Here is a 67,251-nt window from a genome sequence, read left to right as displayed (position 1 = left end):
TAAATCTCTCCTAGTGATGTCACGGCCTCCTTCCGCTGCCTGTAGTTACTGCTTACATTTTACTCTCCGCTTTTCAAAAGCGCACTAACAATCGCTTATTGATCACTTAATTTTTATTCACTTGCGCTAAATTTCTTGGGCAGCTCCATTTTCTAGTCCCTGCGGTACATAATATGGTTTTTATTCCCATGCGCTTTCATTTATTACTTTGCACTTTTCACTCACTTTTTAAAACGGTTGAACCCCTTGCCGAAATGATTATGTTATTCCTTTCATTTTAATTCACATTCTCAACAAGGGAAAGATTGGCATAAAACATTTCACGCGACACGATTGAACATAATGCTGCACTGGGAATTTGGCCAAAACTTTATGCCAAATGTTGCTCCGATGAGATCATCGCTGCGTCTTATCTATGATTCTCTGTACCCGAAAAAGAAAGAAGAGAGCTTTGCTAAGAGAGGATTAATGTTTGCAATGTGTGTGTGTTGTTGTTGTTGTTACTAATATTGCGATCTAATTGCTGCTGCCATGGGATTTTATACAGTTAGTGGTGGGTGCAGATAGTTTCATCCCACCGATAGCGCAGAGTTGCGCGTCAGCCGTAGATTATGACGTAGATTATTGGAAACGGGGTGGTCGGTGGTAAATATGAGGATAAGCACAGAAAAAAGTTAGTTTATGCAATTATTTATTTGTAATTAAATTAATAGAGGAGGCGCCAATTTGATCTATCTGACTATCAATCTACTATCCGTATTTGTCTTTATATTTATCCGCTAGTATCTTTCAACTTTCAATTTTAACTCATCCGTTTCTACATTCCTTAAATTGTGGTATCTCCACTCAATTACCCATAATTTCCCATTCAAATCTTTGCAAACATCAAATCTCAAATAGTTGCTACACAAAACAACAACAAAAACAACAGCAAAATTCCCCTCGCCCACACAGTAACTTGGCGAAAGAGCAACAATTGCAAAGGAATATGTTCCCCCGAACCCAACATTAATCAGAATAACTAGCCACAAAGTTGACCCCTGACCAAGACCCAACGGAGAGGGAGAAAGCCCGAAAATCCCCATAAATATGTCCCACAGCACAACAGAAACTATTAAATGGGGAAAGCACACACATGCATACAAGGCTGACTTATTACCAGACAAGGAGGTGTCCCCCGAAAACAGAAGGCAGCAGGCAGGAGGCAGGCAAGACAGGAGGCAGCCAAGGCAGTCAGGAAAACCGCAGCTTGTCATAATAAAGGGAGAAAACTCCGGGTATCCGCACGCTTAGATTGGCCTGGCAAACGGCAGGACATCTACAAAACGGACAAAACAAAAGTAGTGGAGTCGCAGGATGTGATGGACAAGGGCCGGTGCGGCGCACTCTCTCTCCCAGTCCCTCTTCCCTCTTTTGCTACGTGACTTTGTGATTTTATGAGCGTTGCAAATGCCACACGTACGCGTGGCAAGGACCCCGGACCCCCACACACACACAGACCATACCAAATCCTTTGCATTAACACTCAACTAGTGGGATAGGGGAGGAGGAAAATCCTGTGGCAATGCTTTTTATGGCTGTGTTTAGTGAAAAAAAGGATTCAACTTGATTGCACCCCAAAGAATCCTGGGTATTCTGTGTGGCGCAATTTAATTGGCTGAAGGATAAACACTGAAAGGCTGAAGGCACAGATAATCCCCACCAATTAGGCCCCACCAGACAGGACACTTGAAATGTTTGGCATTGTGGGGCAAATTCCTCGCGTAGTTCCATGCACAAAACATTTCTGTAATGCAAATAATTTCATTTTGATTGCGGCGAAATAACAGCAACAAAAAAAGGAGCTGCCCAAGGACTCTGGCAAAAAAAAACAGCCAAGTTGTCTGTAAACTTTTCATATTTCTTTGGTCTGCAACACCAACGAATTTTTAAAGCGCCCGGGAAATGTTTCAAGTGCAGCAAAGAAACATAAAAAAATAATCCGAAAATCGGCTGAAAAAATATGGATACACAGAGAGAGGAAAGGCAAAGCTAAAGGCATTTTTTTGTTCCGCAAGAGAAGCGAAAGAATTGGAAAGACAGTAGCAGTAGAAACAGGAGAAACAACGTTCCGTTCTGTAGTGTCTGGGGGCTGTCCTGCGTGTCCTTGCGGCGGGGCTGTAGCTGCGGCGGATTTCCTGATGATTTTATTGGGCCGCCAGCAAACATTTTTGAGTGTTGCCAGCAGCAGTGGCAGCGGCAGCGTCGGACTGCGGAATTCGCCAAAGTATTTGGTAACTTTTTTTCCTGCTTCCCCTTTTTGCAATTCTTTTCTTTTGCTATGGCCCAAGGCTAGCCAAAGGATCTGGCATAAAGGATTAAGCAGTGGATAGCCCAAAGGCTTGTAAATTGTTGAGGCAACTTTTTTTGGTTCATTCTTTTTGGGTTTTTTAAATTTCAAGGCGAGAGAAGACATACACAATAAAATGTTGCAAAATATTGGTGGAATTTGTAATGAAAATCAACAGCGTAAAGCACGAGAGCGAGAGAGTAAGAGAGAGAGAGTCCTGGCTGCCACATGTGTGCATCAAAGCATGGCCTGGCATTCAACTCCTTCTGTTGCTGCAGCTCCTTCTATTTGCTTCTCTTGTGAGTCATTGCCATTGCATGTGTGGTGGGGCTCCGTTCCCTTATTACAGCCGACAGCCGCCTGCAGGCTACTTATGGCTCAAATAGAAACCAGGCCAACACCTACTCCCACACACACATGGGGATTGGGAATTGTATAACATTTCGCCAGAGTTTCTCCTTGGGCTTTACGTATCGCTGCTTATAGACTATGGCATGGCTTCTGGGCAACTTACTTAGCGGTTGAGTGCAAATCTTATGGCAAAACATATACGAGTATTTGTACACGGAGTGTGCGAGTGTACGAGTGTATGTATGAGTGCATTCGAGTGTGGGGCAAAGTGGCTGTTTTGTAGGTTTAAGTTGCAGTTACGTGCATGGGTATGTTTAACATTTGGGTAGAATGTAGGAGAATGTGATTGAAATTACTTATTAGGCAGGTCACTCCCCTTAACAATCAGCAGAAATGTAGAGAATCGAGTGAACTATAAGGCAGGGAGTAGCCCTTTTTCTTCCATAAATAATACTACTTCTTAGGGCAATGATAGCAAACTTTCATATATATGTTTACGACAGGTTTCCTTTTATCAGCCGCCACTTTTAAGCTTAAGCTGTGACTAGTTTTCGAGGCCAAAAACTGGCTAAAAACTTTTGGCAGCATAAACTTTAAGAAAAATGTGGTAATTACCCCAAAAAAAGGATGTTTAAAACGAATGAAAAACTAACTAATAATAATATTTTCCTGATTTTTCTCTATAATATCGTTGCACTTTTCTGCATTTTTCCCGCTCTCGCAAATGCTTGATCCTCTTTCAATGTCAAGAAGTCATAGACCAGACAAAAGCCAAGCACCTGTATCGTTAATCATTTGGCCACAGGAAATTACGTATACGTCAAGTGTGTAGCCGGTCAGATAAGCGGCCCCGAAGAAGAAACCGAAAAGGTGAGGGAAAAGCACAGAGAAAGAGCCCGAAACAAGGTTAAGGTTTGGGTAGGACAAAAGGGTTTATCGTTTGATAAATGGCCTGAGGAAGTTCCTCTCGCTAGAAGACGGGGTTCAAGGTGAATACCTGAGACCGCTGGCATTGTGCCCACACAAAAAAAAGGGGAGAATAGAAGGCTAAGACATTCAAGGATAAAATTATGCAAATGAGCGCACACAGCAGCAGGCAGAAGGCAGCAGCCAGCAGCCAAAGAGGCAAACAATTTGTCAGGGTAGCGGTTTGGGGGTGCTACCACCGAAAAACTTTCAAGACAAATCAATAGAACGAGAGACCTCGATTGCAATTAAAATAGTTTGGGGGAAAAAGTTGTCCAAAGACGTGACTGAAAGGGTTTTCCACAGTGCAAACAAGCGCACACCTCTCAGGCTGTCTCACTTAGCTTCTAGATCTCCCACTAATTAGGCGAAACGGGAAAATCAATAAAGGAGTTGTGTTCTCTCGAGATATTTATCCTTACAGCTTTCGTATTAGGTTCGACAAATGCAATTTTACAAGCAACTGAAGACAGACATAATGCACTTCAGCAGCTACAGCTTCAGCTTCAGTTTCATCTCCAGCTTTAGCTTCAATAAAAAGTAATGTTCTTTCTTATCCCAGAAAATACTGCCAGACAGGATGTGTTGCACATTTTTCTGCAGCCTGTTGTGTGTGTGTCTTCCTGTCTCCTCCTTCTGGATCACTGCCACCCTCCGTGTCATTTAACTGTCAGTTTCTCGGCTTGTTTGTGTCGCCCGGCTGTCGCTTAAATGTCGCCCGAGGAGCCGCCAGAGCCCCCGCTAAGGGTTGCTAAAGCGCAAGGCGTGGCAACGAATACAAATGGGGGAAAATCAGTTGTGTGTGCGACTCCTTTGCGGTGATTATCTCTATGTGGCCTGGCGGGATATTTTAACTCGAAAGACTGCACACCGAAAGTCGGAGCGAAAGTCAGAGATTGGCCCAAAGATAATTGATAAGAAAAGCAGAAAGGGATATGTAAATTAAGATGAAGTTGAAAATCTTCGATATATTCATTTAAATTGTAATTATTTTTCGGTATCTTTCTTTCGGTATCTTAACGAGTGACTGGGTTAAAAAATTAAACATTTTTAAAATTGATTAAACTACATGGAATACGACTAAGTAAAGTATTTGCCTCGATAAAAAACAAATAAAAATAGTTGAAAACCAAAATATTAACAAATATAATTTCCTAAACAACATATTTAATAGCAAAAAAATTTTAATTTAATTTAAAAATGTATAATTTTAAGCTCAAAATGCAAAAAAAAGTCAAGATCTAGTTACTAACTTTCCCATTGAAAGCCAATGAACTGAGGTTCATTCACACAACTAAAAACAGGTTCAAAGGAGTTCCTCTCTTACGTCAAACAAATCGAAAATCTGATAGAAATTTTATGAAACCCTCAAACCACAATCAGCTGCATGTAATAGAAAATGTAAGCCCATTTCTATGTATATCAATCATTTGGCCCCCACCACCAATTGCCAACCTTCAGAATATTTTTAGTTCAGAATATTCAAATTTTGCAGCGTCCTCTCGCTGCCTAATTGATTGCATTTGCAAAAAGAATCCCCACAAAAAAAAAGTATTCAATAAACTAGTTAGCCAAGAGCCATGAAAAGAGGGAGAGAGAAAGGCAATGAAAGCCAAACGAGAAACATATTTTAGCCATGAAATTTATGCCGCCACACACTAAATGAATTTACCGTCGAAAGCGGACCAAGGACCTACTAAAAGCAGGACGAGACAGAGGTAGAGGGAGAGAGAAAGAGAGAGCGAGCACACACAACACCAACAAAGGACAAATGCAAACAATGCAGATAATTTAGTTGGCGGCGGCGGCGGATAGTTTGCAACAAAAGCACAACACAGCGGGGCAAGCAGGACCAAAAAGAGGCCTGGCAACTTGTTTAAATTGGCGCTAACTCAACGAACGATGAATGGGGTGAAGAGGGTGGAGGAAGAGAGAACTAAATCCATTGGCACGCCACAAAAATAGTTAACTTTGTGCTGGGGCAACGTTTAAATTATGCAGGCTCCACAGGATCCACTGGACACTGGAAAACAGACCCATCTGTGCAGCATTCTGTGCCCCATTCTATGCTCTCCTCCGCTACTGTGTTTGTTTGCTAAACGTCTGTCAGAGTCTACAAATGTTTGCATTTGGCATTCAAAAAGTTCATGCAAAAATGAAATTAAGTTGACTTCGCCGCAAGTGGCTTTAAGGATTTACACGATACCACCAGACTGTATCTAAGCCCCAAGGATATTTCAGTGTCTGTGTGTGTGCGGCCCCGCAAAATGCAGCTCATTTAAACACATGTCACAATACTTTCGCACAGCTGTCACTTTGACAATTTTCTAGATGAGTTTCTTGCGATTTCGTCTTCGGCTTCCGTCTCGTGTATCCCAAAAAAAAAAACCGGTAGCAGCAGCAGCAGGCGAATCTTTAAGCTACATATCTCTGTCGTCGGTCTCGTCCTTTGGCAGCGTCTGGTGCGTAGGTCTGTCAACGTCATCATCATCATATTGTGGCACCCACAGAGAGGCATAGACACACACATCTCACACGTTGGCTTTGGCTTTTTCTTTAACTTTTTTGGGAGACGCGCGCGTAATGAAAACTTATATCACAAGAATTACGAGCATTACAAAAATGGCAAACAGATGTGGTTTTGCCGAGGCTCTTTTTTAACACTCAAGGGAAGGTTTAAAGGAGTCGGAAGTGGAGTTTTTGGGTGGCTATAAGGTTTTCTAGGGGCTATATGATTGTTTTATATAGAAACATCATTTCCTTCACATGATTCCTTCATGTCCTTTATTTTGTTATGAATTATTTCATTGAATTGGTCCCCCAATTCAAATTATGACCAATCTGCCTTTCTCTTTTAATTTCTTTCTTACACATTTTCAATTCTTTTTCCAATTAATAGTTCCTTCCATCTATAAATCTCGTCTGAAACAGTTTTCCGCGCAGTCCTGCCACTTAATACTCGGTTTATCCCTTGTAAAATGCAGCTTTTGCACATTTTGCATTAACAAAATTAAAATCCATGGGCCATGCCATGGAGTACTTCACAATTTCAGGCGGCGCTGGTTTCTATTCATAATTCTAGTTTGCTCATAACAAGAGGAAGCGACTACAGGAGCCGCATGCCCGGAAGTAAGAAGGATGCGCTTTGTGGACAGGACAGAAGGATCCACCCATCTTCAGGGATGCTCTCGCGGTTACCCAGGAAGTAAATTTCGTTATCGTTTATTATTATTATTATGCGCGATGTGTGAAATGTCTGAGTCCACCACCCTTCCCCCATTCTGTGGCTGTGGCTATGCGGCAGTGTGGCAGTGGCAGCATGCGCGGTGTTTGTGTTGTGACGTGGGAAATAAATTTATATTCATAACACACAGGGAGCAGGAGATACGGAATGAGGCTGGAGCTGAGGCTGAGGCATAGAGCATCATACAGCGACATGCATACAAAGTGCTTTATGTGTGCCACAAGATGCTGTAAGGGGGGGAGGCTAGAGGCAGGCCTCTGCTACTCGTAGCATTCCATCACGAGACTTGCAAGTTTTTTGATTAAACTCGAGTGTGTACGATGGGGGAAGACTGGAGTTCTTTTTGGGGAACCTGCAGCTTATTAAAGCAACATCGAGTAGAGCCGGAGTCAGAGTCGAGTGCGTGTCGGAGTGGAGTTCATGTTGCAGCTAATGGGATTAGCGTTGCATCCAGAGAGTGAGCCCTTCAAGCCAGTGCTAGTGGCTTCTTCTAGCAATCTCCTTCACATATTGATTACTAATTTACTTGCCAGAGACGTAGCCACGTCACAACTTTCCGCAAAACTTCATACATCACGTCAACAGTTCCAAGTTCCCAGTTGCCAGATGCTTCCCAGACAGATGCAGATAACTCGATTTTAAGGTAGCCCCCAAAATTCCTTGGCATTAACATGATGTCGGAGCAAGGGTGCACCGAAGTTGCAACATGCGTCGTCCGCTTGATGCGCCTTGGACAACTTCGTCGTCGTCGTCATCGTCATATAAAATGTACAAAGACAAGGTAATTTTAGGCAACAGCAGGAGACTGGGGACTGGCAGCAGACAGTGGCAGGCAGCATCAGAGACTGTGGCAGTGCCAGGTCCAAGTTCCACTCAAAGTCATTCATGCATAAAGTCAAACGACAACCGAGAACCTCCGCACAACAATCAAAAAAGCGTTGGGTAAGTCAAAGATGCCGCAGGGCCAATGAAACTAACACACAGACAAAAAAAAAAGGGGGGAAATACTCTAACTCTTACCCTTCTCCTAACCCAAGCATTGAGCGCGTGTGGCAATGGAAATGAAAGTGGGTTTGGATTTGGTTTTGGGAGTCTGGCTTTGTGGGCCATGTGCAATGCAATAACTTGCCAAAATGACACCATGTCCTTGGGGTCTACTTTTTTCGGGAAGAGCAACACATAGCCCAGGCAGTGCCAGCCAGGCAGCGCGTGTTGTATCGATAACGGGTTTGTCGCTGCGTGTCCAGGGGGGCTTTGGAGTGTGGAATAAGTATGCAATCGTGTCTGCACATCATATGTTGCAAGAGAATTCAACACGGGGGAGTACAGTGAGCAAAAACATTACTTTAAGTTTGCCTGATATGCCGTACTGAGGGCCATTCGCTGAGGGTAGCTTTAAGAGAATCTTTTCAAAGACTTGTCAGACTCTCAACATTGCAATGCTTAACTTGCTATGCCTAATTGCAAGGGAACTCCAAACATTCCATCGAACAATTTTCTACTACTGATGGACAGATAAAAATATGCCTTGAAACCCCTTAAAAGTACATCAAAAATGTTAACAGCTTTCAGTTCTCTCAGTGTATTTCGCGGTGGTATGCAAACACAATGCGAAATCATGCACAAATCGAGCAAATTGCATATTTCTTACGCGACTGGGGCGACTTTTAATTTTTCATCCGAGAATTGCAGTTTCCACGACTTCCTCGAGACTGCAGTTTTTGCCTTTTGCCATTGCCATTTCCTACATTGCGATTTCCATTCCGATTCCCCATTGGGGACACTTCTTTTTCCTTTCTGCCATTTGTTTGGGTGTGTTAGTATTTTGTAGCTCATGTGTGTGTGGCTTGTAAATTTCCCTTGTCGGACCATCGCCACACTCAGAGGCGCTTGATTGAGCTCACGTTTCGCTGGAGCCTCCCAGTTTTTTTTTTGACTGTCAGACAGTGCATATTTTCGCCCACTCTGCCGTGCCCCCCCTTGGTCTTTTTATTCAAAAAATATACATGGTACTATGAAATGAAGTGCATACTCGAATAAGCCCTAAAATTAAACCCAGGCAGCATGGGGCAACTCTTTTTATTTCCCCCATGTACGAAAAAGTTTGCCGCAATATTCGTTGCTACGTGGGTTACGCCATGATGATTTTTGGGGGTCTCTCCTTACGGTACAAAATTTCAAAACATCATTGTCTTTAATCAAACAGCATTAAAATTTACACATGTACGTTCGTAATACTCGTATTTGTACCCAAAAAGATACCTAATCCTCATACCTACACCGCATTTGAATCCCTTTTCCTTTTTTTCCCTATTTCAACATTTTTGCATGTCACACAGCGTATTGCAAAACATGAGTATGTAAATTTTGTTGTGTTCTTTTCCTTCTTCCCTATTCAGAGAACACCCCATAAGAGGTCCTTCCCCAGTGCTCCATTATGTGCTGTGTATTAAGTACAGGAGTTGATTTCACATGGGGAGAAGGCAGCATGGCAGCACGGGTCCGGGTCCTCTGTAAAAAATGTTGCAAAGATGCAAAACAACTGTTGGCAGTTTGTCAAATTTGATTTGTCATACATCAAATAGCTTTAAAATGACAAGGAGTATGTCTGCTGACAGCCAGAATGGCTGTGGGTGTCCTTTTTTATGCCATGGAATGCCATGAAGAAAATAGAGAAAATAAAGCGAATACTGGAAATAACTTAAAAGTGTTGATGTGGAAACAGAAACAAGGAAATATAGTTGTGGGAATGGTCAGAGACTCAAATAGTTTATCCAATGAAATGGAATATATTTGATGTGTAAAATTTAGACAATAGTTAATTAAGAGAAGGAAGAAAAAGAAACCTTGAAGTTGAGTACATTTATCAGTTGATTAGGAGAGCTCAAGCAATTTTAAGGCTCTTTTTGTGTATTTTGCAGGGCTGTCAAGATAATTTCAAAGCATTTTCCGTGCCTATTACCTCCATTTAATACTTTACTTCCTTCAAGTGAAATATTTTCTTATATAACCACTCTTCTGCTGTCAAATATATACTCCAAGAGGTTCTCCCCCTGTTTCTTCTAACTCCCTGCAATTGATCAGAGCAATTGCCAGATGCTATGGCAACCACTTGAGCTTTCGCTGCCTTAATAGTCACTTCATCATGGCGCAGATGATGACCCACACTTCACCTGGCGCCTGCTGCCTAAGTGGAGTGCTCATTTACTTAATATTCTAATATAAATTTAACGTACTCTATCAAAAGTGCAGCCACCTAGGTAGCCAGAACAAGATTGAGATGAAGAATGAGGCAACCGGAGACTAGAGCAGCAGCAGCAATACCCTGCAAAAGTACTTATGAGTGAGACCCCTCTTTGCACAGTTGAAGGACATGGAATAAAACTCATTTGCCTCATCAGTGGGGGCCCAGGGGAGGGTGGAGGCAATGCCATGTAAGTGGAGACTCCTACAGTTGGTTTTAGCCAAGGCACCCAAGGACCCTGGTCTACATTTTGCGTTGCAGCGTGACAAGCAAATTGCCAGGATACACACCTAGCCACAGACAATGTGCTGCCTCCGACTGCTGCCTCGTCCTGTTTCTGTTGCTCGCTCGCGTGTTAAACTTCGCCTCCGACATGGAAACTCGAGAGCTGTACACAACCCACACGACCACCACACAAAGGAGGAGGAGGCGGATGGAGGACCATGAGACTCGTAATGGGTCAACTGCGGAACTGTGGGGGTACACTGTGTGACCATGACTAATTTGTTAGCAATTATGTTGGATTGACGTACCCGGATTGGGCCACATTAGCATAATTGTTGTTATGAGATCCCGAACCCCCACTGGCACTAGCCACAAAACTGACTTTTTGATGTCGATGCAGGTGCACTTGACATTCATGACCATTCGAGATCGGATGTAGAGTGATGTAGATTGGATGGAGTGACCTTAAAAACGATGGAGACAGATTGTCCCTGAGATTTACTTCAGTTTAAAAAGCATTTTTATTTGTTTGTGTCCCGAATGAATGGAACCCAAAAAGAGCCAGAGCCTGGCAAGAGTAAAGCCCTCTTGCAATTTTTGGCTGGCGGATCGGCGGGTCTCCTCGAACTATTACTATTGCATCCCTTGGATGTTGTCAAGACACGAATACAGCTGCAGGGTGTGCATGCAAATCCCGAACAGCTTCAATACTCGGGTGTGATGGACTGCATTTCAAAGATCTATCATTACGAAGGTGTTTCTGGCTTTTGGAAGGGCATCGTGCCTCCCATTTGCTCGGAGACCCCAAAGCGAGCTTGCAAGTTTGTGATTTACGAGCAGTTCAAGCCCCTCTTTCTGTTTGGAGCACCACAGCCGACGGCCTTGACGCATGCCATGGCAGGGGCACTGGCGGGCACACTGGAGTGCGCTATCCTGAATCCTTTTGAGGTGGTCAAGATCACACAGCAGGCGTATCGCAAGGACTCTCTCAATACGCTAAATGTGGCCGGAAAAATCATTCGGAACGATGGCTTTGGCATCAAGGGACTCTACCGAGGCATAACGGCTCTCATGCTCCGCAATGCCATCTTTCATTTCGCATATTTTGGCCTGTATCAAGGACTCAAAGATGAACTTCCCGCTTATGAGGATAGGTTCGCGGAGTTCTTGCGTCGCGGTGCCATTGGCTTCTTCGCGAGCATCGTTAGCTCTGTGTTTAGCGTCACTTTCGATGTGGCCAAGTCCCGCATCCAGGGCCCTCAGCCCATCAAAGGCACCATCAAATATAAATGGACTGCGCCCACGATCTGGACGATCTACACAGAGGAAGGCTTTCGAGCGCTGTTTAAGGGCTTGAGTGTGAAAATGATGCGTGCGGGACCCGGAGGTGCTATTCTAATGCTGGCCTACGAGTATGGTTTCGAGTATTTGACGATTAAATATTGTTGATAATATTTAGATTTACGTGTCTGAGTGTGTGCGTCCAAGAAAAATACCACGACAATGGATGTCGATAATTATCGATTATTTTACACCAAAAACTATTAAATAACTATCCATCGATCACATCTTTTAAATGGCAGCGCACTTCAAATTACTTCACTTCTTTTGGTCGATAAATTATCGGTTAAATATTTTACACCAAAACAAACTTAATATAAAAAAACATGGAAACACACATATTTTAGTACAATAAAAGCTTTTTAAAGGACTTTCTTCTAATCGATAACTTTTCGATGAATTATTTTAAATAACAAAAATCAAATAAGCTTTTCAGCACATTCTCAAGTACTTCCAATCTGTACAACTTCCTTTTTGTCTATAAAACAAATAGAAATTAAGTTTCCAAAGCAGTTTCCACAGACTCCACACATAAAAGTCACTTAAATAAAAAACCTCAAATAGTTTTGTTTCCGTTTGCCGGTTCTGTTTGGGGTTTCGGTTACCTTCACACACAAAACCTGACCACAGACCGCAGAGTTCTACATGTTTTACAATTTGCACTTAATTGTTTAGAGCTCTACAACGACAACGACAACGACATCGAGGAGAGGATAGAAGAGGACTACTACTACTACGACATCAGGGAAACAGCATCAACAAGCACCGACAATTATAAGCCAGCCATAACAACAATTACAATTAAAGGCGGGCAACAGAGAACACTTACAAGGAGGGGGAGGGAATTATAATTAATTTATGTCGAGTGTTGGAGAGTGTTTTGGCAGCGGACGGACTCTCAAAGTGAGCTACCGACTTTGTTTCCACGGCATTTATTTCCTATTCTCTGGTACTAATTCGCTGGTCTTTGTGGGGAGCTCTTTCGGTTGTTTTGGGATCAACATCAAGGAGTATATGGGTTTTAGGGTGAGAAGGAAGTCAGAGATAGAACAGAAGAACCATGGCTTAAAATATTCACTGAACCATTTTCCACTTGAACAAACTCATTTCCTCATCACTAATATCTAATAATATCTAAAATAAGTTAAGCCCAACTACCAGGTATTCTCTAGTCGAAAACTTCACATTCTTTCCCATTATTTCAGTGTTTTTGTTTATTTTCATTCCACTTGGCACTCCCACCTAATTGTGTGATAATTGAAGAGTCTTTCCATGGCGAAAAGGAATTGCAATTAAGAGCCATTAAGGTGAACACCAGAAGAGCGAAAATAAAGGCAAAGGAAGCTGCTGTTTAATCGCCGCGAGAGAGGGCGAGAACCTCAGACGAACGACCTCACGACAATTATCATATGCCTGAAATCGAGGCAGTTAAACCATAAATCATTGTTAAATGCTGAGATAAATATCTACAAGCTACAAATCAACATTTCCAAAGCCATCAATCAACATTTTAAACATAAGTTTGAGCATGCCAGAGTGGGGCTATCGCCCCATTCAAAGTGAAGAGAGTTCTGGCCATCAAATAGAGTTTCATGCTTAATTAGTTTTAATGCGTAATAAGCATATTTCTCGTCTAAATTAGCCCCCAAAAACATTGACCTAACCAGCCGGGGGGGACAGCCAAAATGTTCAATTGTAATGGCAATTTGGGCTGGCCTTAAAGTATGCAATGCACATTTTCAATTATTCATAGATGAAATTGCAAATGCGTAATGAAATGAAATCAAAAGCAGAATTTCCAAATGCGCTGTGCACAGTTCTAATGGCTAATGCCTCCCTAATGCCACACCCACCGCCACATACAAAATCCCTATCTGAATGGCTGGACAGGGTGGACTACACATCATTTCCCAGCGGAGTGGAAATGCCCTTGAGCCATTTGCCATTCCATGTCCATGTCGACGTCATTTTCCATGGTATTGTAATTACACTAATCTATACTCGTATTTCTTGTGTGTGTGACTTTGAGTGGCTGGCTGGGCTGGCTGCAGCTATGTAAATGCATTTCAAATTGACCCTGGAGACATTTTTGCTTTTGCATTTTGGAAAATGCATTTATTGTTTTGCCCGAGCATTGTTTGTTTGTTTCTCTATTCGGTTTTGTTTAATTGTTTGCCAGGAGTGTGTTTTCCACACTTCTTACTGCCAATTTGTAGACGATTTTGTGGCGAAAGACATGCCTCATTAATTAAGTGAAAATGCATTTTCAATTTTGCACAATTTTCATTGAAATTTATGCAAAATTTAATTCAACATGAACTAAATATCCAAATTTTGCAGACACAAAGCAGCAAACCGAAAACTCCACCAATTACTAAACAAAAATTGAGCCTTTTCTAAAATTCCCTACTCAAAATTTTGACAAACAAATTGAATTAACTCAAAATGCAATGCACAATGCAATTTAATTGCTCCCAAACAGAGAGAGAGAGACAGGCAGAGACACAGAGAGAAGGAGAGCGATCTCTCTCTTTGTGTCGATGTGTGTAGTCAATAAAATATGAATTATTTGAAATATTTAAACGTACCAGGAAATAAATCAAATGCCAATACTCGACACCATCAAGAGGCATAGCGAGAGAGAAAGGGGAAAGGGCAGGCAGCTCTATCAAGGGCAGAAAGAGAAAAAACACGGTACGGCACACACACAACTGAATGAGAGGCAAAAATGTACAACAATTTTATTTGATTCTTGTGTTCTTTTTTTGCTCTTGTGGTATTGTTGCCTGCCAAATACATTTTTTCCCCGACTCAACATAATATTGATGATCTTCCTAACAAGTTATAGGATTTTTAGCAGCGGTTTGCAATGCAGATACTCCTAAATATATACATATGTACATATATTTGATATTATAGGGCGAAATAGACTTTATTCTTGCTTTTTCTGTATAAATTGGGCAATCATTATCGAACATATCGAACTAAAAAGATGCTTCCCTGGTTAAGGACTAGAAATTCGCTTACATGTGCCACGCCTGTTGCAGCAGCTCTCCTCAGTAGGTAGATCGGAATAGTCGGTAGAACTGAATGAATTTTCATTAAATGTCGATGATAAATCGCAATCGGCATGAGTGTATCAATCACTTCGGCCATCACTTCACGTAATTTTCATAGTGATTTTTTTATTATCGGGAAACGGCAAAAATTGTGTTGTAGCTGTTGTGGTTGTCTAAATAAATTTTTTATTGACCATGGTTAACGCTTCACTGGCCAATAACCAGAGACAGAGGGCCAGACACACACAAAGAGAGTGAAGGGACTGCGGAAGAGGGGCAGACACAGAGAGTGGGAGTGTGGCAGGGGCAGGAGCGGGGCAGGAGAGTGTGAAAAAGGCAAAAACCACTGGAGAATGGCAACACCAGTGGCAGGAGAAGCAGCGGCAGCCAGGCAGTCAGCAAGAGAAGTGCTCAAAGTTCTGGCTTGCCACACACAACGCCTCAAAGCATGCCACAAGTTATTTTCACACACCAGCACACACACACATAACACACCCACACTGGCATGCCTTATCTGTGTGAGCGAATAAATGTATGAATGAATGAATGAATGAAATGTTCAAATTACACATGTTATACACAATTGTTGGTAGAAAATATGATTATGCTCGAGGGTGGAAAAGAGGCCCACATAACGATAGGCCAGAAGCAAAACCAGGAACCCGAATCCAAGGACATGGATAACGAAGGTGTGACACGGTGTCGTGTGTGTGCTTGAGTATAGGTGTGCTTGTGCCGGACTTGCGCATACTCTTTGGTTGATTTTTTTGGGAGCAAATTTACAATTTTGAAAAATTTGATTCAGATTTGATCTAGATTTAAGTATGGATATTTTCCTCCTACTTCAAACCCAAAGAATTTTAGTTACCATACCAAAAGTTAGGCTTTCGGAGATTCTTATGCTTTAAAACAAATCATTTTTCTTTCTTGGCATACAATTGCACTGAAAATTTATGTTCCATTACAGAAAAAAAGAAAGAACAATCACAAGCTGGGAAAAATAAAATAAAAATCCATTTAGAAGACTTCTACAAAGTTCGGTTTCGGAAATGCATTTAAATAAATTGTTTTAAATTCTTCAAAAATGAGTATATTGGCTGTTCGTTCTTTTTAAAATGTTTGCCAAAAAGAAACGGTAAAGAAGACATTCTATAAATTCATAACACGTTTTCCGGTTACCTTTGTTCATGGCATAGCCATCGAATGTTCAGACGGCTTTTATCCTTTATTCTTGCCTTGGATACTATTTTTTTTGCTACGAGTATTTTACGTGTCTCATGTGTTTTCAGTTTTAACTTTAAAGTCAAAAGAAAGGAAAGCCAGGGGGCAGAATGAGTGAAGGAAAAGAGAGGTTGGTCGTGCGGGGCTGAGAAGTTTGGTTGAAAATGAAATGAAATTAATATGAAGTTTGACTTAACGCCTCATAAATCATTGTCCAATTTTCAGACGACGACGACACTAGGACAGGACGCAGGAGCAGGAGCCGTAGCAGTATCAGGAGCAATATGTGTGCCTGAGAAATGACGATGAGGCGACTATCCTGTGGTGGCATCGTTGTCCTGCTGACGTTGTAACACAAACACACTTAAAATGATTGAAATATATGTAGAGTCGAGTCGAGTCGGATATATATGCGTAACATGGCACGACATTGCCCCATACTATATATAGTAGAGCATAGTAGTACACATACTCGTACGAGGGACTATATATTGAAGCTGCCGTCGTCCTAGACGAGCGGCGTTTTGCTGCGAAGACAGAAGACTTCCTCATTACACGCTTGTCACGTGCACATTTAACGTTTCGTTGCACACACACAGATACTCGCACAAACACACACACAGTGGCATACATAATTATGCACACAGACACAGGGAGAAGGAAAGAGAGAGGCAACACCAAGCCGCATGACAGTCATTCATATTAATATTGTCGGTCAAAAGCGTAGAAAGAGAGCGCAAAAAAAAAAATAAGCACCGCAAAAGCGAAACGAGAAGCTCTTTAGATGCCAGAAATTTCGACTTGCATACAAATTTCTAGAACACTAAAAAATAAAAAAAATAAAACACATTTAAGCTCCAAAAAATGTTTAAAATATAAAATATATTCGATTTTAAAGCTAACCAAAAGAGCATTAAGTTAAAACCAAACAGCAGAATATTCCTTTCATTTTCAGCAAAAATAAATCCCTCACAAATCTTAAATCTGGAGACAAAACCAAACCCTTGAAACCCCTACTAAAGAAACTCCGCAGCAAGACCTTGTTTAAGTTAGTAAACTGCTGGCTGGAATATGCAAATGTTTTTATGCAAAGCGCAAACTACAAGGACAACCATACACACATACTAGATCCTAGAAGCAATGCATGGCAAGTGTTTTTCAATTTGTTTTGCAAATTGAGAAACTACTCACAGAAAACAAGAGACGGGCCAAAAAAACTGCAGTAAAATTTAAGCCACATTTGTGGAGAATTTAAGCCAAAAAAATCTGTGTAACAGAAGCAAATAAAATTGCAGATTTTCGCCATCAAAAATAGGTGGTTCGCCCGCGCTTAAATCCACTTAATCTTTCCCGAATCAACTTTTAATTTCATTTCAAAACATTTTGTGTGCGTGTGCACTACATTTCGAATGTGCAATTTAATGGCCAACTAAAACAGACCAACTAAAACAGAGAGAAGGCAGACCTACAGACACTAGCATGGAGTCATTAAGCTTGGACTTGAAACACTGACCACATGAACCGAAACCACATGACGCCTCGACGCTCGATTCACTCGTGCCACATACACACATCCTCATTCAGGGGATAATTAAACATGCTGCGCACGTGCAACGGCTGCTTTCAACATTTTATGCTCAAGAAAAAATGATATAAAATGCATAGGAGACTGCGGCAGAGGGTGGCCAGGCAGTACATGTCTGGGGCTCTGTTTTCCACAAATTGAACCCACAAGTAGACTGCTGACCGAGGCAGACAGCAGCCAGCAGCCAGCAGCCAGCATCCAACGTACAGCAGCAACAATTTTTATATATATTAATTAAAACGAATTTTACGCGCTAATGAAATAAAATGTGAAAGTGTGTATGTGTGTGTGTGGCGAGTTGTCCCGGAATTAAGTGAAGGGAAATACATATAATAAGATATACAAGGGGGAAAAGCATCTCACAATTTAATTTGGAAGCACATTACACATACGCCCTACCCCATTCTGTTGTGATATTCTCGGACAAGGAAAATACAATTCAAGAAAATCATTTCGTAGTTCTTGCTTCAGCAAAATTTTTACGGAAACTGATTCCTTGTTAAGGATTATCGAATAAGTTGCGTTTGAACGGAGCGCTTCCAACATGTTGCATCTGTTAACGGTAACATTTCGGTTTGAAGGGTGGGCAGTGACTGTATACCGTACCCTCTTAGCGATAATTATGTGTGTTGGTAATTGAATATGTGAGTGCTTGAGTGCAGTAATTAATTGAAGGTCCAGAAAGCTGAGTTTTCCATTTCTTTAAACTATGAGAATATATTTCTGCACTTTTCATTAAAGTTTCACCCAGCCCCTGTCATTTCCCGATTCTTCTGTGCACCCACAGACACATCCCATACGTATCGTATCCATTTACATCCTCCATTTTATCATGAATTCTGACCTATATGGCGGCAGTTCTGTCAACGTTTTTCCAACAAATATTTTGACAGCTGTCACTGCGAAAAAAGCGAAAGTGACAGTGCACTGACCCCCACTGGCGGCTCTCCAGTGCCTCATTGGCAGATCCTTCGCTTCTTTATAATTGAAAATTAATAGTCGCTAGTTGCTTGTTTATGCAAGCTCCCTGGTTGTCCCTTATTGCTTCGTCTCCTCAGCCGCGGCTCGTGTGCATTGCATTGGTTTCCATTTTGTATTTTCGGTTGCGGGATTGAAAGGTGCCAACATGGAGGAGCAAAGTGCGGGTGTGTGGCAGCAACTCTGCTTGTTCCCGGAGAGTGGACACGCGTTCAGGCAAACAATACCAATTACCAAGCGCGTAACAGCCCAGCAGCACAGGATATGGCCCAGGTCGTAGGATATGAGAGTCTGCTGTGTGTCTGTGTATGTGTGTGTTGCATCTCTCCTTCGCTGTGTGGGTGAGTGCTTCCTGTCTGCCTCATATACACATATCTATATGTATGGTATGCATGTGCGGTTGTGTGTCAACTCGGCCAATGCAGATGTCTGCTTGTGTTTGTTTTTTGCTGTTTGTTCGTTTAACTGACATTCGTCCACTGTTATTTTTTCGCCCTCTCCAGCATCCAGGCATTTTTTTCCATTGGATTCTCTTGGTTTTTTTCTTTTTTTCTTTTGTTTGGAGTCACTCCTCTGACCGAGAACCCATTGTACAATTTTAATTGGCGTTTCAGTTATTGAAATGTTGCACCCAGATCGATTTAAGTCTACCCTATAGAAGGGAGGGTATTGTGGGAACAGTGGAACAGAAAAAGTCGCGTGTCGGTTGCTTACATATTAATAGTCGTCGAATTTTCACTACAAGGAGACCGAAAACTAGCCTTTTCTCTGTATAATTAAAATCCAGAGAACACATAGACATAAAATAAATTATCTAAACATATTTCTTAAAGGAATTAAACATTATCGCTTCAATTCTCTGCCAGCTTTATAAAATATTTATCACACTTCGACTCAGTATATTCTCCAGCTTTCAAACCACAAAAGTTAGTGCATCCTCTAGTCGATATTTAAAACAAATGGCAGCATTTATTTTGCCGGATATTAACAGTCAATAATGTCAGGTTATTGTCGAACATATGCGGCAGCGATTTTTCATTGTCGCCTCCAATAAAATGTTTCCTGACTTTTTGCCCCTTTCCCCTTCTACATGCTTTCCCCGGTACATTTCACTTTTAATATGCTCAATGCGGAAGAGGAACAATAACCTTATAAAGTGTCACTTCTGGCGTTGCAAATAATGATTGATTTATGCTCGAGAGCCCATCGAGGGCCATGTATGCATAGAACCTTTAAGCAGATTTTCGCAAAAGTTAATTGAGTTGCAACGGATTCATTCACCAGTTTAATTTAATTTTCTCCGGGCTTTCTCTGTGTTTTTGTTAAGGAGTGTTAATCATAATATGGCAAGGCATCCTGTATCGTGTATGCTGCATCATACATTCTACATTCCTGTGGTGTTTTTGCGATTGTTTTGCTAATAACAAACACGAGGCACTCTAATTCCCTGTCCCTACAATCCAGGCACTTTCTCTACAGTCATCCCACAGCACACGTTGGCGCCTTGGCAAAGGATTAAGGCATGCCTCCTGTCATGCATAAATTCTACAAGTTGTGCAACAGAGAGCACAGGTGGAGGAGTTTTTGGGCCAGGGATTAGATTATACTACCTGGGGTTTTGTACATTTTAAGGCAGATAATTGTTCAATCGGAAAGGCACGAAATTTATGATAGTTCTCTGTTAATGGGTTTTTTTTTCAGATGAGCTACAGTTATGGAACTGAAGAGATCCTGTAAATTTACAGCACTACTTATATTCCTACATTCCTGGCATCCCGTTTACCACTCTGGCAGCTATGTGTAACAACCTCAGTCACTTAAAAATGATTTTGGTATTATGATATTGTAAGCCTGTTCCATCTCAACCCCAAAATACACTTTCACAAGCCAAAATGTGTAAATCATAAGCTGCCATTCGCAGCAGTCGTCTCTGTTACAACGTCATCATCATATCATGCCTAGTCCCTAATAAAGTTTGAGCGTTCAACACCAAACAAGGCAAATATATTTCTAATGACTTACAAACAAACCCCAAAAACCCGAAACCGAACCCTAAACTTCCGTTTGGGAGCAGTAAAGACTTTGCTAATCTCTGAACAAAACCTCAAACTCATCGCCTCATCAACGTAGGCTGTCTCCTACTTCCAACTCCTTCTAATGCATTTTGCGACAATGCGATAAACGTTTTAGGCAAATATTACAATAATAATTTACGAATAGAAATACAACAAGTTCTTCAGATTAGTTTGTGTGTGTGTGTGTGTGGCCAAAGGGATTTGATTCTGCCGCCATTGGCATGAATATAAGCAGCTATTTTTGTTTTGGGGATTTTCACTTTTCATTTGAATATTCTTGGCATTTACACTTGTTCGTGTCTCTCATAAATTATGACCAGTACAAAGGTGTGCGTGTGTGTAAATATTTCCCCCCGAAAAACAGCAAACGAATGTGAAAACATTTGGGATGTTTGTCTGTGTTTTTGATTTATTTGTCTCTCCAATTAAATTGTGAGAAATGTGAGAAGAGACGAACGAAAATCCTTTTCCGTTTCCCTAATTTCATTTGATTTTTGAATATTCAAATTACATAGGCATAAACAGCTTAACAATAATGCGATTTCATTCGAGTGAAATATTTTCCCCAATTTAATTCGCACATCTTTAAAATCACAGCCAAAACAGAGAGATTAATGGCGAGAATTTCTATTATATTTATTAATTGAATGAAAATGTAAATGAATATGAAAATGCACTTGAAAAGACGGGAAAAGCCGTACTAAATCACATATAAACGTCATCATTTGTTTCTCTTTAATATGTCAGTGGAGTTCAGTGCGGAATTTTTCAATTTACTTCCCTATTTCAGCATCATAATTCAAATAGACTTTTCCTTAATACTATCTCTAACACATTTCTAAAATGCCTGAGCCCCAGACCGCAGCATGCTGCATTTTGTGACAGTTTAAAAATGTTTTCAAGTATTTAATTGTGCATTCAGTGCAATCGAATGGCAAATTTCAAACAACTGTCACGATTTCCGTGTCAAATTACAATAATATTAACTTTAATAAAAACACTGAGAAATTGAATATAAAATGGGAATTGAAAACTGACCAAAAGAGAGAGCCACAAAAAAAAAACTGAATTAACCACGAATTACAAATCAATTTAAATGCGGAAAAACTTTTGGGCCAAGAAAAGGAAACTTCTCGTTATTCTGTTTCCTTGTGACAAACTTTTAATTCAATTCAATGTCTCAGGCATGTCAATGAGATGGGATGGTCCAAAGGAATGGGCAGGACGAGGACCCGCGACGCTCTTTTAATGCACCATTTTTTTCGTTTGGAAATGAAAATTTGTTTAGTAAATTAAGAGTACTTAAAGTGCAAGTCAAGAAGGCAGAGCCTGGCCCCGTTTCTATCTCTATCTATTCCTTCCCCAGCCAACTGGAACATTATGTATTCTTTTTTAAAACATGCAAAATCACGTCTATGCATCTTAATAACTTTTCGTGCTTGTGCAAACAATGCGAACGTGAAAGTTGACTAGGTTTTTGCTTAGTTATCAGGAGATTTCCCCCCTCCTGATGCAGGAGCAGGAGCAGCAGATGAAGCAGGAGCTGTGGACAAAGTCGGAACAGGGCTTGGGTTCAGGCCATGGACTCTCAATGCATAAATCAAATGTACATATTGTAGTTCAAGTTAAACTTAATTTAGTTTCTTCGAGTTTTCCCAACAAGTTTTTGGTAAGGAGAATGAGAGAAAGACAGCTACGCGATTCCCAGAAATACTCCGGGGAAGAGGGAGTGGTTGCTGGTTTCTAATAACATTTGTTATCACAGGTATCATTATTTTGGTATGCAATGCATACCAGGTGGAAGTTTTGTGTATTGGAATCAGTTATTTAGAAAGAGTTTCAGTGTAAAGGCTTTGACTTTTAACAGCGAAAAGTGGGTGGCTAGAGAGTAAGAAAATTAAATTAACTGATTAATGTTATTAACTGTAATGTAATCAATATAGCAAGTAAACATAAAGTAGAGAGCACCAGAATGCGTATTAAATATTTGAAAACTATTTAAGAAATGTTTAATAACTACTTAAAATATAAATAGTACAGTATAGTGAAAGCAGCAAGATTTAAAAGATTTGAAAAGTGATTATTTAAAATTCATGCAGAATTCATTGAAAATATTTAAAATATAAAATATAAAATCCCATCAAACGGAAAACTACAAAAAATTAATGCAAAAGCTCTAATTTTCCACAATAGATGACAGGAGCTACAGAGAATAATGAACTGAATAATGGCAGACACCACAGCGATTCTCAACACATCCAAAAACACACCTCCCACACCTTTGATTACTCATCACGCTGTCCATATGTCAAAATCCATGACCATAACTTTGTTTAGAAAGCCCATCCATTCGTATTTCCAGTACCAAAACAATTGAATAGCAAGGAAACCAATCAGTCAACAGAGGGTTTGGGATTCTACCACGTACACGCAACGTTCTCTCTCTCCCACTGCAAAAAATCCCACCAAAAAACAAAGTTTCAGCAATACAAAAATTAATTGATGACGTACACACCGACACACACACGCAGTGTGTTGCACAGATGCGCACAGATGACGCACCAACACTAATTGGCAACACGATGTGTGGCACATAGCCACGAAGTCGATTTGATAACAGGAGAATAGGAGCTGATTCAGGGGGCGAGTTGCAGGCGAGGCATGGACTCTGGTTTTTGGTTATGAAACAACGAAACGCAGGCCGTGACAGGGGGAGAGAGTGGAGTGGACGCTGGGGAATGGCAATGGCCTGGACATGGCCAAATCGATGCAGACATAGACGAGCAACAATCAATCAATTAAATGCCTGACTGCAGTTCCCACACAACGAGAACGAACATGACCCCAATGCAAAACCGAAAAAAAAAAAGAGTTTTGCCTTTTAGTCGGCCTGATGTGCAGCAGCAAAAAAATATTAAAGATTTATTCATGTTTTGCTGTATGGCAGCCACACTTGAGTGACATGCAGCAAAGAGAATTTCCATCGAGGCAGGGGAATCATTTGCCTTGAAAAATTAGTAGATTTTAGTCATCATTTACATGAGTATTTTGGGAGCACTCAAATGAAGGCTGCCAATATCCAAATGAATGTCAAATGGCTCTCAAGCATCAGCCAGTGCTAAAAGCCATAAAAGCCTTTGGGATTAGCTGAAACCATTTGTACACAATTCAAGTGCAAGCTGTCTGGACAGCTGTGTTACTCAACCCAAAAGGTGTGTGCATCATAAAAAATAACTAATCTCAAGTTGATTAAAAATACTTGTGAAATAGTAATGAATAAAACGTGCTACCCTGGAAATACCATGGAAGACAATCTAATCACTGAATTGAGATAAGCAGCAGGCAGCAAGAGCTGCTGTCACTTATAGCAAAAATAATTTATTTGTTCTCAATATTCTCTGTTTAGTTAGTCTTTAAAAATAGTCCAAGGCTCTCATTTCAGGCCAAAGTTTTGACCATCGTGTAGATGCTGCTGCTTACTTTGCCGGCAGGACTCTTGTTGCACTTATCCCCAGAGCAGGTGAGGCATTTAGTCTTGTTGTAATGCCCATAGGCAGGCTTCAGGCTTCAATGTGCAGGGACCCACAGCGGGATGTACGCAGCCATGCAACTGATGGATCACTTGATTATCTACAAAGGGAGCGAAATTCTATAGAGAGGGTTTTCTGAGGGTGGATCTGAAGCATACTCACTCCATGTGTATTGTAGTGCCAAACAATCGAAGCGAGTGCTGGAGGCATTTCGCACTCCCTGATGGTAGATACCTAAATGGAGACTGGTCTCATTGGCCGTGGCATTGCTGCACGTGGTCTTCGAGGGTTTCTTTCAATCGTTGGGCGTGGTGCATGTATAACACACCAGCGATTCGGCTCTATTTAGAAAAAGTATCCATTATATTTCTGAAGAGATTCACCAAACTGCACGCAAATACAAGCAATCAGAACACTAGCAATTATCGTTTTCGTATACATTTTATTCGCTATTTGTTTTAGTTTTTTCACTGGTATAATTCACGAGTACTTTGCTATTCGCTTTAAACTAAAGTTTTTTGACAGTTTTCGAATACTTTTATATCGTCTTTTTGCACTTTAAAGAGGGATCCGCGATAAGTGTACTGCCATATACAACAGTATATAAAAATTGCCTTATCTTGAAAGGTTTATCGTTAATGTGGATTAAAAAATGCAACAAATGCATTTTTTCCCCTCTATAATGAATTCAAATTTGTATTAAAAAGAAATTTGAATGCGAGTCGAAGGGCTTGTAGGTGGAAATTGCTACAATTTTCTTAAATTTATTATTGAACACTTTAGTTACTTTTTTTAATGAGATTCTTCCACTCTTCGCTCTCTCCTTCTTTATCAGTTCTTTTCAGTATCTGAGTTAACTTTAATCGCAGTTCTAACGGCTTAGTCATGGCGGGGTCTCCGCCCAGAAAAGCCCCCACAGACTTATCGCTTATCTGTCCACCATAAAAATATGCTAACCATTGGTACTGCTATCAGCTATAACCATATAATACGTACCTGTTGTTGGCGATCGAAAAGGGGGAACTTTTTGGATGGATTTCTTTAAGTGGCGATCATAAAAGCCTAGGCCAAAAAGAGTGATTCACAGTTCCCCCAAACTTTACTTTGCATCACGACAAAGGCTTGTAAATAATTATTATGCTCATTCGTTGAGTATCATGGAAAGAAATAAACCCCTAAATGAGTGCAATAAAATCAATGAAAAGAGGAAGTAAGTGGAAGATTTACGAGTGGATCCTTCTTTGATCCCAAAACTATTTTATATATTTACATAAACTATCTTTAAAAATCTTATCATCTAACGCTAAAAATCAAAATTCGGGTGCGTATTGTGGATCCTAACTGAGAATCTTGGCCAGCAGCAGGGCCAGGACGGAGCCAATCATGGTGTAGGCGCTGCCACTGAAAGTGCCTGCGGGATTTTTCTTGTTGCAATAATCCGTGTTGCAGTTGCGGCAATCCTTGCTCCAAATTTCTCTGTTTTCCACATTCGTCAGATTCAAACCACAGGCCATGGTATTAGGATGGACACAGCCCAGGTATTCAATGATGCGACTGTTGTCTGGAAAATTTGGGTTCGAAATTAGCACTGGGTGGGAACTCTTTTAGGGGAAGGCACTTACTGCTAGCATGGTAGTAGGTGAGATTGGTGCAAAAAAAGGCTAGACTGCCTTCCACACTGGGGACATTATTGTGCAACGTGGAAAGCCACACTGAGGTTTCATTGGCCGTCACATTGCTGCAGGTCTGGAGCGTGGGATTCTGGCAGCTGGCTGGATCCTTGCAGCTGTAGCAACTAAGAGAGTTTGCTAATTGCACGCCCACAAAGGCCACAAGAACCACATCAAAAATCACCTTCTTCCACATATTTAAATTGATTTATTTTTCGATTTTTCACGACTGTGTACTGTTCGGCACAGGAACTCAATGGAAACTGAAGCTATGCACTCAATAGCAGCGCATTATGTAGTGCGGCACATTTGTCGATCATAAAAATTGTGGATTTTATACCCCAAATAAAGATAAGAGCTCGCTTATCTATGGGCTACGACCTACATTGAGTCAGTTAACCATTTCCATGGAATTGACTAAACCACAATATATACTCCAAAATTCTATTGATCGAATGAAGTGATCGAAAACGGAATACAATTTTTGAATTGGCACTTTCCGTTTCCTTTCTTGGTATATTTCCATCTAGTCATTTCAATCCTTCCAATCGACATTTACTTGTTGCCATTTGATCATAAAAGTTATATCGAAAACACATCGTAAATCATGCCTGCTTGATATGTGCAGCAATAGAAAGATAAACAGACTTAGATGGGAAATAAAAACATAGAAAAATAGTGGAAACATAAACCAGAAAGTACTGGAATGCATTTCGGCTCCTGTACTTCAAAAGTTTATGTTCTGCGATTGTTTACACTGGAATACCACTGATAGACAGGAGGGTCCCTCGAATGGTCGTTCAGTGGCAATGCTGGCAGACAAATGTGTGTTTAGTTTCCATGTAGTTAAGATATTTACTTTATAATTATAAAGGTAGATATTATATGGTTTCACGCAGTTTGATAAGAAAGCGTGCGAAAGTAATATAAGATATGCCCATTCAAGGTCTAGAAAATGCAAATAAAGTTAGGGGAATGCTGAAGCTGCTATGGTTAATCCATTGAGCTTTCCTTGCTCAATTACTTAACAAGTTTTAAAATTTGAAGCATAATTTAACTTGAAATTATCAGTCTTACTATTAGATGTTTGGAGTTGTTCGATTAAATATGAATATATTGAAATAAATAGCATAAAATACCATAAACACCCACAAAAGACTCTCACTTAACACTCATGTTCTCACACATGTTAAGTAGTTAATGGTGCCTGTATATTCAGAAAAACACGTTGCTTAAACTCCAAGATAATATCCCGGAATAATTTTCAAACTACATTTGAAAGGGCCTTTTGCCAGAGGTGAAATTGAAAATCATACATCACAATCCTAGCCATTGCCCAGGACATGCTACGAATAGCTAAACAGCAGGGGACTCAGCCTCTGGCAGGAGAACACCGAAGACCACAACGAGGCTAAGCCGCTGTCAAGGATGCGTGGGCGTGGGGGAATAATACAAATGACAGGACAAATGAGTGACTGCTGCATGGGGAAGCCAGAATCCGAATCAAAAGCCACACAGAGAGAGAGAGCAAGAGAGAGCGCACTCGAAGTCAGTAAACAACACGAAAACATGGAATCGCCTGAGGTCGAGATTTAAAAAAATATATCGTACGGGAAAGCACGATGTTCAGGTAAACAACAGAATTACAATATGCTTTCTTAAAAATTAAAAAAGGAAATAATACAACCAGCATACACAGGGCACAGAATGGGAGAAAAGCGCAAGCATTGCCCTGGCAGTACAATAAGCAAGGATAAGCATCGAAATGATGATGATGATGAGGATGTGGATGATGAGGATACTTTTGGAGAGTGGCTAAGAGCAGCCAGGGCAACCAAAGAAAGACAAATACAAATACAAACACAAACACAAACACAAACACGGTTACGGATCTGCGACAGGCGACAACGATAGCAAAAGTCGCAGTCCTCGTAGTCGCAGTCGGCAGCAGAGCCTTGACAGTTACATTTGTGTCTCCCCCTCCTGTCTTTTGCTGTTTGTCTTTTTTTTTTGCCTGCCCAGCCTCTTGTTTCAGTGACAGTTTTTTGTTACGGGTTTCTTTGCACATTCCCGCATGCACATTGCATTCATATTCCAGGCACGTATCCTTTTTAATCCTGACAAGAATATTATTTCCATAAAAAACTGAAACTGAGAGAGCGAGAGCGAGCCAGTGCCATGGCAACATGCTTGCAGATCAAGCATACGACGCGTAGGCCACCTAACTGAGTCATAGACAACTCGGAAATGGCCACGAACCAGATGTATTTAATATTTTCCTTTTTTGAATACATTTCGTTGGAGTTTCAGGCGCAAATGTAACAAACGTTTTAAAGGGAAAGCTGAGAAATTGCACGCTAAAAGTGGGAGAGGAATTTCCTTACAGATTTAATCAGCCAACCTCAAGACCTAAAAGCTCAACTTCATCTGGCTGATTCTTCGATTGGTTAAAAACAAGCGTACGTCGAATTCCTTTTTCTATCCTTTCGACAATATTTGTTGGCCACATAACAAATTACAAAAGCTGCAAAATAATTTATTACAATCGATGCTGGATGTTGTTGTGGCAGCTGCTGCTGCTGGACAGAACAACAATGTAGACTACAATGCAAACAAATCGACAAACTATAATAATAAGACAGTCCCCATGGCATGCCAGCAGATAAAATTAGAGACTGAAGCGAGGCAAAACAAGAGAGAGGGGAACAAGGGGAAACACAGTAGACAGTAGGGGAAGGAACAGTAGGATAGTGGGGACTGTGGGGTATGCCCCACTCATTGCATTGTCTGCAGCAGCTGCAAAAACTTTCAACATCAATGAAAAGGAAACAAACAAATTTTACATTTTCCATGTCTCGACTGCGTCCTCGACTGGACACAGGAAACAGAAACAGAAACAGCAACAGCAACAACAATATCCATGCAACAGGAACAAGAAGAAGAGGAAGACGAAAAAGCTAAGCGGAAGCGAAGGAGAGCCCAAAAAAGGAGGGAAACCCCAGAAGAAGAAAAAAAAAACAATAAGAAAACATCTTAAGCACTGCCACAAGTCGTTAGTCGGGGTCACCAATTCAAGGAGAATTAAAAAAGGGCTAAGGGGTGGCGGAACTTTAAAGGATAAACAATTGTGCTGTAGAATCTTAGCTATTTTTTACAGTGAGTTGTTTACATAAGAGTCACCGATTAACATAATCGATGAATTCTCAAATATGGGAATGTAAAATGTAAATTAAAATGAATCAAATCATTTTTCGTGGTTCAACTTCGTAGCGATTCAATTTCTCTTCCTTTTAGTGATATATTTCAATATTTTATCGTTAGCTGCTGAATTTGAATTCAGCTACAACAACAGCTACAGGATGCCGAGATCATGAGCTTCCGCACAAGGAAATTAATTCTGAAAGTGAATGAAGGGAATTTGAATTTAAAATGGCTATCTGAAGTTATATTCTACTTAATATTATATAATTTTCATATACTTTCGCTACGCACTATAGAGATTATGCCCCCTACATCTAAGGATGTCCCATATCATGCTTTGTCCTCAGTTCATTGGAGAGTGAACATAGTGACAGCTCCAATGCAGTATGCATCTACCCATAACTGTTCAATTTGCAGTTCATGTCTTGACTTCGGTGCTCCCCTTTGCTTGTGTTCTTTTTTTGCTCCTACCACTTGCTGTTAACAAGTTCACGTGCAAAATTGCAATGACCCAAAGGACATGGCATTCACACATACACAGGAACGAACAGGAGTAGCACACACCTCTTGGGCAATTTGCTGCTAGCTACCTAGTAACCTGTCGGACTACTCTCCCTCCTTGCTTGCCGACACGCGTGGCTGCAGTGCTAACTGCTTTGACAACAGCAGCTGGTAAATGGAGAGCAAGCGGCAGACATTCGAAAAACAAGAGGCAAATCGACCAGAAACCGACTGAACGTTTGCAGCAATTTGTGGTAGCATTTAATCAACAATTAGGAGTGTGTGTTGGCCATCAGAAATGTACCATGAAAACCATAAGGGGACACTCCAATAGGCAACTTATGGCACCACACACAGCCACCAACCCAAAAGTCCTTTCTATTCACTTTGCAAATTGCCTCATCTTTGCACTTTTATTTGCCTTTGGGCCAATTATTAAGTAAATTTGCCTTCAGTCTCTCAATGTCTGTCTAGAATTGTCGATACGGATATGGACTGAGACTCTGTTTGGTGCTCCTCCTCCTCTTCCTCTATGCTGCACACAATGTGTCAATATTATTTTATTGGCTTGAACATTTTTCTGGGTCAATTGCTTCCAGTTGGAGTTGATGAATGGATTGAGCAGAGGCGCATAAATGTCTTTCTTGACAAAGTCTGATGTTTCTATGCATTTAAATTCAAAGTAATTCCGTATTGGCATGAAATAGTCAAAAAACAATGCAAATACTCAAGAAAAAGGATTCTCGTATTTGCTTGATGTGTGCAAAAACATATTTGAAAGTAGCGCCTTAGTGAGTGACATAACAGTGAGCTTTTGAACAGCAACATTCATATCATTACAGTACACTGTGTGCTATGTTACATACATCGTGCAAATGTTAGCTATTTCTAGACTTTTAGCGACATAAAGTTAATTTCTGCAAATTTATTATAGACCAAGATACATTTTTATAATAATCTCTGCAGCAAACAAAGATGTCTGCATTCTGCTTTATCTTTTAAATTTCCATTCATTTGTAATTTGTGTCATAGCACCCAGCTGCATTCCAATTATGTAATAAATTTGCTTTCCGGCGCACAACTAACAGAATAACAGCGCACTGTTAACCATACATGTTAATGTTAACGTAAACACCACAGCCATCCAATTTGTGTTATGTTTATAATTCAATCAAAAATAAGCTCAAACTCCACTTACTGATCCTATCCAATCTCGCACTGCCGATACTCGAGAGTATACGCCTGGATAATCGGGCCGGGCACAACCGTAGCCCCAGGAAACGACACCCCAGAGCGTTCCATTGGCGGCCAGCGGTCCACCGGAGTCGCCCTGACACGCATCCTTGCCGCCTTGCTGCAGACCCGCGCATAGCATGCGATCCGTGATGGTGCCAAAGCTGCCGTAGGCCTCGGTGCATTGTGTCTGGCTGACGGTCGGCACAGTCACCGCCCGCAGGATGCTCGTCGGCTCCTGCGAGCTTTGGGTGTTGCCCCAGCCGGAGACCAGCACCGCAGTGCCATCCGCAATGTCTGCATCCTGCTTGGGCAGTCCAATAAACGCTTGAGTTACGTTGCTCCTTTCGTAGTCCGCCAATTCCAGCACCGAATAGTCGTAGTCGATGGTGAAGGTGTCGAATTTTGGATGACGATGGACGCGCTTGATGCCCACCAGGATGCCGCCCGAGTCGGTGCGCGTGGAGCCGATGCGCACCTTGGACACCAGGATGGCCGATCCTTCCGTACAGTGAGCAGCGGTGAGCACCCAGCCGTGCGCAATCAGTGAGCCGCCGCAGAAGTGATAGTTCCTCTGCAGCGACACCTGGTAGGGTATTGCCTCAATGGTCGTCGCCTGGCCGCCCACAATGCGTCCATCGAGGCGCGGCCGACGCGCCGTACCAGCCAGACAGCAGCCAACTAGCAGCAGTAGCAGTAAAATGGCGGTTTGAAAGCGTTCCATGGTGCAGCGAGTGCCGTTCCTGACCAAATGTTGCCCCAGTCCATGGCGTTGCTGGGTTTTATAGGCCGTCTGCAATCTCTCTCTATTCGACTATCAATTGGTGTTTTCAGGGTCCATCTAAGTGTGTCCACTTGGCCTAGTTCGATGAGTTGGCACTCCATGCAATAAAAAATCGTTTATTGCCGCCACAAACGTCGTTTCGTTATCTTAAGGGGTAAACGCAAGGGGAGCAGTGCACTCGGCTACAGCTTGAGCCAGGTCAGAAATTTATTGTTGGAGGGCATATCCACTTGCTTCTCCAGCCGCAGGCCATGCTCCGTGGCCAGCACCTTGAGATCCTTAATGTCCCGCACACCCCAAGAGGCATTCCGCTGCCTAAGGCTGCGGTCAAAGTCCACATTGCTCTGTGGTTGCAGGACCCCATCTTGGGCATACGGCCCGTAGGTGAACATTTTTCCGCCCTGCTTTAGCAGCAGCCCAGCTGCGCGGAAGAGTCCCACGCTGCACGCCCAGGGGCTGATGTGCATCATATTGGAATTGAAAATATAGTCGTAACTTGCGTTCTGCGGCGGCACCTCCCACTGCCCGGGGTCCCGGGTAATGTCCACGTGCAGGGGCGCCCGTATATTGCCCGTCGCACAATCTGCGGCGTACGCCGCAATGGAGGGGAACATTTCCCGCGCATTTTCCGTAGTCTGTATGCTGATGTTGGGCAAAAATGGTGCCAAAAAGCCCGCGTGCTGCCCGGATCCAGAGGCAATTTCGAGCAACTGTAAATTGGGTGTGGCTCTGTCCACCTGCGCCACAAGCGCCTCGGCAATGGGCTGCGAATTGCGATCCGCCGATGGGTGCGTGCTCTTCATGGAGCGGCTGCAACGAATCGAAGTGTGCAAAAGTCGTTTCAACAAACTGTCGGTATATATTTTTAATTAAACAATAAAATAACGGTAAACATCAACTTTTTATGTATGTCAACAAACCTCATTTTGGCAAGAAAAGATTAAGTGTGACCGCGTTTTCGATCAAAAGTATTGCATGACCCTCAGAAAAGTACCAAAAAATACATTCTCTTTACCCAAATATACTGCAAATATACCGAAATATTTAATAATTGTGCTCGACTTTGATCTTCTGTTTAATATTGCCAGCTGGCACTAACCAAATAGGCACTACCAAATACCATTTGGTTAGTGCAGCTGGTTAGGACTCTCAGCTTTAAAACTGTAATTTTACTCGAATCATCCTTCAGTTCTCTACAAGATTGGTTGGTTTTCATGACCTATCTATTTTCAACTGATTGCGAAATAAGGCTAAAACCAAAATTGTCAACCATAAAAATCATTAAAAGGTACCTTGGTGGGAATGGAATGTTACTTCATTTGACAATTGGGTGCTGGCCACCCTTTGTGAACCTTGTTTTCATTATTTAATTTTACAATTTTTTTTTCAAAACTGAGATTTTACTTTCAGTAGTTCTCTGAATGTGAGAATTTTAGCTCTGTGTTTGGGACTCTATATTCTGTAAATTCTTGTAAAAGATTATTCAGTTCTGGGCTCCTGAGCGCTCTTTTCATGTCATATGTAATTCTATCTATTCTTCCCGCAGTGTATTTTTGTATTTGAATTTTTAAACTAAACAGTCAGGGAAATCTTCTCCAGCGCCTAAACGGTCAGAGTGTGACCCTCGGAAATATATCAAAATATACATTCTCATTTTCCCAAGTATACCGCAAATACACCGAATCGCAACACACTAATTCTGTTTTTCGCAATTCTTTATGCCGGCATTGTTTTTTCAATTATTTGTAGTAAATAGCAATTAAAAGTGTATAAAAATGTCTGACAACGATGATGACTTCATGTGCGATGATGATGAGGACTATGGATTGGTAAGGAAACATTTTAAAACAAGAAAAGATATATTTTCAATGACGTCGCTGGGTTGGGTGGAAATTATTTTTCTTTGCAGGAATATTCTGAGGATAGCAATTCGGAGCCCGATGTGGATCTGGAGAATCAGTACTACAACAGCAAGGCGCTGAAGGAGGAGGAGCCCAAGGCGGCGCTGGCCAGTTTCCAGAGAGTGCTCGATCTGGAGAATGGTGAGAAGGGCGAGTGGGGCTTCAAAGCGCTCAAACAGATGATTAAGATTAATTTTCGTTTGGTAAATACGTAAAATTCGTGTATCCGAATGTCTAATTAATATAAAGCTCCCCCAGTGCAACTACGACGAAATGATGGTGCGTTACAAGCAACTATTGACGTACATTAAGAGCGCCGTCACCAGAAATCACTCGGAAAAGAGCATCAACTCGATATTGGACTACATATCCACCTCCAAGAATGTAAGTGAAACACCACACAAATGTATTTAATAATCAATTTTTCATTTTCCTTGCAGATGGCTCTGTTGCAGAACTTTTACGAAACCACTTTGGATGCTTTGAGGGATGCAAAGAACGACAGATTGTGGTTCAAGACAAACACTAAGTTGGGCAAACTCTACTTTGATCGCAGCGACTTTACCAAGCTGCAAAAGATACTCAAGCAGCTGCACCAGAGCTGCCAGACGGACGATGGCGAGGATGATCTCAAAAAGGGTACACAACTGCTGGAGATTTACGCGCTGGAGATTCAAATGTACACCGTGCAGAAGAACAACAAGAAGTTGAAGGCGCTGTACGAGCAGTCGCTGCATATCAAGTCGGCCATACCGCATCCATTGATTATGGGCGTGATACGCGAGTGTGGCGGCAAGATGCATCTGCGTGAGGGCGAGTTCGAGAAGGCGCACACCGATTTCTTTGAGGCGTTCAAGAACTACGATGAGAGCGGCTCACCCAGGCGTACCACATGCCTCAAGTACTTGGTTCTGGCTAACATGTAAGTGACATCCCACGAGAAGAAGGAAACCCTCTTAATCCATTCTTCTTTTGTAGGTTGATGAAATCAGGCATCAATCCATTCGACTCGCAGGAGGCCAAACCGTACAAGAATGATCCCGAAATACTCGCCATGACCAATCTGGTTAATTCGTATCAAAACAATGACATCAACGAGTTTGAGACCATTCTGCGCCAGCATCGTAGCAACATTATGGCCGATCAGTTTATACGCGAACACATTGAGGATCTTCTGCGCAATATACGCACCCAAGTGCTCATAAAACTGATTAGACCGTACAAGAACATCTTTATACCATTTATAGCCAGCGCCCTGAACATTGAGCCCGCCGAAGTGGAGAGCCTTCTGGTCTCCTGCATTTTGGATGAGTAAGCAAATGGCTTTCTCCTCTTTAATGATTGATTAATTAATGCTTTTTCTACTCGACAGCACCATCAAGGGACGCATTGATCAGGTCAATCAGGTGCTGCAGCTGGACAAGGTCAATAGCAGCGCCGCTCGCTATAATGCCCTGGAGAAGTGGTCCAATCAAATCCATTCTCTGCAGTTTGCTGTCGTACAGAAAATGGCCTAAATACGCCTAATTGTGGCCTTTTAAACCCGCATTAAATTATCTAGAATATATCCAACCACAATCCTTTATTCAATGTCAAGCAGGTTGGACGCTTTTCTGTTCTCTCCCACAGCAATTGTAGATGCACAGGCGGAGTCTGTACAGCCCAAAGACACAAACGGAGAAGCAGCACACAAGCAGCAAGCAGCCACAAAGCGTGCCAATGGCCAGGCCTGGTCGAGCCCAGTCCAGGATGGGATATATAAAAGGATTGCCATCGCTGCAAAGTGAAAATATGAAAGAGAAAACCTTTAGGAATTGAATGGCATTTGTCACTTACAAATCATGTCCGTTGCACCAGTGGTAAACCAGCGAGAAAAATCCAAATGTAAGAATCACCGCCAGGGGATAGATACAATGCAGGATGTGTGTGGGAAACGCCAGCATGAAGCAGTCTAGGATCATGAAAATCGAGTTGAAGGCGTGCTCCCAGAGGTTGTTCAAATCTGCACCAATTTCGGGCATGGCTAAGGAAGAATATCTAGAGAGGATTAAACCATTTCAGCTGTGAAATGTACACTCACATGGGTAGAGCGCTGCCCAGTAGATCAACGTTACCAGCATCGAGAGCGCCACAGTTGTGAAATGGGAAAGCCAATAGATCTTCAGCGCCACGCTGCCAGGAGCTGCAAGGAGAGGTGGGACTCTCACGCAAGGAAAATCTTTAATGGTTTTGAATTCTCACCGAAATATGTGGGTTTGCTGAAGTAAATGCTGGCCACAACAGCACCATAGACGCTGGCAAACAGGCACAAACTGAAGCCCCAATGCGTGAGATAAATAAACCAAGTGCCCTCGTTGAACACCTTTAACAGACTTCCAATCACGCCAGCGGAATAGAAAGTGGCGAGCAGCCAGCGGTACAGCAGCCAGAGGACACTTCGTTCTCCACGCTGCCACTGGGAGCGACAGAACACGCCGGGATCCGCGTGATGCAGCGAGAACTTGGAGCGCCGTAACTCCTGTCTGAGGGGCAGACAACACGAATCCTCACTTTCCTTCCGCATCGTTTGAAGATTCTCCCTTTTCTGGTGACTCTTTCCGCGGTGAAGCTCGAACTGGCAGCACCACGCGAAGCAGGTGTTTTATAGCCCCACAAATCGGCTATGTTTAGGGGATAATCAAGCGAACAATCGGCCAATCGCGGCCCTTATCTTCCGGTACGACAAGATTTTATGTATATTTTGGCGCGCACGCCACTGATAAGACCCCCCATGGGCGCGTAGAGGTCATGTCTGGACGCCAAAAATCATTCATAAAATGTTAAAGGGTTCAATGGTCGTGGAAAGTTTTCACAGTATTTATAAGTGTGTATATCCCTGGCATTATTCTCAGCTGATTCATGGTAAAACCATAAACCTATTGGCACTCGCTAGCCCCACGGGTTTTCCCTACAGTCAGACATGATAAGAAGTCATAGAAACAATGTACATGGCACTAGGAATACACTCACAAAGCAAGGTGAATTTATCGTAGCAATTTGGGTATTTAATAGCACAAATTGGCTGACTAAGAATAAGCTTATGAATACTACTTAACATGGCTTTAAAATATGTGAAATGCTGTGCGTTTCAAGCGACCTGCACTGTTTCCGTGGAGGCTCTTGTCGAGGGTATCTCCAGCTGCTTTTGCCCACTGCAGCGGTTGTAGATGCACGTGCGGAGTCTATAGAAGCCAAAGACCAATATGCAGAAGCAGCTCACGAGCACAACACAACCAAAGACGGTGCCTATGGCCAAGCCTGGTCTCTCCCAGTCCAAGATGAAGTAAATGTAACGATTGCCCATGCTGAAATAGGGATTCAAAGTGATTAAATTCTGTTGAAAAGTAGACGCAGCCAAAACTCACAAATCAACGCCTCCAGACCAGAAGTAAATCAGCGAAAAAATGCCATAGGTAATGCCCGCGGCAAAGGGATAAACAAAGTGCATGATGTGCGTGGGAAAGGCCACCATAAAACAGTCCACGATCATAAAGATCGAGTTGAAGGCATGCGCCCAAAGGTTGTACAGATCGGCGCCCATTTCCGGCATGGCTATCAAGGAGAAATTTGTGTAATCAATTGACAGCCCGTGGAGCTACTCACATGGATAGAGTGCTGCCCAGAACACAAGCGTTATCATCATGGCAATCACCACTGTGGTGTAGTGGGAGAGCCAATAGATCTTCAGCGCCACGCTGCCAGGAGCTACAAGAGCAGAATGTGCCATGAAAAGAAACCCCTCAAATGGAGCACAAAACTTACCAAAATACGATGGTTTAAAAAAGTATATGGTGGCCACCACAGCGCCATAGGTGCAGACATAGAAGCACAGTGTAAATCCCCAGTCCGTGAGGTAAATGAACCATTTGCCGTCATTGAAGCTGCTCACCAAGCTACCAATCACGCCACCGGCAAAGAACCCCGCCCAAATCCAGCGGTACAGAAGCCACAGAATATTGCGATCCCCGCGCTGCCACTGCGAGCGACAAAAGACACCAGGATCATCGTGATGCAGCGAGAATTTGGAGCGCTGAAACTCCTGCTTGAAGGGCAGGCAGCAGGAATCCTCGCTGGTGTCCCGCATGCTGTTTGTGCTCGGATGTACGCGGCGTCGCTGGCGCTGGACTAGGGCTGACAGGAGGGACCACACCAGGCGGCTCGTTCGCTGGTAGAACACGGACTGTCGTAGCCACGCGGCATAACCGAATGATAGCCATGCGAATGGGCCATAATTTCCGCAAATCGTTTTGGCTTGAATCGGCTGGGTAATCGAGGAGTGATACGAGTTGACTGCTTATCAACCGTTTATGTCTAATTCAAACAGCGCGCGCACCGCACAGATAAGATCTCCAGAAAAATGCGAACGTGGTCAAGTTGGAGCAGGGCTATCCACTAAAGTGGGAACCCTTGGCTAGCCAGCACACAAGACCCAGGAAAACCAATCGATGGCCCGTAAATATTTAAACATGTTTTGGGAATTTTCGCACATGATTCAAAGTCAATAATAAAGCAATTGATGGCCGTGGCAGAGGTGGGCGGCTTTTCCTTGTGGACAGCACTCCAGAGGCTTCAGACAGCGATAAGGAGGCAGAAAGAAAACAAAGCTACACGCAAAATATCAGACAAATTAGGAACATGGTTGTGGGAATACCCTGGAGAAGTAATTCGCTTGTTAAAATGTTCCCCAGGGGCTTTTGGTTCACTTGAAAGTTCTCTGGAAGTTAGTTTTGCTTTTTGCGTAAATCTTTATGCCCTCCGAAAGTGTATTTCTGGCACATGTTTCCACCTTTCCTTGTAGCAAAATTTATCAATGTTTTTTTGGTGTGGTCTGCCTGGGCATGTCTAATGTGAAAGATTGTCGCTGATTGACGTTGTTTCCTCTTCTGATATCATCAGAGCTTTGACAATTGTGGAACTTGAACTGCTTCAAGTTTACCATTGAATGGAGGGCTTTTGCCATTAGGAAAGTCCGTTAGGTAATGATAAGGGTAGGAATAGTACTCATATGAATTCTATCTCTATGATGAATCATTGATTGTTTGACTATTACAGAACGAAGTTATCACTTGGGTAATACAGGGTATTTATAAGTGTTTACAGGATAATATTTCTAATGCAATTCAAGGTTAAAAACAGCGTAAACGTAAACACATGCCAGGCATTTCTGTTGTCTGATATTTGATCTGTAATCACACTTACTCCATCTAATGATATCTGAGAACGCCCCCTTATCCAATCGATCAAACAAACCTCTTGCCGCTGTCAGGCAATTTCATCTTAAGATTCTGATTTGAATTCACAGCGAAAGTCCCAGCAAAACTGAGTACCAATTATAATTAAGTATATGCAATAAAAAGAAGATAAATCAGAAGATGGGCGTGTCTTAGCTTTACAAACGTCGACGACACTTTCGACTTCGTCAATGGCAAGGTCAGCTGCAAGGTTAACGAACCTGTGGACCCGCTTTACCCCTGATAATTGGGAGGCTGTAATGCTGGGAATATATGTAAATTCCATATATATGAGAAATATATGCAAATATCAGGGAGGAATGTCAGTCAATGTGTAATCGATGCTCGGGAGCGATTTTATTAAATGGGTGTCGGTCTCGGGTGTTCAATTGATCCAAATTCAATTGCGAAAACGAAGTCAAATTGATGACCAGGCCATGACCTATACCCAGTCACACACTCTATCTCTATCTTGAGTTTGAACTCATATAAATCAATTCATTTCACTTTGAACTTTTATGGGCACGTCAATTTCTGGACTTTAAGCTGAGTTCTTGGAGGTTATCGAAAGCCAATTTAGCTGCAATTAGTCTGCGTTCAAGTACCCCATAATGGCTCTCTCTCTCTTTGTGGATTAGATAAGGTGTACGTACCATATAGTAGAAAGAACCTTACCTTTCCCCACTTTGCTTATCGTCTATTTATACCATTTGTCGCGCAATGTAGGTCAGAAAGAACCAAATTGTATGTACTATGTGTATGTAATTCTTGGCACAGCATTTTTTGGCTGCTTTTGAAAATATATTTCTCTCTCGATAGTGATCTTAATTGGTCGACCTCTATGGCTTCAAGTTCAGTGCTGGTTAACAATGACAGAGATCTCAGTTGCATGTGTGTGTGTGTGTGTGTGCTGTCAATATCTTGATATAATATCATCCATTAAACGATGGTTCTCACACCCAGAGAGAGACAGAGAGAGGCCCAAAGAGAGTCGTCTCTTTTGACTGCAGAATTGGTCCCTATAATTAATTGAATTTACGCTGAAAGATCTGTCGCTGTCGCTTCGCAGATCGGTTATGATCGTTTATAAAGCATGATATGTCTATAGTTTATTTTCACATTTCCCGTTAGGCATTCGATCAAAACAGTCCCTCGTTCTGCTGCAACGCGCTGCTACTGCTGCTGCTGCTGCTTTGCTGCCTGTCTGTTGTGAGTGCTCCGAAGTTCGTCATCGTTTCGGCTCGGGTTCGGGGCTCCCTGCTCGAGCGATCGCTGGGTTTCCCATATAAGTACCATATCGATCTGCCCAGTAGTCGTGTCCGAGTGCGCGTGCCAAGTGGAGCTACTATTTTTGCTAATTGCTGCTGCTAACTTCCCAACCCCCCAGTCCCAGGAGGGTTCAGTGCTTTTTTTCAAGATCACTCAACATCATCGTGTTCCCTCCCCCCCGTATCGCATTCTCTCTGTTTCCTTGTTTATCTTTCCTTCTTGCTCCCGCGGTGTTCGTGTCGCGTCGTAAACATAACTCAAAGCTCTGGTTTAGTCAGAGGAGTGGGGAAACAGCAAAAAAAAGGCCTTTTCGGGAACGTCAGCCAGTTGCCGGCTATACGCGACTCACGTCGGAGGGTTCTTCTGCCTCAAAAAATCATCTCTACAATAAAAAACAGAACAAACAAAAAATATGCTTTTCGATGACTTCTGCAAGAGCTTCAACAAGGAACTGCAGCGGGAGAATTTTGGATTTGCCTACAAACGCGTTCATTTGTTCTACCGATCGCAGGTGAGAAAGGAATATGTGAGATGTGGAATATCCCCCCCATAGTACAAAAAAACATCCCATATGGTATCAGAGTTCAAACAGCAGCAGTGCAGGTGTAACTATTGTAATTTCCAACGAACGTTGTAACTGCTGATCGTCGTGAGATCATTTTCCTGGGAAACTTTAGCACGTGTTTCGAAACGAAAGTTATGTGAGGCGGAAAGAGTGTAGGCCACAGATCAGCGACAAGCTGATCTAATCAACATTTATTATGTGATACAAATCAATTTGCAAATCAAAATTCCTGATGTTCGATGCAATTTCGCTTCGTTTATACAATCTACAGCAGATCAAATGTATTACATAAGGCGAAAAAGGTAGTAGTTCCCCATCCAACGATAGGTTGTATAAAAGCTGTCAGCTAAAAGCTAGAAACAAAAGCAAAAATATTATAAAAATAGCTCAGCTAACAGCTGAGATATCAAAAGTGCCAACAAATCATTTTAAACAAGTGTGTGAGCAGTTTAGATAAAAATCAACAAAAAGGAGAGTGCTTATTCCAAAAAACAACTGAGTTATAGATCAACATTCAAACAGAGTATTAAATATACAAACAATCAGAATTCTAAATCCACAAAAAACAGAGTTCACATAACACAGAGTTCACGAATGAATGGAAAGCACAACGGATCCCAAATTAAACCACATGCCTAAGAAGCAATTAACACATTTTAATTTCATAACCGAAAGCTTTACTACCAACTGTGTGGAGTTCTCATGGGAACAGAGCAGTAAATGATGAATGGGAAAGCAAAAGCTCCAGCCAAAAACTAAAACTAAATGATGACAAAACAACGAAAACCGAAAACTACCTTCCAGCTAATTATCTAGATAAATGCACTATAAACAAAAGCTGATAAGCACTGCCAGTGTTTTTTTGTACATTTCATTATATGATAACAAAACAACCCAAAGAGCATTTCAAAGTACAAATTCGGCGTAACAAGAAATGAATCATTTCGAACCCCCAAAAAGGGTTCGTGGAATGCGAATCATAACAGGAACCAGACAAAATATGTGATAGTACGGTTTACCCTTATCAGGCTTCAAACAAAATAAATGCCAGCTCATAAATAAAGTAGCGTAAATGTAGCGTAGATGCCAACGATTTGATTTCCGCACAAATTTTCCAAACTAATTGTTATGATGATTACGAGTGTTTATGATTATTATTATTACACTTGCGTAAATGGAGATTTTTGTTTTGTTGATTTGCTAAGAAAATAAAAAACAAAATGTGACTCGCTTTATGTATCTGCCACTGCTACGTCATTGTGTGATAAGCAGCAAATGTGGCAGAAGCTATCATAAATTAGTAAAAACTGCGCGCATTTTGTTTGTTTTATGACCGAAAAGGTGTGGAATATTTAATTTAGAAATTACACAACACAAAACACAACCGATCCGCCGTGTATAAAACAAGTGAAATCTGAAATCAGCGATAAGGACTCGTGGAAATTTCAAACAATGTCTAGGGGTTTTTAATTGGGACTTTTAAAGGTTATATTTAATATAATTTTGTACAAATTGTAATGATTGTAAGAACTGGCACTGGAATACGTATTTAAAATAATTAAATACAAGATCATGGTGTTAGGGGCAGACGTTGATTTGAACCCACCGGCGATAAGGATTTATGGGTACATTTGATTGCACAAGTGCAAGTTCTGCAATAATGTACATGACTCAGTACATTACTTTTACTTACACTGAACCTTCATATAACATTTAATCGTGTGTAGTTTTCTTTATAAATATCTCTCGATCGCTTATTTCATCGATTTTCTTTCCTTTGCAGTGGCAAAAGGAAGAAACGAATGCACTCTACTTGCTATATCGATGGATATGGGCATTGTTCTTTCTGGGAGTCTATATCATGTGCATTATCGTGCAGTTTTGCGATGGCAAGTTCTTCATTTACATGACCAATTGGGGCTATGGTTTGTGCACCATTACCATGCTCATAGCAGCGGTGCAGGTCACCTGCTGGCACTTTGATCTAAGGAACACCCGCAGTCTGGTGCAGGAATCGGGCAACAAAACGGAGACCACGAGAGGCCTAAAGATCTACTGGTGGTTGTACAATATGACCATATCGCTGGCGTTGATCATATCCACCGTGTACTGGGTCTTTCTGCATGGCAAAATGAGTGAGTAGTTCGAGAATTGAATTACATTATGTACTGTGTTGAATTACTTCAATTAATTTGCAGATAAACCCATGCGTTTTCCGGCCATTAGCGTTATTACCCATGGACTGAATACGGTGATGATGCTGATCGATTTCCTGATTGTGGCATTTCCGCTCAGACTGCTGCACATGGTCTACAGCATGGCTTTGGCGATTATGTTCTTTGTCTTTACCCTCATCTATCATCTTTGTGGGGGCACAGATGAGTAAGTGTCGCACCCGTATATCTCTCTCGCTTGTTGTATAATATTCATTACATTTTCTTTTCTCTGCACATAGATTTGGCAATCCCTATGTGTATCCCATATTGGATTGGAACAGTCCCACACGCTGTCTGGTGACATTTGTGGGCATCTTTGTGCTGATCATGTGCTACTGGCTGCTGCTCTTTGGTCTCCACAAGCTGAAGAGAATGTTTAATAGGGCATTCAGTGTGGTGTGGACACCGCATGCTGTGGGTCTCATCTGAGTACCGTCATAGCTTTAACAATCTCTAAGAATCACCAGCATTATACAACCTCAAGCACACCACTCACTCACTCACTCATATGTATCTATGGCGAGCTGCACTCTTACACATTCGCATGCATTTATTTATACATAAAATATACATCTAGTATTTGATACAATAAGTTTTAATCATTTGGTTCCTTAATGTCGAAGCTACATGCATACACAGCACACACGCATGCACCCATTATGTTATATCATATCAATTGGTTTAGTTAGGCTAGTTAATAAGCAAAGATCTTGTTACTATATGAATGACATAAATAGTAGATATTTAGTTATGAAATTTGTTGAAAAATACTCTGTGCATTTGGTTTGATTCTGAAATGTATTATGAGAAATTTGAAATTGTATAAAGAAAATAGCGGGATAAAATGAGATATACACTAAGAAATAACATGGAAGTAAATAAAAATCAAAGCTGACCAAGTTTTAAGTGAAGAAATCAAAAGCTGACAAGGTTTAAGTGAAGAAATCAAAGCTGAAAAGATTTTAGTGAAGTTTATTTAAGTAAATTGAAGATTAAAGTAACATTAAAGTGTGAGACATTTTTTAATTTTTAAGAGATTCTGATTCGAATGGAAACATGGAATTATATTAAGTTTTAAATTATGTTGCATAGAATATGGAAATATGAAAAAAGAACTATGCTATGGCTAATTTCTGTGCTTCAAAAACACGAAAATTCATCTACAGATATAATTTTCCAGTCTCGTAATTTCTAATGCTGATGGGAGTCTGAATATCAAAGTAAAATTAAAATAAGTTTTAATTAATCATAGAAGCTCTGGACGAGGACCGGTTTTGGAGGGTATGACCTATAAGTTGTGATGAAAACCATATTTTAACGGGAACTCTGAATCCAGGAATAATTTATTTTGATTTTCAAAATTTCTGCAAATATTTGAAATTTGTATACCCGGTACTCGCAGAGTAAATAGGGTATATTGGGGAATAACGGTTGTATGTAATGCACAGAAACGTTTCCGACCAAGTGAAGTATATATTCTTGATCAGCATCAATAGCCGAGTCGATTGAGCCATGTCTGTCTGTCCGTCCGTCCGTCTGTCCGTTTTGTTTGTCGGCTAGTTCTCAGAGACTATAAGAGCTAGAGCCACCAAACTTTGGCTCCGGACTGCTGTATGCTCACACTGAAACCAGTGTATTTCGAAAATGAGCCACGCCCCCTTCCGACCCCGCAAACGGGCGAAAACCCCAAAATCTACAATTTTGAAGATAAAAGAAAACATTCCGTAGGGAATGGCCATATCTATCAGATCACTAAATTCGGATCCGATTGGATTATTATTATAGCCAGAATGAAGAAATTAATTTGCAGTGGCTAAACCCACCCTGTCCCGCAGCTTTTGTTGTTCTTTTTACATTCTCTCATTCACACTCTGCTTCTGCTTCACTCGGCCCCTGCCTCTGCCGTCCCTCTGTCTCTGCCTCTACCTAATTTAAACCCACCCCGTCCCGCAGCTTATATTTGTTTTTTTTTTGTGTGCGGGCGCTGTCTCTGCCTCTGCCACGAGTCTGCAGTGTGTGGGTCTAGGGAAGGGCGTCGAGCTAAAGGAGCGTGTTGGTGTGAGTAGTGTTGTTGATGTAGATGACAGATGAAGAAAAAATTTAAAATTTGACAAAACACAGCTACGGTGCAGATGTAGTACTGAGTGCCGGGTATACAAGTTGTGACGCGTAAGAAGCGTCTCACACGTCCCTTCTCGTTTAATTAAGAATAGCTATCTGAAGCTGAATCTTAGCTACCACATATCCCGTGCGTTTATCACTTTTAAAATCTATCCATCAAAGAGATTTCAACTATAATGATATACGTATACATATATTTCAGTTTAGGGAACATCCAATTAAATACATTTCTTATCCAAGCGGCTAATCAATGTTTTTAAGAGGCTTAGAAATATTTATATACACCCAACTTATATACCCTAATCTTCAATTTAAAGTGGAACAGCAGGTTCAATGACACAGACAGAATTGGGTAACGAGCAATTCTCACTCTCTCACTCCAACCCAATTTTAAGACTTACCTTACTTTTGATTCTTATTCTGGTTCTGCCTTTGTGTAAAGCGTTTTCTTAGAAAATTTGGTAATTAGATTTCAAGACCACAGCTGTAAGAAAAGAACGGAACAGTAATCAGAGGGGGAATAGTATGAAATTTGCTTAAGCCACACATACGATCTATCCCCTTGTATTTCCCTCCGCCACTCTACACATTTGTCAAACTGTACGAAAAAGCCTTTTTGTTATTCTTTGCCAAAAATAAGCACACACACACACTTGCACATACAAACACTAATATAAACGAGTAATTAAGTTCAGACTTGATAAAAGAAGAAGCAGTCAGCAAAAACAGAGTAAAGAGTGCTGAAGCATCGCATCGTGTTTTATGGCTTTTATCGTTCTGTCAATATCTCGGCAGCAGCAGCGCAAAATGAAAGAACTAAGATGGGTATGTTTGTTGTTTAGAATAGAGTATACCCATTAGTTTGAGGTTGAAGCCTCATAATAGGAGCAAGAGTGGTCAGGCCATGGTTCATGGTGCAATGTTGCTCCGATTGGGTTGATTCTTAGTGGTTTATTAGAAGGAAATGTCACGGAAAATATGAATTCAACATGAGGTTCATATTTAAACAAGTACAAGTATAATTTATGTGTTCCCTTCGAACTCCATATACCCCACCTGTACCATCTAGCAGCTGGAGCGCACATAAAACACAGCCAACCCGCACGAATCGCTCACCAGGCGGCTGTGTTCGTGTTTGGCAGTCGTCGTCGCAGCAGCAGCAGCCGAGTCTTACGATATACGATGCCAGACTTTACGATATCCAAGCCAATGCACGAGAGACCCAGCCTGACTCCTACGATCAACTTCAAACCCACGAGCAAGCTTTGAGGGGGATCAACGATCATTTTTATGCCGTGCGTCGCAGCGAAAAGTCGTGATTTCGGATGGTCTGCACTACGAATATTTTATCTGATGGTTAGTTAGTGCGTGTCGTTTGTCTCTCTCTCCCTCTCTCTCTCTCTCTGACTGCCTTTTGGAGGTTCTCTGGTGCATTGGCGCGTGAATGTTTGTTTGTTGTTGTTGCAGCAGTCATCGTACAACTCGAAAATATGTCTAGATACCGTTATGCAAAGTTGTTGTAGCTGTTGTTGTTGCTGCTGTTGCCATTGGTGACCCAAATAGAAATTACCAAGCGGGCCAAAAAAAAAAAACAGTTTAGACAGACAGACAGCTCCAGGCCCCACCAGCCAAGCTCCGCGTATAATCCGCAATAATAAAATAATAGCAAAAGCAGAAAATAAGAGTTTGTGGCTAAAACAATAAAAAAATAAGAGTTTGTGGCTAAAACAATAAAAAATAAGAGTTGGTGGCAAAAATAACTACCTAGAAAAAATATATTCACTGTCTATCCAAATCTCCAGCGAATTTCTTGATTTATTCTTTGTTTTGTGGCCAGAGTCCCAGAGTGGTCTGGCCATTTGAATTGTTGATGTTGATGATGATGTGGTTTTCCAGTTGTCACGGCTTTCCGACGAAGAAATAAAGTATATTTATTCTATTTGAAATTTACTTAAATTGAAATTCTTTTATTTGCTTTGGTAAAGTTTCTATTTCGCTGGTGTATCGCATACGGATTGCCTCATTGTGCTCGTACACTTGAAAATTGCAGCCACGTTCCAACACATAAAACGTTAATGAGTAAACCCCACCAAATAGTGTGCTGCCCAACTAAAACTGAACAATTATAAATCTCCTGTGTTCAAAAAACGAATTTGGATACGAACTAGTTGAAGGTGAGTGTTACACACACATTGAAAATTTGTAAAAGGGTGCTAAAGGTTGTTTTAGTTATGGTAATCTCACGGGCTAATCTAATTTGTTGATTTGCACTTGAGAAACAAGTTTTCTCCGCACTTGTGCTAGCTGTTTTAGTTGCGGGAATCTCTATAAGAATTTCCAGTCCATAAATGACTGTTACTTTTAATTGTATTATTTCTCTTTTCAATTAAAGACACACTCCAAAAAAGTCAGCTTGAATAATAAATAATTGACTGCTTGAACGATCTCTGCCCTGCCCCCTACAACATTTCTATTGGATAACTTAATTAGCAGTCGATAATTGACTCAATATATAGCGTGGTAAATCGTAAAACTGTCAACTGTTTATGAGCTATAAAATGCTTCATAATGTTTCCCAAATGGAACAATTGGCGGTTATATGCGGTTCTTAACTTATTAATCACTTTACAACGCGTTTCTGTCAACAAACACCATATTATTTTTTATTGACAGTCTAATCGATAGCCAACAATTATTTAGAGGGTTCGTCACCCGCCCATACCACTCACCGTTTATCAATGGAATAATTAGCGTATGTTCCAAAAATGCTTACTAAATATAAACCACAAGAATTTAAATGATGCCGCAAAGATCCACTTGAGAATGAAAGTTTTTTTTGATTAGCATAAGAAATGCTTTTGATTTCACTTTTTGTTTGATTGAAAATTGATTGAACAAAAGATTGTGAATTAATCAGAAGACCAACCGCGTGGTCTGTCGCTGAGTTTATCTTATCATAGAGGAGATCTTGATAAGATCTTGGCCGTGTCTTTAGCCATTTTTGGCATTGCTCTGCCATTCATCCGAGCGGTTTGACTGCATTCAAGACGACAATACAAATTATTTACACAGCTCTCGTAAAGGTCAACGAGTTTTGCTGAGTACGACTTCAGGGGCCATAAACCTATATATCTTGTCGTAGATCCGAGAGTACAGTCAGTTTCACAACTGGCTTATCTAAAAGTAGGTCTGCAACGTTTACCTTCATCTGAAATACCATTTCGATACGCACTGTAGACAGACAGTCAAAACTGCTGTTTGCTTTTTTGGCCCCCTTTTTTTAGTAGCACAAGCGACAAGCGACCCGCCGAAAAAAAACGTGTAAACACAAGAAAAGACTCCAAAGTGAGTTGTGGCCAAAAACAGTTTGTTAACCATTGAGCACCGCACCAGCGCTACTTCCCCAGTCAAACACCTCTAGGTAGGTGGTGGGTAGACGCGTTTTCTTGTTGAAACATTTCATTAGCGTGCCGTTCGTGCAAGTTCAGGGACACTGAACATCATGTGTAGTGCTCGTATAATACCACCCAGAGCAGCGGTAATTATTTTGTTAGAAAAGTTGGCCACATATGTATAGCCAAATGAAGTTGTTTAAAGTGGAGTTTGAGCAGCAGCACGACTGGCAATATCTAATCAAAAGTGACGCCGCTTTATGGATATCCCAAGGTTGCCATAACCATAGTCATTCCGTAAATAAAAGTCATTATAATTCCAATGTACTAGTGCTGCCAGTCCATATTATAAATTACCCAACTCTTTTTGTGGGGTGTACGACCTACACCTCGATCTCAAAACTGAACAGCGAAGAACCTTAGGCTTCATTGCTTCGACCTTAGCAGGCTAATTGTCTCATATTTTGCTTACATTTATATTTTCAGTGCTGTAATTAACAAAGCAAAAGCCAATGCCAAAACAGCTGCGCGAAGGGTTCATATTACTGATGTTATATATCTATATATCTTTAGTCTAGCGTGTAATTATTCAATGAGCACGACAATAAAGCGGTGCAGCGAAGCGCATGAACTGCCAGCTAAATTGATATATAAATGATGAGCCTCCCCACTCAGACTATAGCACTCCATAATATTATATGAGTATACCATCAATGGCAGCATTATAAGCATGATTAACCAGACTCTTGACTGTAATTTTGCTGTAAATTTATGTCTGATTTATAAAGGAAAGCCTTTTCTCAAAGGAAATGTAAACCATAATTTAATCAGTCCCGCCATCAAATTGTGTTTCTTATTTTTCATTATATAAATCTGAAGTTGCAACAGTAAATTTGGAAATTCGAATCAAAGAGTAATGATTTTAGGGCTCAATATCCCCGGGCTCTGCATCGATTTTACAGCCTGGGTAAGTCTTGCGCAAAATCTCTTTGGCCTTCTCATGATCGGCCTTACCCAACACACCCGATCGGCCATAGAGTTTAATATATTTATTTTGCGGATCATAGACGAGATAGCCGCCGCCCAGGCCCTGGGTGCATAAACCCAAGCCATTTGCCTCCTTCTGTAGCTTATCATAGACATGCACTGAGGGTATATAAATGTAACTTAAATGTAGAGCCTCACGGATTCTCTTCAACTCACAATGGGACTTGGCTCTGGGACTGCTGCGGATCACCTGCTTGGCACTTCCCATCATACCATGGATATAGACATGGGACATTACATATTTTGATTTGCCTTTCTCCATCGTCACCACAGGAAAATTGACCAGAGAATGCACTGCACTGTCACAATACAATCGGGTTGCTATCCAACCCCCAATATCTTATTCCCCTGCTATTATATTCCAGATACGATTTTACTCACCCCGCATTAGAGGTCGCCAGGTGGGAAAAATCAGCTTTCGTGTTATATCCATATCGAGAAAATTATTATTTTGTGGGATTTTGTACTTTTGTAGATGTTGACGACACAGAGATAGGATTGGCTTTGAATGAAAAGGGGTTGGCATGACTTCTCCACAACTGTGTACTCAGTTTAGAACAGGAAAGCATTTTCCCAATGAGTGCATTAAATCGAAAAAAAGCAGGCCATTAGGTGCTGAAAAAGACTAGTGAGCCACGCCATTTAACTGATTTAATTAATACGTTTTTTAAAGAATTTTAAAAGTCTGGTATTTTTTTTACGCTCCTTCAACCAATTTTAGGTCAGCCGATTCTCCATAGATTTGTTATATTTAAAACACTTAAACGACGCTAAATTAAAGCATATGAACACAAAAGAATAAGGACCACACCATTTAATTTCTTTTTATAAGTTCTTAAAATCTTAATAGGTTTTATAAATTCTTTAAAAAAAGATTTGCCAAAGAAAAAATAATAATTATCATCTAACCATTTCTAAGCCCCATCTTTATAAAAAGTTAGTTTGGTTCGAAACGAAAAAGTCGTGTCGGGTAGAAAACTGATTTTATGCTGCAATCATCGGAATGTATTAAGATTTATTTGACTTTAAAAATTAAATTTCGGGTGAAACCTAAACCGGAACCTAAAGGATTTTCCATGAATTTATCCTGCAAGCAGGAAGTTGAAGGTTGCGCTTAATCAGTGTATCGCAGAACCTGCAGGTTTTGTTCGTTCACTGCTCAGTATAACCATTGGCACGTTCCTGTTTTTATTGTGATACTGTTTTAATTGATGTAAGCCTAAAATGTATATTCATAACTTTTCTAATATATTTTTGCATTGCTTTTCCAGATCGTGCTTAGCCCCATGGCATCAGCGCAAACCATTGGCATTGCATAATCCCTTTGGAGAACTCAAAAGTTGCATGCAGCAACCGGCTTACGTAAGCCAACGAACATCTTAGCCGGCAAATAGCCAAGCAAATAAATAGTTAGAGACTAAACAGCTACGCTAGCAAGATGAGCAAACTCCAGGTGATAGTCCAACCCGTGAAGAAGGAGTTCGCACGCAAAAGATGCGGCTTTGATCATGACACGCCCAATGATTTTGTCAAATCGCAGGTAAGATATAGAAATTCTAACATATAGAAAGAGACTCACAGACATAGAGAAAAACAGACAGATAGAGAGAGTCTCAAGCAACACCAATGAAAAACAAATACTGTAAAGTTAATAGCTCTCTGGATGTGGCCTTGAGGCACGCCACAAAACGCCTACAATGAACACGCACCTAAGAAGGAGGTGGATTATTTGTATTGCACTTGCTGCCGGGTCAATGTACATGAAGGTACATTTTTAAACTGGTCTTAGCAGTGCGGCACATACGCATTTGCAGGACGGTTATGGTAGAGATTTTAGTAGGAGACTACACAGAATTCCTTCTGCCAATAAATATCCAGACGAATGTAAATCCCAAGATCAAACTGGTTGTTCCAACTAGTCCATTAATATATCCTTGAGCGGCTCCATTGACAATCCCAATCCCAAGTGTAAAACAAAGTGGGCGTTTTCTTTGCTCGCTCCCTTTTTTTTTTCAAACCATTTTCTGTGTGGTCTATCCTTGAGCATATTTGATGACTTCTTCCATTCACAGTATCAATATAATGTGACCTCTCTCGACAGTTAAGTTCGCCCCCAACGTACACCGATTGTTCTAGCATTTTAAATGATATCATTGAAATATTCATAAGCGGGGCAAACCAGCACCAAGCCAGCCACAATTTAGATGGCTACTTGCCATGGCTAAAAGATTAGCCATAAGAAAACCCTATTATTATATGGTTCAGACAAATAACTTTTAATATTTGAATCAATTGAGTGATTTTTAATCTAATTATAGTCTTAGAACTAATCTGGAAATTTTCCATTATTTTTTTTTTGTAGTGGCAAACCTGCACCAAAAGCATTACCTATTTATTCTATCGCTGGTTCATGGCGCTGTTTTTTGTGGGCGTGGTCATCGAGTCCATGTGGCCGTTGGCAGATGATGAGACCAGCTATTGGCTGTACTTTATCTACATGACCAATTGGGGCATTTGGATGTGTATGCTGACAAATTTATTGGGTGCCATACTGGTGACCATTTGGCATTATCATCCAGAATATGCGGGTAAGTTTTTGGGTATATAAATTAAGTATTTAAGTAGCTAATTCTATGTGAATTTTCCAGATAAACTTTTGAATGTGAAGAGCAACTTCAGCTACTTTCGCTTGTACTGGGGCATGCACATTATAACTCTGGTTTTATCCATTGTTATAACCATTATCTATTGGACTATTCTCTATGATGGTGAGTGGGTTCTTCATATTAATTTGTGTAGCAATTCAAACATTTTTTTTTGTTTTCTTTTCAGCTAATGAGAGCACTTTGGATGCCACAAATGTGCTCACTCATGCCTTCAACTCGATTTGCATGTTCATCGATCTGTGGATTGTGGCACATCCGCTACGACTGCTACATATATTTCTGCCCGTACTATTCGGCGTAATTTATGCCATATTTTCGTACATCTATCAAGTGTGTGGTGGCATTAACAAGTGAGTAGAGGCAACCATTAGTTAGCAGCATTCGGCAACATTCAACATCATTCTTTAAAATATTTTCGCTCTACAGAAAAGGCAAACCCTATATTTATCACGTTATCGACTGGACCAAGCCACAGAGCTCCTTTATCACAGTTCTCGGGATTCTCATACTCTCCTGCTGCGTCTATGTACTGCTCTTTGCTTTCTTCAAGCTGCGAATGTTCCTGCATCGGCGTTGCCAGCGGGCAAACTTTGTTTTGCCCACAACTGGCAGCAAGATGAATGGATCATCGGAAGACAAACAAACAGGGAATGGCATACAGCATTCACCCTCCCGCATATCCATGGTTCTGGGCAATTTTGCTGGCTATGAGAATCAGGCCTATGCGCCCAGTGCGGGCGAGCAGTCGAGTAAAAAATAAATTAAGATACAATTTTATCTCAGCTTTAGTCGCTTTAGTCAAATTCTGTAGAATTCTAACCAGTGATATTATGTTTTATAGTTCATATTTTAAGTTGTAAGTAAATAAATGCTAGAATGTGGAGGATTGTAGGTACCATTTGTGTCGCAAGACAAACCAAAATTCGACTGTCCTCTGGGCCAAAATCAATATTTAAACGCGATAACAAATAACAAACTGAAAACTCTCATCGAAAATGCCATAAAATAATTAAACTCTTCATATGGTGAAAAAACATGTTTGTTCAGCCAGCCAAAGAGCCTTGATCCCTTTGGGAACTTTACAGTTGATGATCAAAAATTTATATAAAACAGTCACATTATAGTCGGGGGAGAGTGGTGGATGACTCTCTGCCATGGGGCGGCTACAAAGTTCTCGTGCACTGCCACATGCCACAGATTGAAAGAGTCAAATTTGGTTTGAGATGTGTAAACATTTTAGGCTATTCCACTAATCACCTTTGAATGACTTTATTGGCCCAAATACATAAGCCACGAAGGGGCCAATACACCAGGCAAGGACAAGGTAAATTCTGATTGGGTGAAAGCTATAAATAAAAGTAGAAGGATGGTCACAGATTATCCAAGAGAGAGAGAGAAGAAGAGTAAAGGGAAATTCTCTTCTGGACACTTAATAGTTGAAAATACCCTTTCAAGCTCCTTTGAACACCTCTATTTGATGCCCATTTGAAGACACATTCAACCTTCGCGATTGTCCTTAATCACAGATGTTTCGGTTCGTATTGCTTGACCCAAAACAAAGGCATGCACACCAGAGACCACACCTTGCCCTGGGATTATGTACATATTTAAGGCAAAAACACACCGTAGGCTTAATTAAGTTTCAAAAGGGCATTTAATAACCAAACGCCCCACCGGACGGACTCAAGGACGAGCAAGAGACACGAGCCTCGGTTACCAGTCCACAGTTCTGAGTCCTCGGTCCTCGGTCCTCGATGTTGTGGTCATTGCGAAGGCTTTACTTTACTCATAAGTTGGAAAAATTCAACCCAACGATTTGGGGTACGGGTGTTGGTGTCGGGTTTGGGGGTATGGGCCTTTGGGTGTGGGTGTCAATGTCAGTCTATGGGTTATAGTATGTCTGTTGGTATTATCTGTGTAGTGGGTGTTGTCTGTTTTTGTCCTTGTGTCGACGGGGCCACATGACATGTCCACAAATTCCAACAAATTAGGCGTCGCATCTGTGGTCGGCCATGGATCGATATGAGACCAATTTGATCGATATGTAATTTCCTTGAGCTTTGAACTTCCTTGCGTGTCCTTGCCTAAGCCTATGCCACCTCCAGAACCCAGAACCCAGAACCCTGACCATAGACCCAGCCACGGGCCCACTCGCAGACCCGCTACCTGACCCACTCTCAGACCCCTTACCAGCATTTCAAAAGCACCATACAAAATCAATAGAATTTTAATTGAACTGATTTCGGAAATTTTGACAGCTGTCATCTGTCAACGCTTTTTCCCTTCCACACAATGGGGAACAAAACTTAATAATTACAGTCAATTATTGGTGTGAAATATTAATTGAATGTATTCTGCCCTTCCTTTACGGAGAAACCCACAGGAGCAATATCGTCCCATCTTTCCACTTTATAGTTTTCTAGATGTGTGGTGGCGGCCATCAGGCTCACAAGAGAGTCTTTTTAGATTGCAACAAAATTAAATATATGTAGCTGAAGTCATGATAGGTGAACGCTTCTTGTTAGGACACACTCGGGGTCATTTAATTAGTTAAAATTAATAATTAATAATAATAATAATAGGAATGTCCTTCTCTACATGGAATGTAGGAACTGGAGACTTTTAAAAAGACTACTAATACAAATTTGTTTATCTAAGTTTTCAAATGAAATATTTTTGCACTGGGACAGAGTAAAGAGAAACTCGACTTGAAATTGTAAATTCAATATTCGTCTTTAAATTATTATGCACAACATTATTCCATTCTAAGTCTCGCATAAAACACAACACAATCAATTACTACAAAATTATACTATATTCAAAAATATTTAATTTAAAAATCAAATAAATTTTATATGATATATTTTCATATGGCTGATATTACGGATATTATATATCCAATCTGTAAAATAAAATAAATAAATTGTTTGAAATGTTATAAGTATTTTGCTTATTTATTTGTATTACATTTATTTAAAGTTTTGTTTTTGAATATCAAATTAACTTTATATTAAATATTTTCATAATAACTTGTAAATTCCCCTCTCAGCAAAAATGTAAAATTTTCATAAATTTTTGCATCTAGTTCGTTGGACTCACCTTTTTCTCTGTGTGTAGAAAATTATGTGATCCAAAAATAGACAAGTAAATCAAATTAAATAAACTACAGCCTAAATGCTTGGATAATTTAATTCCTTAGCGTTCGATATTCGATTCGATTAATCCTAACTGCCTGAACCTTGCTGTTGCCTAGTTTTTTGGCCTCTCGACTTGAACAGCTGCAAGTCAAAGGACTTATTTAGATCGAAAAAATATGAACAAAAAACACAATAGCCCAACAAAACAAAACAACAGAATGACAAGAACAACCAACATGGACGACGGGAAGCACCCATCACGAAATAACATCAGGGCAGGGCTGGGGGGCAGGGCTTTAAAGTATTCCACAAAGTCTGAACATGTGTGGTGCTGGAAGCTCTATGAGAAACGCACTGCTTGGCGCTGGCTCCAGGACACTCCACGCGGACAGGACACTTTGTTTGGAGCGCATAAACAAATGGCGGCGGTGGCGGCGGCCCCATGAATGACACAGTCATTGAAATGCCAGTAGAATGGTGCGTGAGTTTTCCAGAAAATCTAAACCGTGATAGATAAACCCCACAAACCACACACACAGGGACGCTCACTGGAAACGAATGTGAGGGGGAGCACGGCAACCCACTGGAATTCATAAAAAATTCATTAATTGGAAAAGCGCGCCTGGTCCGCGACCGGTTGACCAAGTCCAGTGCCGCGACTCGGATTCCGATTCGGATTCGGCATTCACACACTTGCTGCCGAGTCATTTGTCAATTTTGAAATTCAGTTTCGTTTCGGACGTTCATCGAGCAAGTACGTGCCAGACACCCTCCCGGAAATCCCAACGGAAATCAGAACACAAAATCAAAGAGCCACATAATATAACCGGCGGCAGTGGCAGACCCGTTCTCGTGCGTGTTAACAACCATAAGACCCGGACAACCCCCAACTAGTATCCCCGAGATACACAACAATAAACACATACTTATAAATATATATACAAAATATATCCAAAAGATATATATTAACCGTCGCGAACATGGACAGCCGCTGCTGTTGCAATGTGCTAAACATTTATGGAATTTTAAAGCAACAAATTTTAAATTGAACCACAGACAGACCGACAGACACACATATAAAAGCACCTGTTTACGATAATTGTTCTCGAAGTGCAACAGTGCAACGCGTTGCAAGCGTGTGTGTGCCGCCGGGCTGCATGTTCTGCCGCCGCTGCTGCTTCTGGTAGATGCGTGGTAGGGTAAACAGCATTGCGAAAATTCAGCTATACTGGCCACCGAATGGATAATGGGTATTTGTTTAGACACAGGTGAGTAATGTTGGCCCCGGTCCCTGCCTCACAGAGATTTGTAATCACAGATTGTTGCTTGGCCTCTCGACAACAAAAAATATATACAAATACCCCTAATGAGTCGAAGGGCACACAAATAAATGGGGGGAGAAAAGCGAACAATAAGCTCCGTGGGAGTGTGTCATAAAGGACATTTCATTAAGGTTTTCCAATGCAATGGACAGCAGAGACGTTAAATTAATTGGAGTCTATTTTTTGGCTTGCTTTCCACTGGAATTTGAGAGCTTGTTTAGCATAGTCTTAGGCGTTGCAAATAAACGGAAAAGGGAAGCAAGTCTACTAGTTTGGGTCTCGCTATCTTAAATTTAAAATATCAACTAAATATATTCCAGAAATCATTCACAGTTCCCTTGATTTCAAGATTTCAAATATCAGCAAAGATATTGCAGGAAATGTTTATAATTCCACAATTTGATGTCTGAAAAACCAACTAAATATATTTCAAGCAATATACAACTAATAACTGAATTGGCTCCTAGAATTTTCCCTTGCCGGGAAAATGAATAAAATTTATTAATTATTATAATTCCAACCACTAGTTCCTTAGGCTTTAAGGAACAGATTCTCCTTGGCCATAACTCTGATAGGAAACTCTGACATTTTGATATTCAATTATCCATTGCTCAAATCACAATTACCATTTAAAATGACGGCAATCATTTTGCAGAAACAATTTTCTGTGACAAAACAACGATTTTTGAATGAAGTCTACATATATAATAAAGGAATATCAGCATTAAATCCATAACGGTTAGAGGCGAACCCTGCTCAATGCTCTTATAATTTCAATCGGAACTTGGCGGCCTCGATATATCCTTGGACATGTACGTTGACCACCAAAAACCCCTAATACACATAAATCCTGAAAAGGCGCGCGCGTCACCCACAAAAGCACAAAAAACAAATGGGAAAAACGATACAAGGAAAACCATGAAAAGTGTCGCCACACAGGATGAAAAGGGATAGCAACAATAACAAAACATGTCAATTAAATAAAACTGCAGGAAAATCAATAAAAATGTCACAGAACTAAAGCCAGGACAAAGGGACACGGGACAATCGTGCGGACTGGACACGACTGGAAATATGCGAATATTGCCGCACGCGAGGGTGCACGATATAAGGGGGTATGGGGACTGTAGGAGTTTATCTATATGTCTCAGCTGATTTTCCATGAATGAATTCAGCGATGACGCAATTCTATATCCCATCGAGTATAAAGTCGGCTGCTATACAATTAAATAATTGTTAACCATGTTTTAATGATGTATTTTGTGCGATTTGTCAACCCACCAAGCACTCCTCGCTGCACGCCAACTAATTTCCTACTTCTGGCAAATTACTTCCGACCTCTCAAAGGGACTCGCAGGACTAATGCCAAACTAGCACGAGGGCCCAGGTAGCCGCCGCCGCCGCTAACTTGCCAACACATCCGGTTTCCGGTTGACTAATGGCCAAGCAACCCCATGCCAGGCTCAGGGTCAACTGTTGCTCGAATCAATCAGTCCTAGCAGAAAGCTTATAGTTGTTCTTCTGTAATTTTTCGTTGTAGATGCCAGCGCGGCACAAGATACCGGCGAACCAGGCAACGATTGGAATCATACACGAAATCGGAATGGCCAAAATTCTGGCGATTTGGAAGCCGCCGCTATAGCATCGGGGGCTACTACCAATGTCGTCGGTATCGATATGCAAAATGCTGGAAAAATCAAATTCGATCCGCCCAAAGTGCCAGTGATATTTGTTTTAGGCGGCCCCGGTAGTGGCAAGGTAACCCATTGCGATACTTTCATGCAGGAGAGACGTGGTGTAACGCACATCAACATGATGGATCTGCTGCAGCAATATGCAATGGGAAATGGTAAGAAATAATTAAGGAAAAACTTCACTTACGGTGCAGCATTCAAGTATTTCCTTTACAGACATGCAGGACTTTTCGCAACTATCATCAAAAACGGTCACCGAGGTTCTGATGTTGGAAATGAAAATGGCTCCAGCTGCCAAAGCATACCTAATATCTGGATATCCACGCTCCATGCGCGACGTTGTTGAGTACTCGGAGAAGGTAATTGTTTCCCTCTCTATATCCGTTTTTATTTATTACGAAACCACAACTCATATTTCATTGGTGCTGGTGTTGTGTCTTATTGGCGCAGTAAATTGCCGGCTGAACTATTTGAACTAATTAACTGGCAAGTGGGTCACACACATACCCACAAACAGTTTTGTTTATTCAGCCATAATTCCCATGAATTTAGAGTGTGTATCCTGACACGAGCGAGTGCTAATTGGATGATGATTGCATGCATTGTATTTTTGATAGTAACTTTCCCGTTTTCTTTGCTTTTCCTTTGCTCCCACAGATACAAGTCGTCAATGGCGTGATCTTAATATCGTGGCGCCAATCGGTATTGCAAAAGCAAATCGATTATGGTGCCAAATTGGGTCATGTTGTACTCTCCCTAGCCAAAATGGAATTGGAAAATTTCTTTAAAAATGTGATGCCAGTCGCTGATTATTTTGATCAAAGCGATATGCTATTGGCCGTAAGTAACACAACTCAAAGACCAATCTATGGATCTATAATTATTTGACCATTCTTCAGGTTAATGGCGAGCGTGCACCCACAGAGGTGTATAAAGATTTTCGCACCGCTGTCTTAGATATACTAAGCACGCTCGAGAATCAAGAGGCCATGATGAATGGAGTTACAGGTATGGGCAGAGGGATACATGATATACCCGGCAGTATAGTTAGCGTAGACACTGCACCTAGTCAAGCCCAAGCGACTCACATTGCAGACGACAACGAGAATGCCACAGAGACCGAGACCACCTTGCCACTGGCCATCGATCATAGCAATATGGCACAGCATCAGGGTGTCGGCAACACCACTACGACCAGTGCTGACGATGACAGCGGTGTGGTTGTCACACAGCAGCCAAAGCGACAAGCGGATTCCGCGGATCTGCCAGTTTTGCCACCCATTATATGGGTGATTGGTGGACCCGGCAGCAACAAGGCCACACTTTGCCTCAAGGCTGTGGGTCTGAATCCAGGCTGGGCGCATGTCAGGTGAGGACTTAAGACTGCCAGGACTCGCTTTATTTTAAAATTAATATCTGTTTTAATTTCTGTTGCAGTGTGGGTCGCATTTTGCGTAATATTACAGACTCTGCGCCACGTGCCAATACCGAAAGTTATGCGGTTAAGGAGGCTCTGGCTGCTGGCGATATGGCACCGGAAAAGTCATTAAATCAATTACTAGAATCGAATCTGCGCCAGCTGCTCGACCGAACGGGCATCATCATTGATGGCTATCCTCGGAATCTGCAGCAAGTGAAATACTTTGAGAATAAGGTGAGAAAATGCACAGTGGATTAAGCCAAGGAAATATAACGCCAAACTTTATTCCCCATTAGTACCAGCAACGTCCACCGATTATACTGTTGGACTGCTCGAAGCTGCAGCTGGGACGTGGACGCATAGACGATACAGTGTCCTCGTTTCGACGTCGATTGGAGCTATTTAGGGAGCAGACTTTGCCCATGCTCAAGACCCTGGATACCAGCAATCGCTTGCAGATTGTAAGTGATCTTATGTGTAACCCCAAACATCAATACATAATCCAAACCAATCCAAACCCTTAGGTGGATGGCGATACGGACAGTCCGTCGGTGCAGCGTGAATTTGAGCGTCTTATACGGAATCATATCCAACAGCTGCTGAACCAAGGCGAAGACACAGATGCCACCGCACCGCTGGGTAATCAAGTGCTACGCAACGAGCAAACGGATGCCATACTGCACGATCTGGAGACGAATGTCCCGGGGGCAGTGCCCACGATCAGTCATCATGTGAGCATGATGAATGGACATCTCAAGAATCGCAGCAGTGCCCGTGGCCAGTCCAGTGGCAAGCAACCCACACAAATGATGAATGGCCATGTGCCGGGTCGACCACCCACTGGACCTGTGCCACAGCCCGTGCCCGTGGACTTTAGGCACATGCTGGAGGAGGCCGAGCGATATCCGGTTGATTCGTATATGTAGATCTCAAATAGAATTTAATTGCAAGGTTTTATAATAGTTTTCTAATCCGATATAGTCTAAGGTTTGTTGAGGGACCATTTAGGTTTTGCAGTCATCAGATTCCGCGACAGAGTCCGAGTCAGAATTTAATTCAACATTTGATTTCATTAGACACGTATGAATAAGACCATTTTTAAAGATATCTAGTTGCATATCGAATAAACATAGGAGTCCAATGCAATGGAAATTCAAATAAAATCCCCTCTGGCATCTAATTATAAGTTATTCTGTTGTGGCACACGCAAAAGACAGAAGCCTTTTGGTGTCCAATGCAACTGGCAGCTAGATCGATGGAGCTCTTTCTACTTATCTCCCAGATGTCCGTATCCATTAGCTGCGTGAGCTCATTGAAGCTGACGGTGGCCTCAAACACGAGCTTATTGGGGAGGGCTTCCAGTTGCAACCGATAGAAGATCATATTTGGCTCGTCCTGCGGTGATCGTTCCTTTCTCTGGGCACCCCGAATGCCGGACAAGCGAAGCTTACTACAGCGATTCAAAAGACTCAGATCGCTCAGATACTGATTAATTCGCTGAATCACAAAGTGTGACATAGTCTGTATATTATCGCTGAGTGGCAGCGTTCTATACGCCTCGCAGGTGCACCAATGTGGCCTGATGCCTGCATCGTAGCAGCTTCGATTCTTGGGCAGAGCATAAAACAGGCTCTGACAACGAGAACAAGACCGAGGAAACTCAGGGTAGACATGAAGCGAGGCTACATGTTTCAACGTCATTTTAAGATCGTAGGGAGAGCTCAAGCGATGGCGATTTAGCTGCAGGGCCCGGGAAAATCCCGGATTGCGTTGCCGAAACCATTTTGGCAGAGTTACAAACAACATGGGCTGACGTTCCTCCAGCTGGTCATCGCGGAACTTAATCAAGTTGCCAAATCGCATGCCATTATCGCTGAACAGCACCACAATGGCCTCCTCGTAGAGTCCCAATACCTCGAATCGGTTTAGATAGTCAAATAGCAGCTCATCGGGCTGCGACGCTTCGGCATGAATCCAGAAAAAGCCAAAGAAGGGCTGCGAGCCCCTAACATATCGCTCGATCAGCTGCGCACAATAGTCCAGGGTCTGTTCCATGCCTCGTCGTTTCCTCAGACACCGCCTCAGCTTGGGCATAGCCAAGGGCCGTAGATAGTGGTCCACGGAGTGCCGCTGGCACATGCCCTTCTCCGGACGGTCTTCAGACATTGCAGTCACGTAGCCGGAAAGCTTAAAGTCCTGCAACACGAACGACAAACGATCCGGGCAGTCCATCAGTTTGTTGTCCCCCACTGTGTTGAAGCCGCGCATCTCGTGCCACTGCCTGCCAGCGAGAAAGTGACTTACATTGGGCAGGACAAGCCGCAGATTGCCACGCGACATGGAATCAATGCCCAGCAGCAGGACACTGGGCTGGCGATTGCTCAGCCTCGGCAGCTCTTCCTTGGGCTGCACAAACGACAAATCCTCAGAGACATGACGTGCATGCATGGCATAACTTCGATTAGACCTCAGGGCACACTGCAAACGCATTCCCTGCACATGCTTGGGCACCAAATGCTCGTCCCTAAACATCGCTGGCTGTCGTAGTCTACCATGGTCAATGACCCTGTAAGAGCATTCAACGATGGGCTTTTCTTCCCCCGACATCTGTGCTGCCACTTCCTGCTGAATTTTCAGCTGATATTGCTGGCGTTGCGGGTTCCACTTGGACACAATCAGACGAGGATGTTTCGCTGTGCAAATTTCTGGGGCACGTGGCCTTTGTCTTAGTGACATAACCCTCAACTGCGGCATCTTACAATTTTCCGTGTTCACGTCAAATTTTTCCACTTCATTTTCGATATTCTGATCGATCAGTTTCTGTATGCTAAGGTTACCCCCAATCAACAGAGCGTCGTAGGACTTGTACACCAAGCCAGAAGATGCTGCGAATACGAGAACCAGCAACCGACACACCAAATACTCCATTTCAACTGATTTCAACAAACCATTTTAACATTTAATTATAAAGCTGGAACATCGATTGGTTCCAGTCCGCCAACAGAATCTGTTTCACTTTTTTCCTCACCTTCCTTAAGATTGATTAGCATGCTCTGCCACTCGGGATTGGTTTTTCCTTCTTTAAAGCAGAAGCAAAACTTTTTGGCAATTTGATCTTTGATGCAGAGCGAATCATTGTGATATCTGTTCAAGCGACTGACATCTTCTATATCGAAGTCAACCAAAATCTGGAGTTCACTGTGGTAGTGCACCGTGGCCTCAAAGTGACCCTCTTGTGGAAAGGTACGAAAGCGCAGGCGATAGATCATAATGGTACCGTACAAGGTCTCCTTGTCATTATCAACACCCAAGAGCTTCCGCTCGGCATGATCCAGTTCCGCGAGCATCAGGCGATCGCAATGTCTGTTGAAATGGTGCACCAGCATCCAACGATTGATATAATACAGCGTCAGCTTAACAATATTGTATGCCTCTCCGTTCAGCTTAACGGAAATGAATTCGTTGCACGTGCACCAGTGATACCCGATGCAAGCATCCACGCAGCTGCGTTCCTGTGGCAATGGGTGGAAAAGAGATTGACTGGTTGGACAATTTGCCGGCGGAGGAAGATCTTCAGGTTTCGTTGCATTCAGCTGGAGAATGTGGCGCAGCGTGTTGTGTAGATCGTAGGGAGAAGACAGGCGGTTTCGATTCAGTTGGAGGGACTGGGCATAACTGGGATACGTTTTGCGGAACCAAGGGGGCAAGTAGATATGCAGCATGGGCAAACGCTCCTCCAGAAACCCGTCTGGCAGATCGACTAGATCACCGAACCTCTCACCATGATCGCTGAACAGAATCACGATGGCTTTTTCAAAGATCTTATGCTTCTCGAGTGTCTTCAGGTAGTCTACAAATAATCCATCCAGGCTGGAAGCTCCGTAATGATAGTCGTGTGTAAAGGTGCAGCTCCAGAAGAAGCCGAAGGCTGGTTGATCCAACTCCTCGATTAATCTTTGGGTGAACTGCATACAAAAATCGTACAGATACGAAATGGCGAGTCGTCTGCCCACACAATAGTTATAGAAAAATCTTCTGAAGGTGTGCATCGACTCAGTGAGGCCCGATAGAAGGGGGCGCAGATAAAAGTCGGTAGGAGCATAGCGAAAGTCGGGTTCGCTTACTGAGAAGACGGAATCTGATGCTATATCTTCCCCGTAAGCCGTCGAGTAGCCTGCTTCCTTGAAGTCCCTCCAAATCCAAGGACACGAACCCTGCTCTTCACATACCTTCTCTAGTTGCACTGGCTTTCCACCAGCCAAAACAGTGCACAGATTTGGAAACGTATTGTCCGCCACTTTGTTGTAGCCTTCCATCTCGAACCAGCCCAACTGTTGCACATATTCGGCAGTCTTTGGCATTGTGCGCCTAAAGTTCATCCGCGACATGGTGTCCAGGCCCAGCATAATAACACTGGGCTGCCTGGGCAAGGGATGGGACTCAGTCCGAGATGTCTGCGGGGTCACTTGCACGAGGGGGAAGGCATCCCGCTGAACTATTCTGGATGCGTTCTTTTCATCACGGCACTCGGCTATTATTCCGCTTATATTCCTATCCAAAGCCATGTTGTCTGTCATGTCGACGGGTGGCAGAAGTCTGTGGTTAATTCAATCAGTAATCAATCATTTAGATATGTGTCCTACGAACTTACACGCTGAATAACTTTCCGGTGGCATCTTTACCGCTTCTCACTTCTTGATAGCTGCAAGCTAGCCCAGTGATGTTCGGGTCCAATTCGACAAGCACTTCGGTATTCACATGCATCTTGTATGTCTGCAGTTTCAGATCAAAGCTCAGCGTAATCAGATCCGACTCATTTGTGCAAGTCCTGAGCTTGGCTGGAGTGTGTAGGGCCAAAGCCTCGCTGGAGAAGGGATCCGAGTAGGGAATCTTGCACTTGTGACTGTACACAAAGTAACGATTCGCTGGCTTGGCTGTTTTCCTTTGCTTTCTGTACTTAAACAGCAGATCATCATTGCTGCGTGTGGTGTCTAAGCTTTGTGCCGTGGTCATTTTGGAGGACGTTAGGGCCTGCTTCGACTTCCATTCGTAGTATTCCCGATTGAGCTCGTGCTGCAACTTGGCCAGCTGGTACAGTCTGTCCAAGCGTGATAGGTGTGCCGTAGTGTTCGCCTGATCCTTGCTATGAGGAAATGGGCCAACGGTGTCGTTATAGTCCTTGACGCGTGAAGCATAGTTGGCCCATATAAGAACCAAAAGGATCGCAAAGAAGATTATACTATATTTTTTTATTTTAATTATTAATTTACGTCTCAACATGTTTGTTCCTTCGTGTGTTTCGTGTTCCATATAATGAGTACTGTACACATTGGTGTTCAATTGTGATTGGTATGCGAAGGTTGCTGTGATTTTCAAAACTTAAGGGAATCAAATTTGAATTTGTTAAAGGAGATAATGGTCGCACTCCCTTTATCCAATTTCCCCCTAAAAATGATCTAATCATTTGATCTTTAAAATATTGCATCAGTTTACATTTTTCACCACATACATACATACATATGTATGTGGGCTGGGTTTTGCCAATTGCGATCCCTAGACAAAACACCAAAACGAGCAAGGGCGAATTCGCATCACTGCGAATTCCAAACAAGAGAGCAAACGCAAAGAGAAGACGAAGGAGAGCGAGATGAGAGCGAGAGCGGACAACCGCTCGGCGAGAGAGCGCCGAGGGGAGTTTCTATCCAACCTCCGACGTAAAAGGTTGTGTGCGAGACCAGACGACGAACGACGCAGATATCTAATTCTTGTACCGTTATACCATACTTAATCACTTATTAACCTTTACTTATAAACAATAAACATAAACCCCCACATTTTTGGAGGCTCGTCCCTGGGATTTGAAGTAAGATTTAAAGAAGGCTCCACATTTTTGGAGGCTCGTCCCGTGGATTGAAGTAAGATTTAAAGAAGGCCCCACATTTTTTGAGGCTCGTACGTGTGTGAAGGAACATCGTGTGAAGAATAAGTGAAAAACTATAAGTAACTGTACGACGACGACGGCGGTGCAAGAAACGTTATTTCTGAAAACGACGCGGATATTAACAAGTTTAAAAAAGCAGAGTAATCTAAATAGACGATTTTTTTTTTATCTCAGCAAAATGACGTGTTTAAACGAGTTAATTCCGAAAAGCCTACGAGGAGCAACGAAATCCAGCATTTGTGCATTACACAAATTTGTGTATGAGAGAGAAGGAGACAGAGGTAACCGAGGCCGGCTGCGCGAATTTAGTGGATTCGAATACGACGAAAACGACGCCAGATTTTAAGCGAAGCGCACATACATACAAGCGGAGCTGACGGACCGTGATCTTGTTTCAGTATGTGTGATATTGAGTTTAAATCAAAATGCAGAAAATTTGATGCTACACATATTTCGCAATCTGATGAAAGGCAAGCTGTTGACAAGCAACAACAACGACGACGAAAACGACGAAGACGACGACAATGATGAAGAGAATGATGAAGACGCAAACGATGAAGACGAAAACGAAGATCAAGAGAACGACGTGTTTCGCAGTGTTTGCGAGATACGCACGTGTGAGGGAGACAACTATAGCAACATGCACACAAGACGACAAGAAAATAGACGCCGAAGCAACGTACAAAGGGAAAACTACGATGAGCAGGTCGCACCCCGATTTGCTATAAGTTTTCGCGATATTGAGGAGTCTATCCGAATGTTTGACGGCTCTGACCAGATAGCTGTCGAAGAATGGATAGCAGAGTTTGAAGAGCAGGCTGAGTTCATGCGTTGGACTAATTTACAGAAACTTATTTTTGCGAAGAAGTCTTTGAAAGGCATTGCCAAATTATTTGTTTTAAGCGAAAAACATTTGAACTCATGGGAAACATTGAAGTTTGCGCTGTTGAATGAGTTTCAGTCGAAGGTAAATAGCAAACAGATACACATGCAACTCAACGAGAGTAAACGACGACCGAAAGAGAATGTTCTGGAATATTTTTATCGCATGAGAGATATTGCTGCAAGAGGAAATGTCGAAGACGACGCACTTATGCAATACGTGATTGACGGTGTCGACGAGATGGCATTAAATAAATCTATTTTATATGGTGCGAAAAAGATGTCTGATTTTAAGGACAAATTAAAAGATTATGAGAAAATAAACGAGAAAATAAAAAAGAGTGAGAAGACGGGAAGAGATAAGAAGATGTCGGTTGGACAAAATTATACCCAGACTGGCAAAAAAGACGTCGTGTGTTACAACTGCGGAGAGAAGGGTCATGTGTCTAGCAGTTGCTCGAGCAAAGAGAAGGGAAAAAAGTGCTTCAAGTGCAATCAGTTTGGGCACATTTCAAAGAATTGCAAGGAGAAAAGTGAGAAGGCAAACGAAGAAAAACAAAACTTGCGTGTAATTTTGAATAGAGCGGAATTGACATCCAAAGAAGTTTCGATTAAAAATATGAAATGTATGGCACTATTTGACACTGGCAGTAAATTCAATATTTTGCGCGAAGACTTTTACGACGAACTGTGTATGCCAAAATTAAAGAACTGCAGAGTGCGCTTGGTCGGTTTCGGAAGTGAAAGCAAGGCTGACAATATCAAGCCGATTGGTCAAGTAGAACATAGCATACGTATTGACGACGAAGAATATGTTTTGACATTTTATGTTGTTGCTGCTAAGTTCATGGATATTAAGCTGATAATCGGG

General features: G+C 41.8%; 14 protein-coding genes across 18 annotated transcripts; 5 read left to right on the top strand and 9 right to left on the bottom strand.

The window, feature by feature from the left end:
• Window positions 1–10,868: 10,868 nt before the first annotated feature.
• LOC117587686 (mitochondrial 2-oxodicarboxylate carrier) lies at window positions 10,869–11,924 on the top strand. The gene has a single exon (XM_034278579.1). The coding sequence runs from the start codon at window positions 10,900–10,902 to the stop codon at window positions 11,806–11,808; it is 909 nt and encodes a 302-aa protein (XP_034134470.1). The 5' UTR covers window positions 10,869–10,899; the 3' UTR covers window positions 11,809–11,924.
• A 12,129-nt stretch (window positions 11,925–24,053) lies between these two features.
• On the bottom strand, window positions 24,054–24,604 carry LOC117587725. Its single transcript, XM_034278643.1, is given in 4 exon segments — window positions 24,054–24,185; window positions 24,187–24,248; window positions 24,311–24,487; window positions 24,532–24,604. Coding segments are annotated over 4 exon segments (426 nt in total). The 5' UTR covers window positions 24,590–24,604; the 3' UTR covers window positions 24,054–24,056.
• A 755-nt stretch (window positions 24,605–25,359) lies between these two features.
• Window positions 25,360–26,090, bottom strand: LOC117588224. Its single transcript, XM_034279370.1, has 2 exons — window positions 25,771–26,090; window positions 25,360–25,709 (listed from the first exon to the last, which is right to left on the bottom strand). The coding sequence occupies exons 1-2, from the start codon at window positions 26,012–26,014 to the stop codon at window positions 25,486–25,488; spliced, it is 468 nt and encodes a 155-aa protein (XP_034135261.1). The 5' UTR covers window positions 26,015–26,090; the 3' UTR covers window positions 25,360–25,485.
• Window positions 26,091–29,287: 3,197 nt separating this feature from the next.
• Window positions 29,288–36,024, bottom strand: LOC117588218 (protein rolling stone-like). Its single transcript, XM_034279363.1, has 5 exons — window positions 35,680–36,024; window positions 35,519–35,620; window positions 35,275–35,461; window positions 35,046–35,214; window positions 29,288–30,044 (listed from the first exon to the last, which is right to left on the bottom strand). The coding sequence occupies exons 1-5, from the start codon at window positions 35,999–36,001 to the stop codon at window positions 29,991–29,993; spliced, it is 834 nt and encodes a 277-aa protein (XP_034135254.1). The 5' UTR covers window positions 36,002–36,024; the 3' UTR covers window positions 29,288–29,990.
• On the bottom strand, window positions 30,643–31,508 carry LOC117588221 (trypsin-1). Its single transcript, XM_034279366.1, has one exon. The coding sequence runs from the start codon at window positions 31,475–31,477 to the stop codon at window positions 30,704–30,706; it is 774 nt and encodes a 257-aa protein (XP_034135257.1). The 5' UTR covers window positions 31,478–31,508; the 3' UTR covers window positions 30,643–30,703.
• LOC117588222 (UPF0585 protein CG18661) lies at window positions 31,638–32,562 on the bottom strand. 2 transcript variants are annotated; one of them, XM_034279368.1, is made up of 2 exons: window positions 32,458–32,562; window positions 31,638–32,347 (listed from the first exon to the last, which is right to left on the bottom strand). In XM_034279368.1, the coding sequence occupies exons 1-2, from the start codon at window positions 32,460–32,462 to the stop codon at window positions 31,720–31,722; spliced, it is 633 nt and encodes a 210-aa protein (XP_034135259.1). In that variant the 5' UTR covers window positions 32,463–32,562; the 3' UTR covers window positions 31,638–31,719. The 2 variants fall into 2 exon arrangements, with proteins under 2 accessions (XP_034135259.1, XP_034135258.1); XM_034279367.1 differs by having other exon boundaries at window positions 31,638–32,386; window positions 32,458–32,498.
• LOC117588216 (COP9 signalosome complex subunit 2) lies at window positions 33,214–35,010 on the top strand. Of its 2 annotated transcripts, none has more exons than XM_034279359.1 (6): window positions 33,214–33,366; window positions 33,447–33,641; window positions 33,697–33,822; window positions 33,879–34,360; window positions 34,417–34,749; window positions 34,811–35,010. In XM_034279359.1, exons 1-6 carry the CDS (start codon window positions 33,313–33,315, stop codon window positions 34,953–34,955), a joined length of 1,335 nt encoding a protein of 444 aa, XP_034135250.1. In that variant the 5' UTR covers window positions 33,214–33,312; the 3' UTR covers window positions 34,956–35,010. The 2 variants fall into 2 exon arrangements, with proteins under 2 accessions (XP_034135250.1, XP_034135249.1); XM_034279358.1 differs by having other exon boundaries at window positions 33,688–33,822.
• A 436-nt stretch (window positions 36,025–36,460) lies between the features above and the next one.
• On the bottom strand, window positions 36,461–37,678 carry LOC117588219 (protein rolling stone). The gene is made up of 4 exons (XM_034279364.1): window positions 37,240–37,678; window positions 37,081–37,182; window positions 36,843–37,029; window positions 36,461–36,782 (listed from the first exon to the last, which is right to left on the bottom strand). Exons 1-4 carry the CDS (start codon window positions 37,559–37,561, stop codon window positions 36,566–36,568), a joined length of 828 nt encoding a protein of 275 aa, XP_034135255.1. The 5' UTR covers window positions 37,562–37,678; the 3' UTR covers window positions 36,461–36,565.
• Window positions 37,679–39,993: 2,315 nt separating this feature from the next.
• LOC117588220 (protein rolling stone) lies at window positions 39,994–43,753 on the top strand. The gene is made up of 4 exons (XM_034279365.1): window positions 39,994–40,488; window positions 42,326–42,677; window positions 42,741–42,924; window positions 42,998–43,753. The coding sequence occupies exons 1-4, from the start codon at window positions 40,390–40,392 to the stop codon at window positions 43,185–43,187; spliced, it is 825 nt and encodes a 274-aa protein (XP_034135256.1). The 5' UTR covers window positions 39,994–40,389; the 3' UTR covers window positions 43,188–43,753.
• Window positions 43,754–46,147: 2,394 nt separating this feature from the next.
• LOC117588217 (protein rolling stone) lies at window positions 46,148–52,875 on the top strand. 2 transcript variants are annotated; one of them, XM_034279360.1, is made up of 7 exons: window positions 46,148–46,235; window positions 46,865–47,053; window positions 50,590–50,858; window positions 51,681–51,906; window positions 51,967–52,086; window positions 52,151–52,334; window positions 52,411–52,875. In XM_034279360.1, the coding sequence occupies exons 3-7, from the start codon at window positions 50,757–50,759 to the stop codon at window positions 52,742–52,744; spliced, it is 966 nt and encodes a 321-aa protein (XP_034135251.1). In that variant the 5' UTR covers window positions 46,148–46,235; window positions 46,865–47,053; window positions 50,590–50,756; the 3' UTR covers window positions 52,745–52,875. The 2 variants fall into 2 exon arrangements, with proteins under 2 accessions (XP_034135251.1, XP_034135252.1); XM_034279361.1 differs by having other exon boundaries at window positions 46,229–46,243.
• LOC117588223 (sex-regulated protein janus-B) lies at window positions 49,094–49,839 on the bottom strand. Its single transcript, XM_034279369.1, has 3 exons — window positions 49,700–49,839; window positions 49,475–49,639; window positions 49,094–49,417 (listed from the first exon to the last, which is right to left on the bottom strand). The coding sequence occupies exons 1-3, from the start codon at window positions 49,749–49,751 to the stop codon at window positions 49,194–49,196; spliced, it is 441 nt and encodes a 146-aa protein (XP_034135260.1). The 5' UTR covers window positions 49,752–49,839; the 3' UTR covers window positions 49,094–49,193.
• A 3,492-nt stretch (window positions 52,876–56,367) lies between the features above and the next one.
• On the top strand, window positions 56,368–60,632 carry LOC117588044 (adenylate kinase isoenzyme 5). 2 transcript variants are annotated; one of them, XM_034279094.1, is made up of 9 exons: window positions 56,368–56,389; window positions 57,984–58,292; window positions 58,354–58,496; window positions 58,795–58,977; window positions 59,037–59,145; window positions 59,233–59,506; window positions 59,575–59,791; window positions 59,854–60,018; window positions 60,082–60,483. In XM_034279094.1, exons 1-9 carry the CDS (start codon window positions 56,368–56,370, stop codon window positions 60,481–60,483), a joined length of 1,824 nt encoding a protein of 607 aa, XP_034134985.1. The 2 variants fall into 2 exon arrangements, with proteins under 2 accessions (XP_034134985.1, XP_034134984.1); XM_034279093.1 differs by having other exon boundaries at window positions 59,037–59,506; window positions 60,082–60,632.
• Window positions 60,633–60,733: 101 nt separating this feature from the next.
• LOC117587975 lies at window positions 60,734–62,485 on the bottom strand. The gene has a single exon (XM_034278983.1). It carries the CDS (start codon window positions 62,483–62,485, stop codon window positions 60,734–60,736), a length of 1,752 nt encoding a protein of 583 aa, XP_034134874.1.
• Window positions 62,486–62,502: 17 nt separating this feature from the next.
• On the bottom strand, window positions 62,503–64,859 carry LOC117588038. The gene is made up of 2 exons (XM_034279084.1): window positions 64,209–64,859; window positions 62,503–64,153 (listed from the first exon to the last, which is right to left on the bottom strand). The coding sequence occupies exons 1-2, from the start codon at window positions 64,835–64,837 to the stop codon at window positions 62,521–62,523; spliced, it is 2,262 nt and encodes a 753-aa protein (XP_034134975.1). The 5' UTR covers window positions 64,838–64,859; the 3' UTR covers window positions 62,503–62,520.
• Between the last annotated feature and the right edge of the window lie 2,392 nt (window positions 64,860–67,251).

This window comes from Drosophila guanche, unplaced genomic scaffold (genome assembly GCF_900245975.1).
Source record: "Drosophila guanche unplaced genomic scaffold, DGUA_6, whole genome shotgun sequence".
NCBI classification, from domain to species: domain Eukaryota; kingdom Metazoa; phylum Arthropoda; class Insecta; order Diptera; family Drosophilidae; genus Drosophila; species Drosophila guanche.
This window is presented reverse-complemented; position numbering and strand designations above follow the sequence as displayed.

Excerpts from the sequence above, each read along its gene's own strand:
- LOC117587686 (XM_034278579.1), top strand. The coding sequence starts at position 10,900 with ATGAATGGAACCCAAAAAGAGCCAGAGCCTGGCAAGAGTAAAGCCCTC.
- LOC117588224 (XM_034279370.1), bottom strand. The coding sequence starts at position 26,014 with ATGTGGAAGAAGGTGATTTTTGATGTGGTTCTTGTGGCCTTTGTGGGC. Across the intron at positions 25,710-25,770 it reads CACCTACTACCATGCTAGCA|ACAACAGTCGCATCATTGAA; the intron begins GTAAGTGCCTTC and ends CAAATTTTCCAG.
- LOC117588221 (XM_034279366.1), bottom strand. The coding sequence starts at position 31,477 with ATGGAACGCTTTCAAACCGCCATTTTACTGCTACTGCTGCTAGTTGGC.
- LOC117588216 (XM_034279358.1), top strand. The coding sequence starts at position 33,313 with ATGTCTGACAACGATGATGACTTCATGTGCGATGATGATGAGGACTAT. Across the intron at positions 33,823-33,878 it reads ACATATCCACCTCCAAGAAT|ATGGCTCTGTTGCAGAACTT; the intron begins GTAAGTGAAACA and ends TTTTCCTTGCAG. Across the intron at positions 34,361-34,416 it reads TACTTGGTTCTGGCTAACAT|GTTGATGAAATCAGGCATCA; the intron begins GTAAGTGACATC and ends CTTCTTTTGTAG.
- LOC117588218 (XM_034279363.1), bottom strand. The coding sequence starts at position 36,001 with ATGCGGAAGGAAAGTGAGGATTCGTGTTGTCTGCCCCTCAGACAGGAG. Across the intron at positions 35,621-35,679 it reads CAGCAAACCCACATATTTCG|CTCCTGGCAGCGTGGCGCTG; the intron begins GTGAGAATTCAA and ends CTCTCCTTGCAG. Across the intron at positions 35,215-35,274 it reads TGGTGCAACGGACATGATTT|CGATGGCAATCCTTTTATAT; the intron begins GTAAGTGACAAA and ends TTCACTTTGCAG.
- LOC117588219 (XM_034279364.1), bottom strand. The coding sequence starts at position 37,561 with ATGCGGGACACCAGCGAGGATTCCTGCTGCCTGCCCTTCAAGCAGGAG. Across the intron at positions 37,183-37,239 it reads TTTTAAACCATCGTATTTTG|CTCCTGGCAGCGTGGCGCTG; the intron begins GTAAGTTTTGTG and ends CTGCTCTTGTAG. Across the intron at positions 37,030-37,080 it reads CTGGGCAGCACTCTATCCAT|CCATGCCGGAAATGGGCGCC; the intron begins GTGAGTAGCTCC and ends TCTCCTTGATAG.
- LOC117588220 (XM_034279365.1), top strand. The coding sequence starts at position 40,390 with ATGCTTTTCGATGACTTCTGCAAGAGCTTCAACAAGGAACTGCAGCGG. Across the intron at positions 40,489-42,325 it reads ATTTGTTCTACCGATCGCAG|TGGCAAAAGGAAGAAACGAA; the intron begins GTGAGAAAGGAA and ends TTTCCTTTGCAG. Across the intron at positions 42,678-42,740 it reads CTTTCTGCATGGCAAAATGA|ATAAACCCATGCGTTTTCCG; the intron begins GTGAGTAGTTCG and ends ATTAATTTGCAG.
- LOC117588223 (XM_034279369.1), bottom strand. The coding sequence starts at position 49,751 with ATGGATATAACACGAAAGCTGATTTTTCCCACCTGGCGACCTCTAATG. Across the intron at positions 49,640-49,699 it reads CTGGCGACCTCTAATGCGGG|CAACCCGATTGTATTGTGAC; the intron begins GTGAGTAAAATC and ends GGGGTTGGATAG. Across the intron at positions 49,418-49,474 it reads TCCCAGAGCCAAGTCCCATT|TGCATGTCTATGATAAGCTA; the intron begins GTGAGTTGAAGA and ends ATATACCCTCAG.
- LOC117588217 (XM_034279360.1), top strand. The coding sequence starts at position 50,757 with ATGAGCAAACTCCAGGTGATAGTCCAACCCGTGAAGAAGGAGTTCGCA. Across the intron at positions 52,087-52,150 it reads TTGGACTATTCTCTATGATG|CTAATGAGAGCACTTTGGAT; the intron begins GTGAGTGGGTTC and ends TTTTCTTTTCAG. Across the intron at positions 52,335-52,410 it reads GTGTGTGGTGGCATTAACAA|AAAAGGCAAACCCTATATTT; the intron begins GTGAGTAGAGGC and ends TTCGCTCTACAG.
- LOC117588044 (XM_034279093.1), top strand. The coding sequence starts at position 56,368 with ATGGGTATTTGTTTAGACACAG. Across the intron at positions 58,293-58,353 it reads GCAATATGCAATGGGAAATG|ACATGCAGGACTTTTCGCAA; the intron begins GTAAGAAATAAT and ends TTTCCTTTACAG. Across the intron at positions 59,792-59,853 it reads TGAAATACTTTGAGAATAAG|TACCAGCAACGTCCACCGAT; the intron begins GTGAGAAAATGC and ends ATTCCCCATTAG.
- LOC117587975 (XM_034278983.1), bottom strand. The coding sequence starts at position 62,485 with ATGGAGTATTTGGTGTGTCGGTTGCTGGTTCTCGTATTCGCAGCATCT.
- LOC117588038 (XM_034279084.1), bottom strand. The coding sequence starts at position 64,837 with ATGTTGAGACGTAAATTAATAATTAAAATAAAAAAATATAGTATAATC. Across the intron at positions 64,154-64,208 it reads ACCGGAAAGTTATTCAGCGT|ACTTCTGCCACCCGTCGACA; the intron begins GTAAGTTCGTAG and ends AATTAACCACAG.